Source organism: Lactuca virosa, chromosome 2 (genome assembly GCF_052849685.1).
Source record: "Lactuca virosa cultivar CGN04683 chromosome 2, Lactuca_virosa_CGN04683_v6, whole genome shotgun sequence".
Taxonomy (NCBI): domain Eukaryota; kingdom Viridiplantae; phylum Streptophyta; class Magnoliopsida; order Asterales; family Asteraceae; genus Lactuca; species Lactuca virosa.
The window spans coordinates 271,363,823-271,435,911 of NC_136427.1; the positions used below are offsets into that span (position 1 = coordinate 271,363,823).

At 33.7% G+C, this 72,089-nt stretch overlaps 5 protein-coding genes and 2 pseudogenes across 15 annotated transcripts; 4 read left to right on the top strand and 3 right to left on the bottom strand.

Moving 5' to 3' along the window:
* Positions 1-4,852: 4,852 nt before the first annotated feature.
* Positions 4,853-9,915, bottom strand: LOC145161075 (zinc/iron-chelating domain protein). 10 transcript variants are annotated; one of them, XR_013738349.1, is made up of 8 exons: positions 9,605-9,914; positions 9,291-9,369; positions 9,115-9,202; positions 8,737-8,932; positions 8,558-8,619; positions 7,209-7,512; positions 5,512-5,596; positions 4,862-4,944 (listed from the first exon to the last, which is right to left on the bottom strand). XR_013738349.1 is itself a non-coding variant. In XM_079080512.1 (4 exons), the coding sequence occupies exons 1-4, from the start codon at positions 9,857-9,859 to the stop codon at positions 8,604-8,606; spliced, it is 438 nt and encodes a 145-aa protein (XP_078936638.1). In that variant the 5' UTR covers positions 9,860-9,915; the 3' UTR covers positions 8,367-8,603. The 10 variants fall into 10 exon arrangements, 1 of the variants encoding a protein (XP_078936638.1); XR_013738348.1 differs by having other exon boundaries at positions 4,863-4,944; positions 7,209-7,464; XR_013738346.1 differs by having other exon boundaries at positions 4,866-4,944; positions 8,742-8,932; positions 9,605-9,913.
* A 1,008-nt stretch (positions 9,916-10,923) lies between these two features.
* LOC145156992 (protein CANDIDATE G-PROTEIN COUPLED RECEPTOR 7 pseudogene) lies at positions 10,924-12,421 on the bottom strand (annotated as a pseudogene).
* A 2,780-nt stretch (positions 12,422-15,201) lies between these two features.
* Positions 15,202-16,831, top strand: LOC145158512 (aspartate aminotransferase, cytoplasmic-like; annotated as a pseudogene).
* Positions 16,832-24,374: 7,543 nt separating this feature from the next.
* Positions 24,375-26,701, top strand: LOC145156994 (uncharacterized). 2 transcript variants are annotated; one of them, XM_079076176.1, is made up of 6 exons: positions 24,375-24,684; positions 25,180-25,401; positions 25,628-25,723; positions 25,913-25,988; positions 26,159-26,260; positions 26,342-26,701. In XM_079076176.1, the coding sequence occupies exons 1-4, from the start codon at positions 24,553-24,555 to the stop codon at positions 25,928-25,930; spliced, it is 468 nt and encodes a 155-aa protein (XP_078932302.1). In that variant the 5' UTR covers positions 24,375-24,552; the 3' UTR covers positions 25,931-25,988; positions 26,159-26,260; positions 26,342-26,701. The 2 variants fall into 2 exon arrangements, with proteins under 2 accessions (XP_078932302.1, XP_078932301.1); XM_079076175.1 differs by having other exon boundaries at positions 26,159-26,255.
* A 597-nt stretch (positions 26,702-27,298) lies between these two features.
* On the top strand, positions 27,299-30,591 carry LOC145156995 (uncharacterized). The gene is made up of 12 exons (XM_079076177.1): positions 27,299-27,417; positions 27,508-27,618; positions 27,950-28,026; positions 28,333-28,399; positions 28,476-28,541; positions 28,617-28,724; positions 28,840-28,970; positions 29,058-29,124; positions 29,223-29,278; positions 29,396-29,489; positions 29,582-29,652; positions 29,729-30,591. The coding sequence occupies exons 7-12, from the start codon at positions 28,945-28,947 to the stop codon at positions 30,297-30,299; spliced, it is 885 nt and encodes a 294-aa protein (XP_078932303.1). The 5' UTR covers positions 27,299-27,417; positions 27,508-27,618; positions 27,950-28,026; positions 28,333-28,399; positions 28,476-28,541; positions 28,617-28,724; positions 28,840-28,944; the 3' UTR covers positions 30,300-30,591.
* Positions 30,592-31,912: 1,321 nt separating this feature from the next.
* On the top strand, positions 31,913-33,004 carry LOC145156996 (putative membrane-associated kinase regulator 3). Its single transcript, XM_079076178.1, has one exon. The coding sequence runs from the start codon at positions 32,016-32,018 to the stop codon at positions 32,967-32,969; it is 954 nt and encodes a 317-aa protein (XP_078932304.1). The 5' UTR covers positions 31,913-32,015; the 3' UTR covers positions 32,970-33,004.
* A 3,435-nt stretch (positions 33,005-36,439) lies between these two features.
* LOC145161076 (ankyrin repeat-containing protein At5g02620-like) lies at positions 36,440-40,178 on the bottom strand. Its single transcript, XM_079080513.1, has 4 exons — positions 39,916-40,178; positions 38,967-39,345; positions 37,650-38,059; positions 36,440-37,480 (listed from the first exon to the last, which is right to left on the bottom strand). The coding sequence occupies exons 2-4, from the start codon at positions 39,298-39,300 to the stop codon at positions 36,605-36,607; spliced, it is 1,620 nt and encodes a 539-aa protein (XP_078936639.1). The 5' UTR covers positions 39,301-39,345; positions 39,916-40,178; the 3' UTR covers positions 36,440-36,604.
* Between the last annotated feature and the right edge of the window lie 31,911 nt (positions 40,179-72,089).

Below are 72,089 nucleotides of genomic sequence, written 5' to 3' on the forward strand. Positions count from 1 at the left end.
ATTTCTATGAATCCATGGATTAAGTTTGAATCACTTGTAAAAACATAGTATTTATTTTCAAGTTTGATTTTTTTTTATTGAAAAAATCAACTAGTGATTAATCTATATATTCTTGTAATAGTTCGTTCAGATTTCATTCAGATTCCAAAATCGAATACATCTTCGATTGGAGTTCTTTCGCTAATCTCTTGATAAAACCATAAAAACATATTCTGATCCTTATTTTCAATATCTCTATCCTAATTCATTGATTTCATGTGTTTTCTGATTCAAACTTATTTCACTTTGATTCTGATTAAAATTTCATTCTAAAATCTCTCGAGGAAAAACATAAAAAATTGATTCTTAAACTAACTTATTTGTTTTGGAGTTTGATCGATACTCCATTGTAATTATCATAAAAAAACCCATATAACTGTTTTGGATTTTGATGTTGGAGCTAATGATTCCAGTTATCATTAAAAATGGACAGTTCATCAAAATTTGGTAAGATCGAACCAATATCTCATTTAGTTTGTTTTTTATTTCATTATGTATATGCTAGGTTGATTTAATTTATAGATGATGATTATGTGTTTATTTTATTACATGATATAGTTTAATTCTAGGTATTCTGATTTGTTGGTTGAAATTATACTTGTCAAATATTTTGGTTTTATGTTTGTAGTTGCTAGGTTTTAGAGTTTACTGATTTATTACATGATAATTTGTTGATTTTAACAGCATGATACTTATTAAATATCTTGATGTCTATATGTATATTGTTTTAGATTCTGATTTTGCAGCTAATGATTCAGATTGTGACCATCAAAAAAATGGATCGTTCATCAAAATCTGGTAATTTCGAACTGATATAGTTATTTTTTTTATAAATCTGCACTAATCTAAGAAATTTTGTACTAAATGCTCTTGAATATTCTTGATTTTGATTCTAATTATTCTATGATTATTATTTATGAAACATTTTTGTGAATTTGTGTATTGTTGCAATTTACATGTTTGCTATAGCCATAGTTTGGAATGAACTTGTTTTACTGTAGCTATGTTTTTTATTATAAAACTTGTTAACAACAACTATGTTTATATTCATTGTTGGGTTGCAATTCTAAATGATTGATGTTTGTTGTTAATTTAAGGTATTTTCTAAGTGAATATATTACTTGTTAATGCTTTATAATGTTAAAATTGTTTGAACTTTACTATTAACAATATATTGATACACTACAATGGAACACATTTGTTTGAAAATATAATGTTCTTAATAACTTATGTTTGTTGTTCAGAACTTGTTTAAGATAGTCTCTAATAGAATCCACTGGTAATATGCAACATAATATATCACTTGATAATATTCTAGTTTTTATGTTTGTAATTATACATAGAATGTTATAAAAAGATGCTAATTTGTTTATTAATGACATAATCTAGTAGTAAATTAGTAAAATAGGGTCTAATGAACTGTAACTTTAATTTCAAATTCTAACATGTGGTTTTGATGACATGATCAAGCAATAATTTTGTAAAAACTAGTTTTTGATAACCTATTATTCTAGGTATTATGTTTTAATAAATTACAGTTTATGCTTTATTTAAGTATTTAGTTATAATTCATGTTTAATTTTATCACATGTTTCATTAATGTTAATTATCCTTAGAATCTTACAAACCTCTCCAGATGAAGAAAATACTTTTGTTATAGGTTTTCTAGGTTTTATATTTTGATAAATTCGATTTTATCTTCTCTAAATATCTTAATAATTTGTTTAAATTTTGATGTTAATTTGTTGGTTAATAACATAATCTAACACTTCATTAGCAAAATACGGTTTGATAGACTAATATTCTGTTTTGATTAAATTATGGTATTTTTTAAGATAATGTGTGATGGAATCTACTAGTTTTACAGTATAATACAATACCGGATGATATTCTGTTTTTATGCTTCTCACTATGCATAGAATATTGGAATTGTTTGAGATTTTTACATTATATTCAGTTAGAAATATAATGAATTTGTTTGATAATATAATATAATGTAAGATTTTGTTTTTAATAAGTAATATTTTGGTTTTAAGTTTGTAATAAAAGAGAGCTTATATTTGACTTGTATAAACTATTTATATTTTAGGATCAAGTGAAGAATGCATAGGGGTAAGAGGATCTTTTTTCTTTCAGGTCAAAAGAACCATACTCTCAAATAATGCTTTGTTTATATCTATTCTTACCCTTAAATATTTAGTCCTCTAAGATCTTGTAATCCTAGTCCTGTTTTAAATAACTATAATATATTTTGAGAATTTTTTATTCTATTTTAAGATAATCGAATTCATCTCTTTATATTTGTAGTTCGTCAATATCATATTTTGATTCAGATTCTAGATAATATAGATTCTAAATCGTCTCTTGTAATAGGGTTTTGGAAGTTATTATTCTATTTATTCTAATTTATGAATTTTTTTTGTTGTAGTTATGGTTAGTGTTTGATCCAAAATCATTATAGCTTGGGATAGCAATGAACTTTTTTAATGTAGTTTGACTTAAATGTTTTTTAAAATTGTTTACGGTAGCTAGGATTAATGTCTAATACACGTTGAAAACTAATGAAATTGTTTGTTTTTGTTGGTGGTTGTTGTTAACCTAAAGGTCAGATTAGGTTATCTGATATTTGGTATTTTATATAATATTAAATTTCTTGTCTGAAATATACTAGATGTTACTAATTGAAAGTAAATGAATATAAACTTCATTTGGATTATGTACCATGTTGACGGTTATGTTCTTTTGTTATTTTATCTTAAAGTTACTATTCTGTGTAATGTAAATAATTTCTTGTACATATTAGATTTGTGTAAAATTAATTGTGAAAAAAATGCAATTCTTTAATTATAAATTATTTATTAAATAATTTTAATGTTATTAATTATTCTCAGAATGTTAGAAATATTCTATTATTTTGTTCTATATTAAGTTCGGAACATAATATTTTTTAGTAATTTTCTTTTTACATAACTGCTTGTCTATATCCTAATTTAATTGTTTTAATAAAAGCATGGTTTATGTTTTGATGCAGATGAAATGAAGAAATTACTAAATCAAGGGAAAAACGAGTTTTTGATTCTAAAACAAAGAATGTTCAACAACTTCTATCATAAAAAATAGATAAAGCGCAAAAAAAAAATCATAGTTCATGATACCTTGTTTGATAGCTCGTCATTTGATCGAGAGGCGCCAACAGAACATAAACAGATACATATGACATTATTGTTGTTATTTTAGAATATATATGATGTATAATGTTGATATTTAATTATGTATATGTAGGATATTCTAATAGAATAATAATGTATATATTCTATTTTCAAAAGTTACATGTAGAATATTCTGACAGAACAATGTTCTAGGATATTATAAGCTTCATGTAGAATATTCGAATAAAATAATTCTTAATTAAACTTAGGCTTTTTCTATACTTTGATAGCATAATGTTCTAGGTTATTCTAAGTTATATGTAGAATATTCTAATAGAATAATTATGAATTAAATTTAGGCTTTTCTTTTATACTCATGATATGTTATTATTCTAGTTATTCTAAATGTTCAATATTTAATAGTATGTCATTAATATGTAATTGTTATGAAATTGTGTGGAATATTTTGACATTAAAGTGTAATATTCTAAAATTATGTTATAACATATAATATCAACTTATATTATGTAAGATTCTAATATTATATGTAATATTATGGATTATCACCTTATAATTTTATAAGAATGTCAAGAATAATTTATATAAAACCAAAATATTTTATAGAAAACAAAATTGTCTATTATTAATGTGTAATATTCTGAATTTATGTATAATATTATGATATTAATGTGTAATCTTCTGAATTGATGTAACTATATCGTACATACTTATTATCATAATTAATGTAACTGTATGTATGTTGAATATTCTATAAGAATAATACACAATGTTTGATGAAACCAGAATATATAGTATATTTAATATAGCGAACTTTTTTATAATAATAAAATAATTTAATACATATTGATATAATAATATTACACATTGACGGTTGTTATTCAATAGCATAATATTAACCCTTAAAACATAATTTCAATATATTACACAGTCATATCAGAATATTACACATTAAAATGTATATTAGACATGGTATATCACAATATTAGACATGTACCACCTAATATATAACATATATGGAATCACACTACTTGATTCTTTCAACAAAAAAACCAAACTAGAATATAACACTATATATCTTTGCATGTTGAATATCTAGAATCTTCAAAATGAATAACCATTAGCTAAAATGAATTCAATGCTTGAATGATATTCTTATTCAACATCATTAATTTGAGCTACGAAAAGAAATATCCAATTAATATTTATCATTGTATATTGATTTACAAATTATATTCCAAACACAATATTAAAATATGAAACAATAAGAATAATACACAATGGTTGATAAAACCAGAATATATAGAATACTTAACATAAGACAATAAGCATTCGTTTTCTTTTAAACTTTTCGATCTTTTTATAATAATAAAATAATTTAATACATATTGATATAAGTATATTACACACCGACGATTGTTATCCAATAACAATAGTAGAATATTAACCCTTAATGCATAATTTCAATATATTACGTAATTATATTGGAATATTATATCTGATTTCAGAATATTAAACATTAACAAGAATATGAGGACATGTAATATCATAATATTAGACATGTAATAACATAACATATAAAATATATGAAATTAAACTACTTGATTATTTCAACAAAAAAAGAATATAACACTATATATCTCTACATGTAGTATATCTAGAATCCAAACTAAAAAACCAATAGTTGAAATAAATTCAATGCTTGAATGAGATTCTTCTTCAGCATCATTAAGTTCACCTAAAAAAGAATATCCAATTAATATTTATCATTATATAATGATTTACAAATTATATTATAAATATGAGAAATATGGAATTACGTACAAGTAATGTTTTTAATTATTTTGATAAAAATAATGCATTGTGTAAAGTAATAACAAAAGGATAAAGATCACAATAATTTGCATTTTTTGGAATGTATCAGTAAAAACACAATGTTAAGAGCTTATATGCTCATAAATTATAATTATTATGAACTAAAAATACATTATGGTCTGATTAATATTCTAGAGTCGGTGTTATTTAGACCATTGGATTCAACTGATGAACAACTATGATCAAGATCAGTATTTCAAAAAGTCATCATTGGTTAGCCACACAAAATAACTTTTTATAGTGACCTTAGTTTTTGCAGTAACTTGACACTTAAAAAATAACATCTAAAAGTAATAAGCATATCGAACAAATAAAATTTACAAAAATGAATGTCAAACCCAACAATGAATGGTTTCAAGATGCCATTAAAATTGCCGTAGTTTAACCATGTGAAAGATGAAAAATCTAGATATAAACATTAGAGACTTACCAAAGAAAAGACATTCATATTTTGATATTGGGATTTGTTGTTTCCATCCGGTTTTCGTATTCCACTTTGAATGATTATCAAAAACCTACAAAAAATAAAATTGTAGATTTGAGAAGAATCATGGTTTCAGAAAGTGAAATTTAGTTATTGTAGGATAATACACATAAAAATCCTTATATAACATTCTCACATTAACATTCATTTTCGGATGGAATAAATTTTTCAAAACATAATAACTAGAATACTTAACATACTAACATTCAGAAAAACATACTTCACTCCAACATAATATTTTATTACTATTATAAAAAAATGTAATCAACTAAGTAACTAAAATCATTAACCACACATAACATTTTAATATTAATTAAAGGTTACATCTAATACTAGATTATGTAAAAACCAGAGATAATAGAATATCAAACATCAGTCAAATGCAATATGCTATTACTAACAACACTATTTAGAATAATTGACTGAGTACATTGAAGCAAGGCCTAATTTAGAACATCATAATCATATTATATGAACATAAACTCTAACTTAGGTACCTGAAAGAACTCTTATTTCATACTCTTATTTTATCCTTAACATGAACCCTGACTTAAATACTTGAAAAACTCTTATATCATCAGACTATTTATTCATTTAGGACTTTCACCAAACAGGTAGAATGCATGTATAGTTTAAGAGAATTTGCTCAAAAACAATGACTTTTTGTACATACCTCATTAATTTAATAGAAAGAGCACATAAAGACTCTAATATTTGTTGTTGTTGTTGTTTCATTTTCTTTACGGATTATGTGCTTGAATGTGTAGAAAAAATATCTAACCTTGAAACTGATGATCGATTACTAAAATCAAATCTTCCAACTGATAATAGATATGAGGTAATGATGATTTGCAAAATCGATAATATGATAGAAAAAATCGAAGCTTCAAACAGTTGAAAATTGATCTCAGTTGATGAATGATTGTTGATCATGAGGAATTGCTGAAAATCGTTGATATGATAGTAAAACCTAATGTTTGAAATTGTTGAATATCCTACGTTTAGTTGCGATTTCTTCAAATGAAGAGGAGAAATTTTTATGTATGATTTGAAGTTTACGATTCAAAATATCATCAGATCAAGGGGACAACTTCTGGTGATTGATTTAAGAGCATCTAATCTTTTCTTTAGTATAACCCCTTTTCTACAAGATAATAGGAGCATATTAAAACAAAATTGTGCTAAAAGACATATCCGACAATATGTATTTGAAGAAAAAGTCAGATTTTTAACAAAACTAAGGTAAATTTAATAAGAGTAATCAACATTGAATTATGTTACACTAATTCCAACTCGTATTGAAGTATATTTATATTCTTAAAGAGGACTTTATTCGTGGGAATGAGGGGGTGATATATCAAACTCTTTATTCATTCAGGACTTTTATCAAACAGGTGGAATGCATGTATAGTTAAAGAAAAATTGTTCAAGAACAATAATCAATTTGTACATACCTAGTTAATTTGACAGAAAGAGCGCAAAATGACTCAAAGATTCGTTATTTCCACTTGATTCTATTCAAGTATTATGTGTTCAATTGTGGAGAATAATGTATTCAAATTCTGTTGAATGAACATTGCAACAAAAAGATGATGAAATAAATCAAAGCTTGTAATCGATGTCCAGAGAAAAAAAATTCAAACCTGATGCTACTGAAAACGATCTCAAATGACAATCAATTGTTGATCATGATTAAAATTGTTGAACATAATTTGAAGTAACGATGAATTGCTCAAATCTTCCTCAAATACTAACTAAAGGAACGTGACGTTATTGAACTGAATCTCAGGTGATCATTGATTCTGAATTCTTGATGCGCCATTGCAAAAATCTTCATTTAAAACATCAAAAATTTTGATCGATTTGTTGAATTCTTCACGCATCTTGATTGCTTCCCAACTCATCGCCAGATGAAACCAAAATTCCATTAAATCGAATTGCACAAATCTTAAACAAATTGTTACGAATTAGTGATTGATTGTTGAAATCGATATATGTTTTATAACATTGAAACATAATAGATCTCAATCTTGGGATAATATGAAAAAGTAATTCACAATCTAGGGCTTCCATGAAACAAGACGTCAGATTGTCATCAAAACTAAGGGATAAAAAGTAGAACACTGACTAAACTACCCCTCATAGTTTAGTTAAGCGCCTTAATCAACATTAACCAGCACTAATCACGTTTTATTGTTGAACCATTAGATCAATTATGATCAAAGGCTGAAAATTGGTCCCCTTGTCTCACAAAATATAGGTGGTCTCAAATGAACCTATATATATATATATACACACAAAATAAACACAAAAGTTTAAAAAATGAAAGAGTGAAAGTAATATTTTACAAAGTTGAAAGTGGAAACGATAAAGGTGATATTTTAAAAAAGTAAAATGATGGAAAATATCATTTACAAAATAAAGGGATTGTAAGTAACGGATTATACAAAGTTTGAATGATTAAACTTGAAATTCATGCATTAATAAACTTGTACATTATGCATATCAATACATACATTTAGCTACGGTGAATGTCACTCACAAAGCATAGAGTTGCATTTTGTTTATATTTATAATGTGTTATCTTATTACTAAATTATCAACTATCAAGTATGTTTTTGATGTGATTTTAAATGGTGGATTCCATCTGGAAATAAAATTTGATGTTAAAAATCACAACTTTGATGGTTTTGTTGTAATTGAAATTAACCTGGCAAATCACCAGATCATTTAATTTATTGATTCAAGTACAGATCCCCATTTGTATACCAAAATCAAAATCATAAACTATTAAATCCCAGTTTATAAGTTATTGTCAGGACTTTTAGTCGATCATGATTCATGAGCACATAAAACTGCTAATACAAAAAGAGATTTTTTCATCAAAGATGAAGAAGTTTGCAATTAATAATAAAACTAAAACTAACTTTTAAGATTCAAATAATTAAGTTGATTAGCAGCGCTACTATTTGCAACTTGAAACTATAAATACCATTTGACTACGTCCCCCCATTTGCTCTATGTTGTCTGCAACCATTTTAGTAGAAAGTGAATCTGAAAGCCAAGAACAAATTATCACATGAGATTTATCAACACTATAATGAAGGGCCAAAAACCAAATCCTACAAAATCACACATTTCATCATTTATAAAAATAGTAATACTACTTACTATACCATTCTTAAAGGCTCTCCTTGTCTCCCTCTACATGCAAAACCACACATTTGACCACAAAAGTCAATGAGTGATTTCAAAGAGTAACAAGATAAATTATCATGTTGTAAGTTAGCTCCTAATTGCATTTTTGAATTTGTCCAATTCCTCTGATTGAGAGCCATAAACAGCTTTAATTGTATCTATGCAGCTACTGCAGGGAAAAGCGAACAAGATCATAAGCATTCTGCGTTTCATACAAATCATAATATGGATTTTGGTTCACAAGATTTTCCTACATGTCATCTTTGAAGGTATTCAAGAATTTTGGTTGAGAGAAAAACACTTGACTTGAACACAAACACACATCAACCATAATATAATCTATAATCTAACCTGCAAGCTTCTTTGTTGAATTTTTTCTTGTCAATTCCGTACAAAGTTTCAAAAACATCTGGCTCAACTCGACAAAAGTATGGTCGATCTGAAATTATCAAACGTATATCATAACATGTATGAATGTTGAGTGGAACCTAATAGGCATAATATAAGATCTTACAGAAAATGCATACCAGCATATATGGAGCATGTTCTTGTGCTTTTCTCAAAATGGATGCACCACCCATCCATGCCCACTAAGCTTTTATATAGCTGAACATAAAAACAGTAATTCTCAAAATAGAAAATCAGAGTATGATTTGAAGATTGAATTCAACCTCATTAACTTCTTGAGTTCAATTTTCCCTAAAAAACTTTCATCGAAATTGAAATAACATAAACCATTACGTTTGAGAAAAGAAACAGAGCATGATTAGGGCACCATTTTTTTCCCACACAAATAGCTGTTGAAGTTAAGAAATTGATGCGAAAACGGAAATGAAAGTACTTGAATATCAGAAGGATCGTCGAAGATTTCTTCAGGGGAGGGGAAAGCGGGACCCTTGTCCAACTTACAGCAGGCACCGCAATTCTTTACGCACTGCCAAAGAGGTTCCCTTTTCTTGGCCCCGAAACCGGCGGTGCTGCTACCGGAAGCCTTTTTCTGGGTTTTTATTGAGTCTTGACTCCGGTGTGGTTGTTCCGGTGCCGTTTTGACGGCGGCGAAAGAGTAGGGAACAACCGCCAACATCGCCCTCGACATTGCAAAAAGCCAAAAATTGTATCTTCTTATCTTGGGACTTCATCCATTCCACATTTCAATGTACACGGCCGCGAAATTTTTTGCAACTAATCCAAAATTTGCCATTTAATTTTTGATTTTTAATTTTTTATCATAACATTTTATTTTTTATTACGGTATTAATTATGTAAAAACTTTAATATTTTGATTTTTTAGTTAAAATTAAAACTAAACTTTTTTTTTAAAACAATGATCAAAATTTTTATTTTGATTCATCTATCCGTTTGTCAATAAGTTTTTTTTTCCAAAAAAAAAAAAACTTTCACATTTAATTTAATATTGAATTGTCTTCATCCAACCACCAGTATAGTGTGGATTAGACCTGGAAATTCCAGACACGAATCTGTGAAAGACACGACACGACACGAATACATCTTGAAAATTGAGATAAAGCTTATTTCTGATTGTGTAATCATATCGTGTCAAATTCGTGGCTGACACGTTTTCACGACACGAATACACGAATTGTCAGGTCTAGTGTGGATGGGGGTGGGAGCGACACAATACTAGTTTTATTAGAACATCATGCATAGAATCTCATGTTAACATCGAGTGTACTCACGTAACAAGATTAGGCAATGGTTAACATGAGAAATTGAGAATTTGAATTTTGATGATATAATAAAAATCAACATATTTTATTTTACTCAATGTCGACATAAAATAGACACATGTAATATATAAGGAATGTTGCAAAAAAAAAAATACCAAGTTTTTTTTTAACTATAGCATCAAACTCTTATTTTGTTAGAACGTACATACGTAATGCATATAATCAAATATATATCTTTATAAAAAAACATAATTTCATGAATTGAACATGATTACAAAAGATCACCGTTTCATGTTTGTACAACAGTGCAAGTTAAACATGTTTTTCACCACCATGAGAACGATTTTTTTATCAAGTGAGTTGCATGGGAGATGTTAATGTTATACATGTGTTAGCACAAACCATTTTAATATAATTTGGAATAAATTAACTCTAAGTTAAAAAATATATATATAAATAAAAGTAAGGTTGAACAAGTAAGCTTTCTTCTATGATTTACAAATTATGTGAGAGATAAATTTACACAAAAAACAAATGAAGGTAAATATTTACAAATTATCTACAGCAAGCTGGAAGTCCCCATCCTCCCGCAGAGTCCTCTCGGCATCCTTCTCTTCTTCACCATCAATAAGAAAGTATTTGTTCTTGTCGATCGGCCTGAACATGAAGAACATGATTATATAAAACGCAACACTAGCAACTTCCTCAGCCCCATTAGCCACCCACTCGAACTTATAAGAAGAGATTGTTTTCAGTGAATAAACAACCAGTCTTGTGAAATACAAGTATCCAATCACCAACACATAAAACTGCTTAAAAAGAGTCAGCTTCGCCAAATTCGTAGCAGCTTTTGCATCTGTCTTCGAGGTCTCCCTCAATAAACTAATCGACCAGAAGATAGGAAGAAGAATGGCGCAACAACAGATGAGATCTACCAACAAGAACAATTGGTTCCATGTTACCCAATTCTGAATGAATGGCCCAGTTTCCCCAATTACTGTGGAAGCTATGTTTGCTAAAACCTGAAGTGGGATCACAATCATTAGCACGTTCTTCTCCTTTTCTTGCGAGAATGGTTTCAGAAACGACCATCCAGTACCGATCAACACGATCACGGTGAACAAAAGCACCGCCTTCAAGAACTGAAACGTGTAGAACAGCACATCCCATCCATGGGCTGTTCCTGTAACTTTTACCTTATGTTTCTCCTCCGCCGCACATAGTAAGTTGAGTGATTTCACGATCAGCAACACGGCCATCAGGAAATGGATCCGGTGAACGGATCCTTTGTTGTTAAAGCATTCGAGTATCCAGAGAACTAAGAAACAGAGGTAAATGATGGAGAAAAGGAAGTAAAAGGATGGGAGCTGTGTTTGGCCGGCGGATAAGTAATCCCTGTGGTTGCCATCGTCGGTATTGTAAAGCTCTGTCCGGATGTCCATTGAAACAAGGGATTCACGGTTGCAATTAGCGAAGAAGAGAGAGTACTCGTCGGGGTAGTTAATTGGGTAGGATTTATTGAGCGAGGAATGAGGCGGAGGAGATAGATCCTGGAAGGTGAAAAGAAGGGAGATATATTTGGAATCGACTACACAGAAATTAGGTTTTCGCTTAAATTCGGTAAGAACTTGGTTTAACGAACCTTCGGAGAGAAGGAAGAAACCAAGGCGGGAGGGATCAGCTTGTGACAGGTCAGAGGTGACGGAGACGGAGGAGATGGCGACGGAGGCGAATCCTCTGTGCGTGAATCCGAACTTCTCAAAAAGGATCATGGGGCGATTGTCTGATTCGACTTTTAAGGATTTGATCTCCGCCGTGACCGGTGGTGCGAGGAGGGAGAAGGCGGAGATGAGGAGGCAAAGAACAATCGACTTCGTCATTTTGAGATTCACCGGCGGTGGGAGTTCGGAGACGCGGGAATTTCTTAAGAACAGCCTTTGAAACTCCTTCCCCAAACAGCCCTTCGTTTATTCGACTATTTTCCTTTTGTTCCATTTTCATTTTTGAGGCCAATTACATTTCGACCGTAAAATAAAAAATAAAAAAAATTGATTAGTTTTTTTTATATTAATGGACTCTATTTGTTTGATCGTCTGCAAAATCAAAATCTATTGGCAAACTTAGAACATATATAAAACGATATCCGGAACCATAAGCCATTAGGTAAAATTATAACAATCCAAACCAACCTATATTCAATTATTGACGATATTTTAAAAGATGATGACATAGTGTTGAGATGATAATATAAAACAACAGTAACAGACCCCATAATCTTATTAAGATGAGATGGAAGGTAGATGTCTGCAGTCATGTCTTTCATGACTGCTTTCAAATGATAGAACGACCGCATCACAAAGATTACAAACATGAGAGAAAATCTTTCTGAATATCTCTTTTCCCGCGTATGTTGTAGTTCGAGATCAAAACTGGATCTGAGAGAGACTAGACTTCTAATAACAGTAGGTACGTCTTCAGTTGAGGAGAGTTGTTCATAAGTAATGGTTATGAGCTCGTTCTTATTCCGGTTCAAAAGATGTAATTCATTATGTTGCACTAGTGGATTGAATAACCTTTTTTAGTGACAACAAAATGCATGATCCAAAGTACGAGAACAAGACAAGACAAGGAAAACGTAAGTGAAAGAAAATAGAGAAACAAAACGAAGAGAATCAAAATATTAGTGAATGATTCCGAGACCCTGCAAATGACAATATAGCGTTGAGTAATTAATTTTATTTTTCATAATATTCCTTTTATATTTGTTACAAACCATAAATTATAACTATTAGATACTAGCTATTTTTTATTTAGAAATAAAATATATCTAACCTAATAAAAGAATCGTTTTGTTTTGTCATGTGTCACTATAATGCACTTCCTAATTAATATTATGTCACATTCCAATTTAAATTGCAGGGCTTTAGTTTCGGTAACAATCAATCCTTTTATTTGCCTTTCAAACGTCAAATCCCTTAATATTCTTTATACTATCGTTGACGGTGAGTCTGTAACCGCCCAACACATCTCAGCCGTTCAAACTCTCCTAACTTTCAATCTCAGCCACTTAAACTCCATAATTTACAGTTACTATAGGGCGGTTCTTCTCGCGTTGGAATCGGCAGCCTCCCCTCCCTAGTACGTCTTCAACCTCCACAACCGGTGATTAATTGCATACGTCACGACTCAATTGTGTGTCAAGGTTTATTTGATAAGGAATATAAGAGTGACCATCTGGATCCCAAACATACATTTTTTTCTTTCCCATCGAGTTCTCCTACTCCTAATTTGATTTCATTTATCGCTGCAAGTTTCTATTGACATTGTCTTCTTCCTCAAATTCTTATTGTGGGTTTTGCTTGGTGGTGTTAGGTTAGTACTCTATAAGAGTTCGATTTCATTGTATTACATTCTCTCGCACGCACAACTTATACTCAGGCAACCACTACCAGACGACAAGAGGATCAAATTGAAGATTAAAGAATATGTTTTCTGACCAACATCAGCCTTTACTCGCTTCTGATGAACAAGAAACTGCCTATGATCCCACCGAAAAAGTACATGCCAGGTTAGTCTTCAACTCTCTCCACTTTTTCTTTCTCCCGACATTGCTTTTCTTCTTTAAAATTGTTCATACATTTTCCTAGAGTGAAATCACTTTTGATTTTGTGATTGGCATTTTTTGTGCCAAAAGCATTAATGAAGCAGGTCTTAAATGGTGAAGAAGAGCCTGAATCGTGGGCTAAGGTTAACTAAATCATGAACAACTTCCTCCTACCATCTAGCACAATTCTCGTGTGCCCTAAGTACAACTCTTTGAATGTATGCTTACACAACCCTATAACAAGTACTATTTATTTCATTTTTTTAATTTTTTAGGTGTAGGGAGAGCTTGATACAAGAGATGGGCTGCAAATATAATAAAGGAAATGATTATATCATAACCTGTCTTTAGAGTCACAAGAAATGAAGCTTTTTTTTACACTTTTTTCATGAGTTATGACAATGTTAGATCCTCAACACTTTCTTTATTTGATGAAGATTTTGATTGATTTTACTAAAACACATAACTATTTCTTGCTTTTGTTTTTCTAGCTGTAAAAATAACAGGTGTGTGTGTGTGTTAATTTTAATGGACCAATGCCATCAAATTTTGTGCCTTCATAATCATTCTGAAGCATAGTGTCTTTATATGATAGGTATGTATTTTGTTATGTGTATTTCTACTTATTTGTGCTAATTGTACTCAAGGGAGCCAGAAATTATATAGGGGTACACATATAGTTGAAGTTCAAAAAATTATTTTCATAAAGTTACTTGAGCATCAATATCCCCTTATGAAGTACCAAGTGCCTCCAAAGCTACCCGTGGGTCCTATACTACTATATACAATAGGGTCCATCTCATGTCAGGTATATTCACTTAGATGTTATGTGTTTTTGTGAATCAATGTTTCAAAGTTTTTGAATTTTAGTATAATGTGGTTACTGTTTTTATGTGTTTATGATGTCAATTATATAATTTGTGTTAATTGAAATAAATCTTCAGCACTTGTTTGGTAAAATGACCCACTTACATATTTTTCTTCTCATCCTCCGGTAAGTAGCTTATGAATGGTACAAAAGTCAGTTTCTAACTTACAAATCTATTTGATATATATATATATATATATATATATATATATATATATATATATATATATATATATATATTGCTTTGTTTTTACAGAATTTCATTCAATGGTGTAGGAATGGAGCTGAAAGAAGATGCCAAGTCTGCACCGGTAACTTTACTTTCTTTGATTTTACTTGAACTATCTTCATTTATTGTTCATAACAAATTTGTTTTAAACATATTTGTCCATTTTCTTCAATTATGCAGCCTAAATAGATATTCTTTGATGTTAAGAATTAGGTTAACAATACCCTGGGTTTTGGGCTTTTACAGAGGTCTGATGTCTCCTTTGTTTGGAAAGATTTCTCAATTACATGCTTGTGTTTATAATCCCACAGGTGTTGATCTAACACTTGAATACTGGGAGCAAATAAGACAACTGATTAGATCCAAAAGTCTCTTACCATTTTTTGATACTTTATATCATGCGAGTTTTAAACTTTTATGTTTAACAAAGACTATTTATATTTAGTGCTAAAGATTTGGCTCTTGAATTTTTTAGAGTTTTGCAAGTGGAAGTCTGGATAAAGATGCTCAATCTGTTCGCATGTTTGTTGGTGATGGTGGCGAATGTTTTATAGCTCAAAGTTATGCTAAAAATAAGGGCCTTTATGGGGAAATAGTTGGTTCTTTGAGCATTGTAAGTCATCACCTTTTCACACATATCTTTTTTGTTTGCTATGATGAGGATAATGAGGGCATTAACGTCTTTTGCACATACCTAGAGATTAAGAGCGAGTCATGTCCCACCTTCTTATATATATATATATATATATATATATATATATATATATATATATATATATATATATATATATATATATATATATATATATATATATATATTTGTATGGTGATTTGATGGATTTTCCTTTTGTTAATTCGATATGTTATTCCTAACAAGTATGTAGGAGTGCTGACGTGGCAAGTAGGGTGGAGAGCCAATTAAAACTTGTGATAAGGCCCATGTACTCAAGTCCACCTATCCATGGTGCTTCAATTGTGGCTACCATTCTCAAAGACAAGTAAAAGGGCTTTTACGTCTTTTGCACACATTGTTCTCTACCTATTTTTGGGTGTAAATAAGTTAGGATGATATTGCATTTCCATAAAGTTGCATGATGAATGAAGCCTTGAATTGAAGACAATGGTTGATCGTATTGTTGCCATGCGTAAACAACTTTTTGATGCTTTATCTGCTAGAGGTATTTATTATGTTTGTGTTTTGGAGCTTTCTTTATTTTGTTTTTTCATTTTCTTCTGTTTTAATTTTTGTGTGTTGTGTGTTGGCAGGGACACCTGGCGACTTGAGCCACATTATAAAGCAAAGTGGGATGTTTACATTCACAGGTCTTAACACAAAGCATTAAGCAAGTCACCTTCATGGCAAAAGAATTCCACATCTACATGATATATGATGGGTAACAACTAACAAATTTCTTTTTTCTTACTAATACATTCTACTTTGATAATTCTATTCTACACAATTATAGCATTACACTTTCATGTTTTTTACTATAAATATGAAGAACTGAAAGTAGGATGTTATAACTTACAATAATAATCAATAAACAAATGAATGAAAGTAGATTGTTATTTCTTACAAATGGAAAACATGCAGACGTATTAGCATGGCGGGTTGAAGCTCAAGGACTGTTCCTCACCTTGTAGATGCGATACATGCTCCTGTAACCACTATTGGTTAAATTAAGTAAGTTGGTTGCTAAATTTTAATTATATTTTTTTAATTTTCCTCCAGTTTAATTACTGTTGTTTTAATAATGGACTGATGATTGATAATCTCAATTGTGTGTTATTTTAGAGAAAATAAAGGTTTATATTTTGTTAACCAATATCACATTTGGTTCAATTGATACATTTAAACATTTTGTCGGGTAAAACTTAATTTCAAAATTGTGATTCTTGATATTTGTTTTTATGTGATTAAGAAAAATTGTTTTACATAATTGTCATCACATGTTAAGTAGGTTCTTAATTTGATAGTTATTTCAAGCTGCATAATTTTCATTATTTTCCAATTTCTTCATATATATATATATATATATATATATATATATATATATATATATATATAGGACTAGGTTCATGTGTTCATAGCATCTATTGTGTGCTCGTAAGCACAAATCTGGACCAACGGATGGAATATACTCAATGATAATGATCTGACAGAATACATAAAATACATTCTAGCAGAATACATAAAATACATTCTAACAGAATATATAGAATACATTTTTGCTAGTTATAGCTTTAATTGCAATCGTATTTATAGATGATGAAACTTAACAAACCAACAATTTGTAATTTAACAATTTTGAAATTTTTGTACAATAGAAAAAATAGTAAAATTTAGCAAACCATTCTTACAACAATGATATTCTATGAGGATGCTCTTTAAAAAATGCTCATAGAATGTATTCCTTGCCTCATGATGCTTTGCCGAAAGGTTTTCAATCAATTCTTACACTATCATTGACCATGTTTTCTTTCTTTTCCATATCAAAATGCAAAAACTTGTTCATTCTATGAGAATATAAATACATAAAACATGTGTTGCTAGTAATTCTGACAGAATACATACCACATGGTTAGATTCTTTAGATTCTCTTTCAGGCATTTCAACAAACACTTGTTACGCGTTATCATCAAACAAGCCAAAATTCATGTAAGAAACAAATGTAAGAATTGATTGAAACCTCAGTTGAAACACATGTAAAAAACAATTAGATTTACATAAAGAAAACTAGAAATAAAACATGTGTTGCTATTAATTCTGACAGAATGCATACCATATGGTTAGATTCTTTAGATTCTCTTTCAAGCATTTTAACAAACACTTGTTAGGCATTATCATCAAAAAAGCCAAAACTCATGTAAAAAACAAGTGTAAGAATTGATTGAAAACCTCAGTTGAAACACATATAAAAAAAATTAGATTTACGTAAACAAAACTAGAAATAAAACATACATTGCTATGAATTCTGACAGAATGCATACCACATGGTTAGATTCTCTTTCAGGCATTTCAACAAACACTTGTTAGGCATTATCATCAAACAAGCCAAAATTCATGTTAAAAACAAGTGTAAGAATTGATTGAAAACCTCGGTTGAAACACATGTAAAAAACAATTAGATTTACAGAAAAAAACTAGAAATTATAATAATGAGAGAACAAGGCTCACCTTTTCCATAAATCCCGATAATACCTCCCCAACTTCTGAAATGGCAGCCAAAGAATCGATTTAGGCATTTCATTGGATAAGCTAATGCTTCTTCACAGTCGTACCATAACAGGAACAAGAGTGAATGAGGGATGGATGTAAACTTCTCACGTTGATTTCAGGTTGAAGCGAATCATCCGAATCAGAGACGATAATGAACATCATATGGTGTAGTTTGGGTTTCAAAAGCGCCAAACTTTGACCACGAATCTTTGTAATTTCAAACCTTTGATGTAGGGGCATAGGGTTTTGAGAAAGTGATACGTGGTGATATTTTAGTCAACAATTGATAAAGGGATGCAGGTTTTATAGTGTTTAACGTATTCCCTTATTTTAGGATATATTAATTGAATTAGTCTTTCACCATATTTAGATATACTAAGATTACCATTATACCCTTATTTATTTATTTATATATTTTATTATTTCCTGAATTCTCATTGGTGCATACAAACACACAATAGTTGCCAGGAACATTTGAACCTCTCTCTCTCTCTCTCTCTCTATATATATATATATATATATATATATATATATATATATATTCTCATTTCTAACTATAATACTTGTAGACTTCATCAACTACTCCTTGAAGAGCGATGAGACAACAGAAAAGGGTTGAGTCTCTGATTTTAATTGGTTAATTAAGCTACCAGTTTTCCTATGATTCCCTTGCGGTTCACATTTCCCCCTTTTCAGGTTCATTGTACAATTTCCTTGATATTAAGCTATAATATTTCCTCTTTACAATATCTAATTTAAATTAATGGTTTTAGCATTCCAGTATTCCTAACTGTGATGCTATTGAAATGCTTTGTCAATACAATTTGAACTTTCACCATTATGTCCAAAATTTTAATAAATTTGGCACATTTTCCATTTCTTCAAGTGACATCAGGTTCTAAAATACCCATGAAACACCATTTATCATTAAATTGATAAGGTTCATCGTTATACCAACATACTTCCTTTGATTTGTTTATTACAACATTTTTCCTTTTTTAAAGTTCTTAACATTGTGTCTGATTATGTTAAAAGGGGAATACAAATAGTTGAGATGGAAGCCCATTTGTAGTAAAGATTGATCTGTTATTGAACACAATGCATCTGTTGGTTTATGTAATTCAATAGTATAAGGGGAAAAATGGACAGTTTTATATAATCCGCAGAGGTATAATTTGGTAGGGTAAAACTGTAATTTTTATATAATTAGCTTACAAAACTGTCTTTGTTGTTTTAATGATTTGTTGCAATTCCACTTTTAAGGGATATTTTGGTCCATTTATGCATTTATTAAAGAAAATCCTTATTTTTTAATATTGCTTTTGTATCAATTTTAGTTGATTGGTTGCACACAACAAAATCAATTTTATCTAATACTAAAAATGTAAAATAAACAAAGTAATAAGATCTGCGTGTATGGTTTTGGTTGGTGCCACGCGTCAGGTCTCCGTTCGTCCGTGTTGCCTTGTCTATCGTCACTCCAGCCATGCCACGTGTTAGCTATTGGATGGGCCACGTGTCGCAAAGTCCTTATATGAAGTTAGATTTGGACGTTCTTTATATGCATGCTTTCTTTTTTACGATTACTATGAATTTTGTTTAGATTATTTAGGCTAATAATCAAAATATCTCCAATTCACTTTTTATGACACACTTTGCCGTATAGGGTTGAATGCGAAACTTCGAAGAATCGTAACTTCTTCATACGAAGTCAGATTTAAGCGTTCTTTATATCTACGAAAATTGTATTAACGTCTACTACATGTTTATGATAATTATTTTAGCTAAAAGTTAATATATTTCTACTTCGAATTTTATAAACAAACAATTATATTAAATTTTAGGGTTATTGACATAACAACACATGAAAGTTTTACGTTTGGTTTTAAATGACCATTTAACTTTCTTTTGTACCTCTTAAACCATTAAACTCGAAAATTACATGTCTAAAATACCATTTTGCTTAAAACTATCTGGTTTCCAGGTTACATTTGTTGATGTGTACATTGACTTCTTATAGTCAAAGGTTTCCATAGCCACGTGGATGTCCACATGGACTTTAACATTGAAGAACCATCGTCTATCTCACCACCACCTTCCGCTTCCTCTCACTACCACCGCCACCATCCATCCAGTGCAAAATCAAGATGAAAGGGCATGTACTTTTCAAGGTTTGCCCATGGATGCCATCGATCATGTAGTGGGTAACCCCACCCTTCCCTAACACATCATACTTGTCAATTTAATCCGATTAAATTGATTTTCTACACGGAAGCATAATCAATTTACAACAATTTAGTAGTAAAGACGTGATTTATAACCAAATTGATTTGGCGAGAACAATCACTATGCCGATATCGTTCAACCAATTCAGATACTTCTTCCTCCGATAATGGACTCCCAAGAACAACATTTCTCTTTTCTTCTACCTTGGCGATGTCGATAGCCTGCTGTAACGGAGCCACCGTGCCAGTCCATGCCCGTTCAAGTCGACCCCGTCCAAAATGAGAGAATTTTGGGGTTTCTCGATACCCAATGGGTTCGACGGAAGGGTTGGTCTCGGAATACGGGTACCGTAAATCAAAGGGTAAATTTGATTTTATAGAAAATTCGTTTCGGGGTTTCTTGTTCTATGCATTTCCTTTCAGCTTCTTGTTGTTCTGATTTTGGGGGTTTATAGTTTTGAGGATTGGGGGAAAATATGGGTCGTCTTCAAAATGAGATTTTGTTAGATGACGGAATATAAAGAGGATTGGTGGTCGGTTTTGGCTGTGGAGGTTGTGTCGCCGCCGGGGAAAAAGCTTTAGCGGTTGCAGGTGAGAGGAAGAAGAGTTTTTTTCGGCTATCAGGGTTTAAGGTTTAGTGGTGAATTTATCGGCATCGTGTTACCATTTTACCTTTTTTTCTCAAATGTATTTAAGTAACTAATATATTGAATTTAGAAACTTAATGATTATTTATATAATGATTTTGCACTGAATGGAAGGTGGCAGTGGTAGTGGGAGGAAACAAACGGTGGTGGTGGTAGTGAGATTGATGATGGTTCTTCAATGTCAAACTCCATGTGGGCATCCACATGGCTATGGAACCTTTCACTATAAGAAGTCAATGTACACATAAGCTAATGTAACCTGAAAACCTGATAATTTTAAGCAAAATGGTGTTTTAGACGGGTAATTTTCGATTTTAATGGTTTGACAGGTACAAAAGAAAGTTAAATGGTCATTTAAAACCAAACGTAAAACTTTCATGTGTTGTTATGTCAATAAACCTAAATTTTACTATACAGTGAAAACGGGGTGTTACATCACCTGAGCATTTATTCGTTTAACTACAGTAGGTTATTGAGAGGTGCTACTCAAGGTACACCCACTTGGTGTTGTTATTTGATAGTGGAGTTTGTATGGACATTGTCAATAATGGGAATGTACTTTGTTAAAAGTTATATTTTGCCCCAAATTGAATATTGATGTTTCATTGTTTTGAGAATGTATGGGTTTGTAAATGGTGCATGAGTTGAGTGTTCACCATACATTATTCGATAACGTAAAACCCTAGGATTGTACTCATTAGGCTTCTCATAGCCTAACCCACTTGTTGATAAATTTTTGCAGGTTAACAAATTTTGTCTGAAGCTTAGAAGAATCATAAGCTTTAGATTTTTTAGAAGACCTTTGGAGAGAGAGAGAGAGAGAGAGAGAGAGAGAGAGAGAGAGAGAGAGAAAAGGACGAAGAAGTCACTAACTTCATTTATCTTATTTTCTAATATAAAAAAAAAAGTAGTTAAAAATATAAAATAAATTAGTAAGAGTAAAAAAGTTATTTTATTTTCCAATTAAAAAAAGATTAAAAAATATTAAATATAAAACAAATTACATCATTCAACAATACCAACTTGCAATAAATTAAAACCACAAAAACCATCTATATAAAATATATAAAAAGAGTAGTTAAAAATTAAACATATGAAATTAAGTAGTCTAACAATTATAAATTAGTTTTTTAAAAAAAAAACAATTTATTTCTAGTGTTTGAAAAGTAATCATTATCTCACAAATACCTCATTCTAGACTGTTTATATTTCGGAGTTCTTTTTTTTCCTCAAATAAAGAAATATCTTTACTTATATACGAAATGTCTATTTTGATGTATCTAAATGAACAATTACTCTCAAATGTTTCATTCCTAATTTAATCTTAAATTTAAGAGTTTTTTTTTGTTTTTTTTTTTCAATTTATTTTTTAAAGAAATATCTCTATTTATGTATGAAATATCTATTCAAAAGCGTTTAATGTCACTGTTTTCAATAACATATATGATTTTATGCATTTATATGGTATATAGTTCATATTTACTGTGTTTGTTTAATTTTTTTGTTAGATTTAAATAAAAAAAGTTTTTTTTTCTCGAATTTCGAAATTGTTTATCGGATTTTAAACTCATTATTGAAATTCTAGACTTTTTGTTTCCCAAAATCCAAAATTTTAGTCAGAAATCCAAAATATTGGTTGGAAATACATTATTTTGTCAGAAAAAAAATATTTTTTTGTTGGTCGAAAATATAACTCCGAACTAGGGATGAGCTTTAGAACCGGACCGGTTCGGAACCGTAATCGGTTTTCCTATATTATAAGAACCGGGAACCGAACCGCCGGTTCTAGTTCCGGTTCCGGTTCCGGTTCCGGTCCCAGTTTTCCTGTTATTTTTCAAACTAGAACCGGTTGAAATGTTGTAGACGATATGCTATCTTCCAGAGCTTGTAAATGATTCAATATTTAACAAAATTATGACTTTTAACCTTCTAAATTGAAGTACAAACACTAAATTACATGATGAAAAAAGAATCAAGTAATTCCGACTTCATATGAGTAAGTTATGCGCATTTTAAAAGCGGGACAGATTCCAAAAAAAATGCTGAAACAAAAAATACGCAGCATTGATATGTTGTCTTACGGGGTCTATAGTTGATTCAATATCTAACCAAAATATGTGTTTGTACAGTTTAAAATGAAGTACAAACATCAAATTACATGATAGAAAAAAATGAAGTAATTTCGACGTCATATGAATGAGTTATGCACATTTAAAAAAACGGAACAAATTCAAAAAAAACAAAAAAAAGTAAAAATGCTGAAACAAAAAATACGCAGCATTGATATGTTGTCTTCCGGGGTCTATAGTTGATTCAATATCTAACCAAAATATGTGTTTATACAGTTTAAAATGAAGTACAAACATCAAATTACATGATAGAAAAAAATGAAGTAATTCCGACGTCAGATGAATGAGTTATGCACATTTAAAAAAACGGAACAAATTCAAAAAAAAACAAAAAAAATAAAAATGCTGAAACAAAAAATACGCAACATTGATATGTTGTCTTCCGGGGTCTATAGTTGATTCAATATCTAACCAAAATATGTGTTTGTACAGTCTAAAATGAAGTACAAACATCAAATTACATGATAGAAAAAATGAAGTAATTCCGACGTCATATGAATGAGTTATGCACATTTAAAAAAACGGAACAAATTAAAAAAAAAAACAAAAAAAGTGTTGAAATAGAAAAAACACAGCATCGATATTCTTTCTTTCGGGACATGTGTCTGATTCAATATCTAACCAAAATACATGTTTGTACAGTTAGAAAAATGAATTACAAACTCCAAATTACATGTTGGAAAAAATTCAACTAATTCCAACTTCATATGAGTGAGTTATGCACATTTTAAAAAAACGAGAAAAATGTCAAACCGGTTCCGATTTTTAGAACCGGGACCGGTTTTCATAAAAATGAAGAACCGGTAACCGGATCTTATTACCAATTCCGGTTCCGGTCCGGTTCCTATTCCGGCGGTAGTAATGCTCATCCATACTCCGAGCTAACAAACAAACTTCCATAATCCGTAGACAAGCGAGTTAGAAAGCGGTTTCGAGTGGCAAATCAGTAAATTTAGTAAAATGAAAGCGAAACGAAAGGCATACGGCACGTACGAAACAGAGCGTTCAACCAAATTCACAAACCTATTTACCGATACCAATTCAGCTACCCGCGCCAATCTCCTCCTCCTCCCGTTTCTCGATCGCCGGAGAAACAAATAAAAGAAATTCAGCTCTTGTTGCTCTTCGCAATTGCTTTTCTCTTTCACATTTTGAATAAGGTCGTACAATTTGGTATCGATGGCATGGCTAAGATCGGCGATGAACAGGGCTGCGGAAGTACGCGGGTCCGCTTTCAGAGATGTGGTTCGCTCTCACACCGGTTACATCAGCCTCCCTGGCAATGCAGACTCCAAGGACGACAAGAAGTTGGTAGACCGCGTTAACCTATCTGATCTTTTTCTTCCTTCTCACATATACACGTGCATGTTATGGATAGATATTGCCTCTCTTTTTCTTAAATATACCCCCTTCAATCCAAAAGTTTAGGTGCAAGTCACTCCTCATGGCTATTCATATACTTTCTGTAATCATCAGATATCTCAAATTTAGGAGCACGCATCTTGAATATTGTAATTGAAAAAAATCGTAGAAAATTTTACGAAAATTCTTATGAACATGCCCTTTTAAATTAGTAAAAACTGATGATAATGAGAGAAAAGTGTAACGTAGTGCAGAATTTTGTTAAGATCCTGTGAAACTAATGGTAGATGCCAAACTTAATAATGTTTTTAGAAACGTTAAACGGTTATTCATACCGATTATTTTGGGAAGGAAGGATTATCTTAGGTACATATAAGCATTATTGAATCCATGTTCTCATATATGCTATAGCTTTTGAAGTCCTATTGTCCTACAAAATTGCAGAAAGCTCGGAACATGAATAGCTACAAGGAGGCAATTAGAAGGCTTGAAGAGGTTTCTGTTTCTTCTAAAGGGGAAGAAAGAGTTCAACTGCTAAGAAGATGGTTAGTTTCTCTAAGAGAAATTGAAAGACAAAATGCAGGTTCAACTGAGAATGATGAGAAAAATTCCAAGGAAATTTGTAGACCAAATGATAAGAATCATTCTCCTGGAAATCCAGATGTTGTAAGTGAGAAAATATTGCCCTATTTTTGTTGTTCTGCCATTTTCATGTTGCTCCAATTGCTAAGTGTGCACCAGTTAAATATTTGCAATTTATATATAGGCTTTAGATTCTTACTGGGACATAGAAGACTGCATTTAGTTGGATTTTCTCAGTTGCTTTATATGAGTTTTTTACCAGTGCATCATGTAATCTGATTGCTTATTTATCCATCACTTATATTGACAGGAGCTATACTATGACCCAAATCTTGGTGTATCACCAGTGAATTTTCGTGATGTTTTGCTGCACAGTCAGGCTCTTGAAGGCATAACAATGTCTATGGTAAGTGTTCATCAGAAAAGTCTTCTCTATTATTAGTACTTGATATTCGTTTATGAATAGTAAGGCACCTAAAGTCATCTCATCATTTCGTGTGAATTTTAATCTTTTTGTATGTCTGTAGTTGATGATGCATTCTTTGAGTACTATATCAGTTCATTATTTTTGCTGATTCATGGAGTTTAACCGCAGGTTCACTCTTTTGTCTGACTCAGATTGTTGGAGCACCAAACAAGGAAGAAATCTTGCTACTACATGAGCTATTTGGGTGATATTTCTTACATCTATGATTCATTTGTTTTGACCCTTTATGTGTGCTAAACGTTTTATAATTCCTTGTTCAGAAGGATTTTCTAATATACAAGTTCTTCTGAAACATGATGTGGTCTGTATATGAATCAAATTTAGCTGTTATCTTTACCCCTCTTCTGGATGTAGGCTGTGTCTTACAGGAGGGGAGGAAGTCCATGATGTAATTGTGAACAGGATCCTAGATTTGTCAAAAGCTTTCTCAGTTTATGATGATGAAGTGCTGGTAAGGTTGTTATTTAGTCACTTCAAATTTTGCTGTGTACAAGATATGAGCAACAATGTTTATACCCCAAGACTTTCTTTTCTCAGGCAAAGAGGAAAGAATTGCTTCAATTTGCTCAAGATGCAATTGCTGGGCTGAAATTAAATGTTGACATATTGAGGTTGGTAAGGAATTAGTTTCATGTTTCTCGCATGTATTTGGTTTCAAACTCCATCACATACCTTTAGGAACAAGCTTTAGTGCATACATTATACTATGGGAATCATAGAGAGTGGAATTTTGTGTTTGATTATAAGAGACATGTCCAAACAGAGTGAATAAATATATATAGGTACATAATCATACGCTCCCTTGTGAAGATGTCTTGTCACCTTCTTGAGCGTTTAAACTGGTAAATTTTCTGACATGGCATCTATATGGCATGTTTTTAATTTTTAACACATAATTAAAGGGATAAAGTCATAGAATAGCAACATGCCTTTTCATTTGTCCTACCTAGGTAACTGCATTTTTTTCGTACTAGTCATTGTACTTACAAAAAGTCTCACTTAGGTCATCGGGTAAACTGTTGACCAAGTCAAATGTGTTGACGTAGCAATGACATGTTGATTTTTATGCTTATGTGTATTTTTTAATTAAGTTTAGTTATAAAGTTTAATTATTATTATTATTCTTTTCAATATATTTTTGCTTACATTACAAACTATAATATACAATCATCTTACTTCTTAAGTGGCATGAGTTATTTAAAAAAGGGGAAGATAACATTAGGTTGTGATAAGCAATTTCCTTGGATTTCGAGTGGATCGGGTTTGTTCACTTTCCTTATATAATAATCGGACCCTTTACATGCTTCCAGTTTTAGGCACAATGAAGTGTTTGTGCTGCAGTTTTGGCTTTGAAAAGCTACACTTTTGCATCAGAAGTCTAAATGTATCGCTAGATGAGTTTTATCTATTTTAAATGAAGTATTTTTGTGCAAATCCCTATGATGCTTTTTATTATAACTACATAATTTGATTTTCCTGTTTCATGATGCACCCCCAGAATAGATTCTGAAGTATCAGAAATACATCGAAACTTGAAAAAGTTTGAACATCACCAACTTTCAATTGAGAGCGATCCAACTTCTTTGGATGCAACAAACGATGTAACATTGGAGGTCAATTCAATAGAACTTTTAAGAATATGAAGGTGGTCTTAGTAGATAGTGGTTTCAGTTTTGTTGAAATCATGACATTTCTTGTTGCAGGTTATAAAAGAATCTGTTTCCCCCATTCGACTTTGCTGTAGGCTGGAGTCACTTCTACTTAAAAAGAAATTGTTGAACAGTGGGGATACACCAAACGATCATGCTTGTAAAGTAAGGTTTTCCCTAATTTCCATTTTGTAGTTTGCACCATATATATATATATATATATATATATATATATATATATATATATATATATATATATATATATATATATATATATATATATATAAATTGAGGTAATGGTTTCACAAGAAGTACATAGAATTTGTTTCTCACAACTGATCACATGGTATTAGAGCCTTGATACAACCATCAAGACATACAATGAGCTTTTGTTATCAGTTACTGTAGGGATGGTATTTAGTGTAACCTGGATATTTATACTACTCTCTACAACATTAAATAATCAAGTTATTTTTTTTGTTTAATGATTATGCAGATTGATAAACTAAAAGTTCTTTCCGAATCTCTTCTAAGCTCTGCATCTAATTCTGAAAAGCGCGTATCGGATCATCGGTAATTAGTTATCTCACTTCTTTTCTCTTTGTATTTATTTATTTGTACAGTCAACACACTACTGATGTTAACTTGTGAAATTTCATCAACTTATAATTTTTTTTGTTTTTGTGTTTTTCTCACATATAAATACCCTGGATTCGGTTATATTGTGCAGCAAACTCAAGTTACTTACAGTAGTTTTTTGACCTCTCTCTTATTGTTGTCTGAAAATGATACAGAAAAACTTTTCTTTTATTTCTATCAATGTTAAATTCCTTTAAACCTTATAATATATCTACTAATCTACCTCTATTTTGTTATCAGGCAACAAAAAGAAGAAGCCCTTTATTTTCGTGTAGCCAAAACTAGTGAAGTCACCCAAATTGAGAAGGTATGACTTTTCAAATCCTCCTATTTTGATTTATGAACCACTTCAAGAAGACTGAAAATGTCATTGCAATTTCCAGGAGTTGGGAGCTGAAATTAATGAACTTGAAAAGCAAAGAGACAAACTTGAAACTGAATTAAAGAAGGTGCCTTCAGCCTTCTTATTAATGACCATCATATATATGTCAGTGTGATTGTCTTAAAGTAACTCCCTGTTTTAGGTCAAAAACTTGTTGGCTGTTGCAAATGGTCGTCTTCAAAATGCCACAGAAGAAAGGGAACAGTTTGATGATGCTAATAATCAGCTTCTTGTACACTTCAAGTCAAAGGTTGGAATGTCTTGGTCCCAATACAATTTAAGGTTTAAAAAACTTAGGATAATTTCATGACATTTTACAATTCCATGTTATAAACCCTAATCTGAATTTTACGATCATGGCATAGGAGGATGAACTCTCGAAAGCAATTATTTCGTATAGAGTAGAAGCAGATACTTGTAATGCCTTTGTTGAGTTTCTAGAAGCTGCTTGGGATTTCCAGTATTCTTTTATGGAGGAAAAGGAAAAGAAGGTCAAGTATGTAATTTCTAATTATGTCCATATTCAAGTGTATATATAAATTCTCTTACTGAAAAATACTCTGTTTTATTCGACATACTCAAGTGATGAATTGGAGACTCATGAAGAATACTTTATAAATGTGGCTAGGAGTCTTTTATCTGCTTACAAGGTAATTGACCATAAACTTGTTAAAATCCATTTTTACTTGCCATTTAATCTATAATCTCATTGCATCTTTACTTGTTTTGTATATTTTGATCTTATAAGGATGCACTGGGACCCGCTATCGCCATTTTGAGGGAACATGCGAAGAACTTGAAAAGGTAAGAATTTCTTTTTGTTTGTAAATTAGTTTATGTGGATAGAAAAGAAAAGTGCTTTTTTTTTTTTTTTTTATCAAAAATATTAAATTTGGGCTTACAGTTTTGGTAATGTGGTAGGTATGAGAAAGCAATTGACCCAGATGAAGAATTTTTACAAGATATCGAACAAAGAAAAAGCCTTGAACATGCATATCTAGCTGCAGAAACCAAGGTATATTTATTAAATTTACACATTCTGATTATTTTTTGGCCTAAAAAGTAAAAACACTGAAGCACTTTTTTTACTGTTTTCATTTGGTGCAGGTTATTACTATCTTTGGTGCAGCAGATAGTGTTAAAGAGCAGTTTTACCAAGCAATTGATAATGTTTTTAGGTAAGATGAATTCATTCAAGTTTTTTTTTCAATAATATAACGATTTTGTTTCAATGTTTTGGTTGATGTTGAGCAGGAAAGTTATTGAACCGGTTCATGATTTATGTGAAGCTATTGAAAACATCAAAATCGAGTTTGAATCTTTAGCAAGACCATATGTGAGTAAAGATAAGTCAAGTCATGTAGAACAAACAGTGTCAAAGGAAAGCCCACAAAAAGGCGTATCACCATCTTCCAAACGTGTGCTTACAGTAGATATAAAATCAATCCTTACACAAAAACTGGTTATACGATCTCCAAAAAAGAAAGCATATATACCCTTAGGTGGCAGTTCAGAAAACTCCCCATCAAATCCAAATGATGACCAAGAGGAGGATGACAAGTCATCAACCCCAAATAAAGAAGCATCAAAATCGTCCTTGGAAATTGATAAAGAAAATAGGGAAGAAACCAATATGTCACAACATCCTTGTACTAGTGAAAATGAGAAGCTTCTAGAAGAATCAGGGAACTTGGCCTCGGAACTTTCTACAAGTAATGATGAAAAGTCAGTAGACCCTAATAAAGAGAAATCAAAAACCAAAGAACCTAAGAAGAAGAAGAAGTCTCAAAGTTCCTCAAGTGAGAGCGACAAGTCATCATCATAATAGGCCAAGTTGAAAATCTTATGATATACAACATTCCACATCTTTGTTTCATTTAGATTCCACACAGGAGTAACCTGAATGTGAATTTTATGCAAACAGGTAAGTAAAGGGAGGATGATTTTGACACTAAATACAGAAGCCAAAGCTTGTAAGTTGTAAATCAATCACATAGAAATGGTACATTTCATATATTCATAGATGATTAGATTTATAGTTAGAATTTATCTTTACATTGTTTTCTGAAACATAGTCAGCCAGTAATAAGTTGGATCTCAGTCTCTGAATTAGATTATGCAGATTTGGTAAATGGCTAGTTGATTTAGTTACTACCTTTTTTAGCAACAAAGATAAAATTAAAAAATTGTGATTCAGTTAAGTTATTAAAGGTTTGTCAGATGAGTCGAGTGGGGCATCTGTGAAAGTGGGCAGTGTTTGCAGCAAAAGGTAGACATGAGGGTATGGACTCAAGGTCAGACCCAATTGCCCCTATTAAGTCTAGTCGCATTTCCTAATATTTCTTTAGATTACATTTGAATCAATAAACGTCAACCATTAATTATTATTTATATATATATTTTTTTTTCAAAGAGATGGTGTATCTTACTGAGTGAGTGAATCGGGTAACTCGGTTACAAACATTAGGGAAAATGGGGAGAGAGATTACATATGCATATGAACAAAACAAAAAAATGCAGAAATCATGGACCATTATTTTGAAAAAGACAATGGTAGCTAGGCATTATGCATCGTTTTATGTTTTATTACATATACTATATTATGGCCTATTGACTCTTGCGCTCAACCTTATAATAATAACAATAATTAATACGATAGATTCACAATGTAGAGTGGGGGCCAAATTAAAAGTATTATTAATTAAATATTTAAAACATCATTTAATAGCGACGTAGGGGTCTTATAAACCAAAATTTAATAGATGAACAACTGTTTTTTTAAATGATTTTAGAATCTTGTGAGAACAAGTGAAAGTAAAAAAGATAATAAGCCCATGTGTTGACCAAGTGCGGAGACCCATGAAGTGTTTTATCCATCTCTCCATTGTTTATAAAAATATGACAATGCTAAAAACCAAGGTGTATGGGAAAATGGGGCTTTGCCTTTTAAAAATCAACTTCTTATTAAATGCTACGTACAAATTCCCAACACATTACCACACACCTCTCTCTCAATTCAAATTTAATAATTAACAAGAACGGTTGTACATATGCATAAGAAACTTGTACGCTGGGTCTAAACAAGAAGAGATGATATTATTTTGATATATTGATATATGATTTCAAGCCTTTACAAGTGTCCCTCTCTTTGGTGACTAAATTATGTGTTTTCATTCTTGGTTATGAAGGTAACGAATCATCATAACATTAACACCACACCAATAACCATTCTCATAATGATTTTATATATTTTGTCCACCTTTTGTGTAGTTAGTGTACAACAAGATTACCACGTCGTACAACCTTTTCAATGCGTGGTCAATGCAGGAAGAGGGACCATCCTTGTTTCTTACCATACTTTCTTGTTTGGAAGCATTCAAGAAAAACTTTACTTGAAAATAACAAAAAATCTGACATTTCACCATTTTATTATATCTTACTTATATAAGTTACTAACTTGTCACCTTCTCTACTTTAAATGATGCTCTTTTGAGTTTTGAGCCTCAAGTCTCAACCCTTGTAACACATTCTTTCAAAAAACATGTCTTCAAATCTGTTACTATCAAGCAATTATGAAGATGAAGAGTTCATAGACATGGAGGTAAGTTCATCGTCTTCACCATCAAAAACCAGAGAGTTTGAATTCCAAAAAGATGGAAGATCAATGAACAATGCCTCACCAGCAGATGAACTTTTTTACAAAGGCAAACTCCTTCCGCTTCACCTCCCGCCACGTGTACAAATGGTGAAATCACTTCTTCTTCAAAATGCTAAAGCTAAAGATCAAGAACAAGAAGATCAGTTCATTACATTTTCAACTCCTCCATTAATGGTGCAATCATGCAATATATCGCCTTCTGAATCTAGTAGGGTAAGCACTGAATTAACCCCAGATGAATACTTCTTTGACTGGTCAACGGAATTAACAGGATTCATCGGTGATCATCACATTCACCCCACAAACAGAAACTACTACGCACCCCCATGGTCAAAGAAGCTAAGGTTGACTCAAAAGCTTAAAGCTTCCAGAAACTATCTCAAATCTTTGTTTAACAAATCTGCTTGTGGTTCAGATGCTAAACAACCAGTAATCCAACAGGATTCTGATAAAGATAAACATTTCTTGACCAAATATCTAAAAGTCAACAACAAGAAAACCGGGTTTGGCAAATACCCGACATTGGGAAATGTTTTAAAGGGTATTGAAGATGAAGGGAATGAAGATGGTTTTGACAGTAGTTGCAGCAATAGAAAGTCTTTTTCAGGGGCAATTAAGAGAAAATGCTCGCCGTCTTCCACGTCATCTTCTGGTTCCTCTTCTTCTTCATCATCATCGTCTTCTTTCAATTATTCTAATGGGATTTATGAGTTGTGTAAGAGGAATAGTACTGCTGATTCAGAGCTTGAAGGTTCCATTGAAGCAGCCATTGATCACTGTAAGAAATCCCAACAGGTTTTGAATCAATCTGTGTTTTTTCCAAGTTCTGTTTTATAAAATGTACTTTGTAATAATCAATGTTGTTTTCCTTATTTTTTTTTTTAATTATTTTATGAAGATAATGTCATGGTGTCCCATTATTTGCTTTTGAGATATATCGAAATTTTGTCCGTACAAAATCCAAATAAACCATTATTTAGTCGAATTCCACGGATATTTTATTTTCAAATCTTCCATGAGCACTATTTTGTTTACATGTAAAACAAATCAAAGCTTTTATTATCTTACATTATGATATAAATGTTTAATGTGATTTAATTTTGTACTTGTTGAATATAATTCATTACTAATAGCATTATGAAAATGTACACTACCTTACTCGAAATTAAAAAACAAAAGAAACTCAAATATCTGGCTATGACGTTTCCATTATAAAATTAAAATGTCCAAGAAACATAAGTTTTCAAGTTACAATTACGAATTTACCCTTCAAAATCTCAAATGCAAACACTTTCCCACAAAAGAAAAAAGAAAAAAGAAAAACTCGTAAAACAAAGTGAGCAGCATCAAATTGACATTATTAGATCTGTGCCTTTTTTCTGAATAGGTAACTACAGGTGCAGGAGGAAAGTATAAAAAGGCATCTTTTACACAAAGCAGATAATGAATCCAATTTAAGATCACATGTATGAAATTTAAATCTGCTATAGTAAGAAAGAAATAAAGGGACCCACTATTTTCTGGATTTTTAAAGTTTTCAGCTTTTTAGCTTTATGTGTTAGAATAGCACCGGTCCACCTCACTTTCTATGTGGTGCTAATCATCAAAACCTACTTCCCTTCGTCACCATCACATATATATTACAGTTGCAGAATATTATTTTTTAAAGAAAAAAAAAGATAAAAATATACCAAACTGTTAAAAAGTTTTTTCTAAAATAATAAAAAAAATCGGAATGGAAATACAAAAACCGTATTGCGAAATACTGTTCACCATGAAAAAGAAATTAATACTGTGAAATTGTTCATATTTTTACAAAAAAATCATGATTTTTGTCTTGAAAAACATTGTTTTGAAGTTTTTTTTTTTTTTTGGTATAGATTTTTAAAGACCAATACCACAACAAAAAAAAAAAGATATGCAAAACGAATTGTTAGGTTGAGGGAGATTTTGGAAGAAAAAAAAAACTAATGTAAAACATTTTAAAAAATAATAACATTATATATGTATGGAGGACCCATGTCTCGGTGCCAAAGCCTATTCCAAAGGTGATTATTCAGGGTTTTTTTCTTAAATTTTAACTAATATTTAGACAAAAAAAACTTTTACCACCATGTGCTTCTTTTACATGAAGAAAAGTACTTGGTCACTTTTACCATTATGTACATCTTTTACATTAAGTACACTTATAATCAACCCTTTTTCGTTCTTTTGACCTCAACAGTGCATGAAAGTGAGGAATCTGTTATAACTTTTCACTTTTCTTTTACTTAAAATAAGCCTACCCTTTTTAAATGGGTCTCCATTCCATAGCAATGTACAACGTTCATTTCAAGATTTACAAGAAGAAGATCATAAAGTGTTGGTTTAGGTAGGTTAAGAAAAAAGAAGATTATAAAAGATTTTGTATGTCAAGTTAATGATTCAGGGTATTCTTCATGATTAAAAAAGGTCAAAGTTATCTACTTGACAGATTTGAAGAATTCTTTAGGCAGAGTCAGTCAGTCAACATCATTACATCAACTAACTATCCTTTACTTGTAAGTTAAAATTTAACTAAAGATTATGAGTGTAGATTTAAGCATAAAAGGACCCATGAATGTGATTTCAATCTTTAAAGTGGCTATTCTTGCTTTAAGCAATGACAGCTTTTGTTAAAGCACAAAATGTTGCTTTAAGCATTTATATTTGCTTACATCACGTCTATGCATTCACACCATCCATTCAACCATGTTTGTTGGGTAAGAGATGACACCTAGGAGAGGTGCTTTGAGCACAAATGCAAAACTTAAATTGTTTTCCCACAAAGTGCACTTACGAATACTATTATACAAGTATATGAAATGCTAGGAGTACTCATGAACACATTTGAAGAACTAAATGAGTATTTCAAATGTAATATACTAGGCAACACACTTGACAAAACTTTAAGAAGGAAGTACACCAAAGTGTATATTTTCATACAACAAACTAAATACTATGCTTGGAACGGGAATTACAAACATGGAAATACAATTACAATACAATAAGTAATTAAACAACCACAAGTAATAAACAATCAACCATAAAGAACACAAGGATATAAAGTGGTTATTAACTCCACTTCGATGGAATCACTCTGTCTAAATTGATAATCATTTCCAAATCCGATCCACTGATAAACAAAGAATCCTTTAAATGTATGAATAAAACCGTGTGTACATATTCATACTCGCACCAAAACTGTTTATAAATGGGGAATGTGGATCTAAATCTTATTATATTAAAACACTTGCTTAGGTACAAGATTATTTGGTGTGCAACCAACATTGTATAACTCAAGATCAAGTAAGTAGAGATGATATTTTCAAATATCTTCTTTATTAAGTTTTCTATCTCAAAAGAGTGAGTATTCTTTTAGAAAAATATTGGAGAGGTGATGGGAGAGTGTGCAAAACCTAAACACCAAATTAAATCAACTTCTTACAAACTCGGATGTCTGAGGATTTGAAAAATACATATTGCACCCATTTTGGAAAATGAATGGAGAAAATAAGCTCATTATATATCGCTCTTGTAACAAAAGCCTAAATGACAGTTTTGATCTCTCTAGGTTTAATTTGTATGATTTGCAATTTTTGTCCATGTAGTATTTTTATAGAAACGGTCATTGTTTAAAAACAAATTATATAACTGTCCTTAAATATGCCACAATTATAAAAATGGTCATTATCTAATTATATAATGGTCCATAAGTTTTAAAAATTTACAGAAATGGTCCTATGAAAAAAATATGTAATGGTCCTTAAGTATGACAATTATAGAAATGGTTCCCTGTAAGATAAAATTACAAAATAGTTCCTATCTAATAATAAAATTACATAAATTGGCCATGCATGAAATAAAATTACATAATGGTCCATGTGTAAGACAAAGTTATAGAAACGGTCCGATGTAATAGCAAAATTACAGAATTGGTCCATGTGTAATAAATAACTTACGGTCTTACATAATGTCAAAAATATATGATTTAAACTAGTTGTCGATTATTGAGGTGTTGAAAACCTTTTTTTCAATGGTCGTTTACTTTAAATAAGATATATCACTCTATATTTTATAAAGAACATCATTCATATATATGTATGTTTTGTGGATGTTAGGGTTCTAGTAGAAAACATGATTTCACAACAATGACAACATCATCTACTGATGCAATCTAGGTTATGCCTCAACTGAAACCCTTCAATATATACGTAAATGGGATTCAAAAGTGCAAGTAAAAAAGGGAAGAATTTAAAGGTCGTTTGGGAGATTCAAACATATGCATGTAGAGCAATTTTCTCATTTTCAGCTACTTTTATATTAGATCTTGGATATATGTACATATGAAGTGGTATCTATCGTGCCATAATTAATACCAAGGGAAATTGGAAAAAAAAGACGAAAAGAAGCAAAACATATAACAATACCATGAATTCATCCATGAATCATGATCAGATAGCATATAGTTTCTTGAATTCATCGGTTTCAGAATCCGATGCAGACACCGACCCCGATAGCGACTTCATACTCCTCTCAAGCCTACGACTTTTTATACTATTCTCTTCAATTCGATGCATAATAACCCAATAACACATCGTCCCTAACGTCGACGCCAATGTCACCGATCCAATAATCGTAACCCCAATCGCCAACCATTTCTCATTCCCCACAACGATAAACGAAAGTGCAAGAAACGCGACTGCAACAAACACAGACGCCAACCACATCAGCTTATTAATCACCGCCATCACCTGCTTCTTCGCCCGTTTCTCCACCACCACAATCGACGTCTGAACCACCACCACCGCCAGTGAAATAAAAAGGGCAAGAGAGTCAAAGATCAAGAACACAATGAACTCCGGATTCGAAGCTATGTGCGCTTCCCCCAAAGAAAAGTCAACCGGAATGTTTTTGTTGGTATCGACGTATTGCCCTGGTAATTGAAATATGGCAGCGAAAGTAACAGTGGCGATTAGAACAGCAACGACGGTGGTGGAATTGATTGCGTTGTTGAGACCTTCAAGATGCATTTTGTTGATACGTTTTCCGATTCCTTTTACTCTTTTTTGAGTTTTGATTGCGTGTTCCAGTTGATCGTGAACTCCATGTTTGATGTCGCTTACTGTTTGTTTTAATTCGCGGGATTTTGGTGTTAATGGTGATTGTGTGTTTTTGATGAACTTGGCTTTTGGGACTCCATGTTCTCGTAAGATGATCGCTATTTCTGATCGCCCAAATTTCTCAGCAGTGTCAATGGCTGTTTCTCCATATTTGTTAATGGCTTGTTTGTTGATTGCTTCCTTGTGTCTCAACAATGCCCAAACTATCTGCAAATTCAGTACCCATCAATAAACCATAAACTAGGTATACATGCAATAAAACATAAACATTTATCAAAGATAACTTTTTAGATGTGTAACAAAATTCCATTTGAATTAGGAAAGTTATCCTTTTGAGCTTGAAAGTCAACATAAAGTAATGAACATGTTTAAATACCTGTGTGCGACCTTTTCGTGAAGTTATATGCAATGCAGTGTTGTCCTTTTTGTCAACCATATTTATGAGGCCATTATCTGCTTCAATAAGTGCATCAACAACTTCAACATTTTGTCCCTTAACAGCCATATGAAGGGCAGTTTGTCCCTTTTTGTCAGCTCTACCAACAATTCCAGGTACTTTTTGAGTAAGTGCCTTTACTACCTCTAAATGCCCTTTTCTTGCACATGAATGTAAGGCGGTTTTGAGGTTGCTTCTTGCAATATTAGCCATGCTGCTATTTTTCTCCAACAGATAATTCACCACATCAAGATGCCCTTGTTCTGAAGCTGTGTGTAATGCTGTGGTGTTTTGTTGATCGAATGTCATACAAAGCTCTGAATTCATTTCCATTAGAATCTTTAACACCTCTGAAATGAAAGTTGAATCATATCTTGAGAACCCTTTTGTATTATACAATATCATGACAATTTTCTGAATAAAAATCGCCCTCAAACTTCAAATGTTACAACTTAAAAGAGAGAGTGTTGTAACTCATAAGTTTAATAGTTTATACTCTTGTTTTATGGGTCCCGTGCATTTGATTGTATGAACAAGGTTACAACTTAACATTTGTGGGAGATTTATGGGTAGGGATCTAGAATTTTTGTCAACAAACTTTGCAAGAAAAATGTCTTCATAAAAATTCATGATTATTGGAAAGCTTTGACTCTAACTAATGAAGGAAATCACATGCTAATCATAGGTCTTTATTATTGTGATTAAAGAAAGGCCTATTAAATGACCAAAAGGGAAAGTCATATCACAAAATGAAAGACTTTTAAACTTTTATCAAAATAACATTTTGTTACCAAATTGCTTTATCAATGGGCTCTACTAGAAAAATCATTAAGAAATCACGATTTTTTTTATAGTTTAACATAAATAACACAATTTTTTCACGAATAAATGATGTTTTAGCGTATAAAAAGAATTAAAAACTCATGGAAAAGGATGTCATTTGTAGTGAGACCACTGATAAAGCATGTTTGCATCAAAAACAGGTATTTCGTTAAATAGATGGTTATTTTGTGATAAATTTTCAAAAGTTTTTTGGTCATTTTTGTGATTAGCCATTAGAGACAATGTTGAAATACAAAGTTATGCAATTCATCCCTCTTTTCTGTTGATACTTTCCATATATGATGCAAAATCTTATCTCTTTCTCTTTCTATTTGTATGATGCAAAATCTACTCTCTTTCTATTTATACATTGGCTAAAAGGTTTTATGTCATCAAATTATTCCCAAAAACAAGAAGAAATAATCAAATCCTTACCAAGATTTCCTTGTTTTGTAGCGATATGGAAGGCATCAAAACCATTTTTAGCCTTAATACTTGCAGATTCAGAGTCATAAAACTTTATCATCTCTTTCACCAAATCGACACAACCATATTCAGCAGCAACATAAAGAGGGATTTCACCCGATTGATTCTTCTTTTTTAGCAATTCCATCAACTTTTCGTCCTCGTAACTACCTAAAATCTCAAAAGCCACATCTAAATCTCCTGTTCTTGCAGCAATATGCAAAGATGTATCATCTTTTTTCTCCATAGTCCTGTTTCTGATTAAACTTTGATTCGTTTTTCCTGTAGCGACTGGAGAATCCATGGGATTGAGGTTTTAATAAAAACCCTCTTTTTCTATGATGGTTTACTATAAGAACGAAAAACACCCAGATTAGATATTGTCTATATAAACTAAAAGATCTAACCTTTATTTCTAGAAGCTTAGCAAGATTACAAGATATAATTTAGGTGGATGTAGGAATAACACATAAGCAAAATTAGAGGCTTTAGATATTTTATTTTACTTAAATACAATTAATTTTTGACCATTGACAGTTGGACACCCAAATTCTTTTCTTTCCACACTATGACTAGATGTCTAGATGACTGTTATGTATGATGGGTGTTTGGGAGAGAGAGAGGGGGGGGGGGGGGGGGGAGGGGGGGGGTAAGGTTGATCCATTTTTAGGTCAACGAGCAGCTTTAGAGCTTATTGCTTCCATTTCATTTTCACTTTTCAGCAAGAAGTGTTTGCAAATTGGTAAAAAGGGAAAGAAAAAGTCAAAGCTAACAAATATCAAAGACCCTAAACATGATTACCTCATAAAAGAAGCAGAATCTTGAGTAATTTGATTGTGTTTTTAAAATTTCAATTCACAATACACACCAAACATAAGAAATTGATTGATAAAGTAATCGAAACTTTTTTTGTTTTTACCTGGGTAATGAAGAACACAGAGATTCTTGATGTCCGGATGACTCAATCCATTTTGGAAATTGCAAAGAAAAATGCTTTGAAGAACTTTTAGGGAGAGGAGATAACTATAAGCTTGGTGACATTGATTGAAGAGTAAAAAACAGGGCTCAGAAATGAGTGGGGATTGAAGAGGGGTAGTAGGGTCTGTTAATTTCAAAGAGTGGAAGAAAAAATGGTTTGCTTGAAAAAGCACATGAAGCAAATGCAAATCATATGCTTCTTGAGTGGTGGTGGATCACGTATGTGTTTTTGTTTGGTCAAGCCTCCAATTATTATTTTTTAGACATTTAATTAATATTTACTCTAATTGAGTATTTGTTGTTATACGGGGCAAAGTATTTTAATTCACATTATTGTTTATATCATGATTTGAGTAATGATTTGCAAATTAATACACGTTCAGAGCTTATTATTTTACATTACTTAATACTTTTTATCCTTATTAATTTTTGGGGATATTCACAAATACTTTTTGTGTGGTGAACAATCAATCAAATCACTATTGAATTTGAAATTTAATGCGTTTCGCAATATCTACCGACTATGTATTTTAAACTAGATATTTTCGTGTACTAAGCGACGAATACGAATGATTTCTTTTAAAAATTAGTTTCTATAGACAATTTTTTTTTTTGACAAATTCATTTTCTAATGAGTTTGAAATAAGATATTTAACGGATAAGAGTAAGACTATGGATTATATCTTCTTTAAATTTAAAATTCAATCGTATCTCTTAATCTTATCTTTTCCTTAATATACGAAATAATGTCCAAAATTAATCCGATTTATGCATTGAATAATTGTACCTAAAATATCATGATTTGTACTACTTAAAATTAAGTATGGCTTGTCCTAAAAGTGGTAAATGCTTTATAAGGTATATTGATAAGGGATAATGACTTAGACTGGTAATATACTTTTCGATTTGTATATATTTGGTCATTGTGTTTTTTGTCCATATTTGCCCATTAAACTTGTTTTTTTGTCCATATCTTATCATTATGATCGGTTGGTGTGAGTTTAGCCGGTTCCCAACGTTCTTTGCATCCCTGACAAGACTTCGGTCATCTTCTCTGACGAGTCTCCGACGAAGATATAAGTATGGATCAAAGTTAAAGGAAACCAATCCATAGTGCTTTGAGAAATCAATCCTCCATTTTTAGATTAATAGAATGACAAGAAGAAAAGAAGAAACATTTGACATCAAGAGATTTATAAGCTTACTTATGAAATCAAGAACAACTTGCTCAAAAATCATATATCATTCATCATATAAGGCTTGCTTATATATCTTAATGAAGGCTTAATCATGTCAAATGTAAGAGATGAAGACAATTTTCAGCAAAAAATATAAAAAAAATCGAGACATCAAATAGGTGTTCATCCTAAAAGATGAAACTTTATGCAGTGAAGGTCATCATCATCGTCTTCTTCTTCTTCATCGACCACCACTACATGTTGGCCTCCGAGGAATGATAATTTGGAGCTCTGGAAATTCAAAGAAGGGATGAAGATCGTTAGGGTTTGTTGATGTTGAGTCGTTAACGCAGTCGTTAAGGGATTTTGCGACGCCGTAAGAACGAGTAGCATCCTCTGCTAAATTGAAGGTACCAAGCCAAACCCTAGGTTTCTTAAATGGATCGCTAACTTCTGCAACGAATCAACCCCTATCGTTCTTATTTATTTCTTGCGTGTGTCTGTGAAAGGCGAATCAAATGAGAAACGAGATATGAACCCTAATTTGGAGGTTCTGCCCCCATTCCCTATTCTTGATTTTCTATGGAGAAAAAAATAAGGAACGATGGATCTGGATCTTTATGATGGTTGGTTGCTTTCTTTCAACAACTTACAAAAAAAAGAATGATATTTGAAGACTCACCGGTGCAGTCAAATACGCTGGAAACCGGCTAAACCTACGATAGTAGGTCATAATGATGTTTTTTAAACACTTCAAACAAGTTCAATGAAAAAATATAGACAAAAAAAATCAGTGATTAAATGTGTACAAATCAAAAAATATCTTATCATTTTAAGTAATTTTACCTTTAAAAACTATGTGTCTTAATGTTTAGTGTAATTTGGAAATAACTTTATTGTCACACCCCCGGCCGGTAGCGGAAACGTCAGGCAGTGTGAATTGGATCGAGGCATATATATATATATATATATATATATATATATATATATATATATATATAGAACATAACACAAAAGTATATCACAAACAATACTTTTATTTATTATAATTTTATTTGTGATTGCATTGTTTAAAAGGGTTAAGCACACATCCTAAACATAATTAGAAATGACAAACAAATGGAACTAAACTCCAACAAGCTTCCTTGAAAACCTCCTCCTCAGCACGACTATCCTCCACACTCATCTCTCTGAGAATACATGTATTTTTAAAAATATCAACACAATGTTGGTGACTGCACAAGTTTTTATAGTTTATTTGGTTGTATTAATTAAGAATCATTTTTCTTTTAGTAAACTTTTCTTGAAATATTTTATCAACCCTAGTTTACAATCTTTTTAGGAGCTCTAACGATCATATCTTATTATCTTTTAGGATATTTTATTAATCCTAATTTACTATCTTTGTAGGATATTTAACTAATCATAATGTATTTTATCTACCACTCTAAGGCGTCCCTATTGGTAGTCGGGTCTCTAAGGTGGTTGTAATGTATTACCATGAGCCCCCATAATCGACGTTGTTTGACTAGTGAACGATTACAATAAAGTTCCTATTGGTAGTCGGATCTCTAAGGTGGTTGTAATGTATTACCACTCTAAGGCGTCCCAACATGAACGATTACGATAAAGTTCCAAAAAACCACAATATATCCAAATCTATCATCTGATTAAAGTTCCAAAAAAGCACAATAAATCCAAAGTTACAAACAAAAAATAATGTATGATTACGATAAGTTCAAAGAAACATCAACAATTACTATAACACAAAATCATTATACTTTCCATCTTTCTCTTCATCTTCATCAACATTTAAGTCATTACTCTTCTGTAACAAATGGATAAGTACATGAGCTTCATAATTGAGAAGTGAACCAAATAAAGTATAGACGATATGAAGAAAGTAAAGACAATAGTTCCGATAAAAAACTATTACCTCTGAAAAATCATATGGTCACAAGGAGATTTAGTTACATGTTTGCAGACTTTTGGATCGCGTAGGGTGAGAAAATAGACAAATAGTAAACAAGAAGAACGCTTAAAATCAATAATGGAACAGAGCTCATTAGTAGAGTATTTATATCTTAACGCACACATAAGTGGATTGGAAGTGCACATGGTGGTGTCTTGGGTGTTCATTGGTGATTGTTGTCCTACGAGCTTCGCCTCAAACTGAAGACTTAATGGTGTTCTAAAGTTGATAACAGTAATATGTGTGTTGGAATTCAGAGACGTAAGAACGAAATTGGAAGTGGGTGAAGGTGTGATAGTCATGAAGCTGCACCACTAGTGAAGGTGTGGTGCAGGTGGTGGTGGCGGTGAGGGAATGAAGGAAAAGAATATTGTCACAACCATTCAATTGAGTTTGATTTATGAGAAGAGACACTGACTAGAGAAGGCTATCAGTGTTAGAGACACCAATTTTGTATCCGGATGAGTAAGGCTTTCTTGAAGATGATGGGGAGTGGCGAACGGTATGTTAGGGTGTTTATTTATTTTCTTTTTCTTAACAAAAAGATTAAAAATATGTATAAAATAAAATAAAAAGGGAAAACTAGTCTTTTTCATGACAAAAAGACCATGCGGGCAAGAAAAACAAATCACATGGACCAAGCGCGTAGGAATTTCAAAACTTGTCCTTACTATGCCTGTTTTGGGAAACCATATAGACCAAACGCATAATTATGTCTATATAATAATATGCACCCATTTTAAACAAAAAGTTAGTCGCAAAATAGTAGGACATTAAGTGTTAGAAGAAAAGATGGCAATGTTTTTATTAAAATTATGGGAAATAATAAACATTTTCGAACGGTTAAATAAAGATTTCAACACTCCACGTAGACAGTTCATAGATGTTTTAATGAGGTAAGAATTGCAATGATGAATTTAATAAGAGAAGTTGTAGTGTCGACATCTTGTGATGCAACCTCAAATAACTTTGAGTGACATAAAAAGCTAAATGAAATATCCCCAAAGCAATATGTACGTTTCCATGGTACTTTTGTATATGCATTTGCGTCCATTGATCAACTTATAGGTGAAGAGGATATCAAAATGTAGGAATTTGTGATTTTTATACGATATTCACGTTGTATTATCCCCTATGATGGGAACGTAACGGTTGATATGTGGAACTCCATATTGGAGATCCAAGGTTCAAATATTAGCATGCCTAAAATATCGTTAGTGTTCCATGATTGACCTCCTACATGAATCTTAGAGCAGATTGACGTGAGTTACTCAGATGGTGTGATTTACCATTTATGTAACACCCTGTTTCGAGAAGTTTCTTATTTCGGGATTATGGACAATAAATCGATCAAGTAAAGGCATTGGGCTTCAATGTAATAGGGTTTAGACCCTATTGGATGTTGATAATATTGTTTATGTGATCTAATCGCTTGGCTTGTGTTTTGGAGTCAAAGGGTAAAATAGGCAAAGTGATTTTTTGGATTTCTTTCATGAATTAAGGATTTTAGTTCGGTATGTTTTAATTCAAAATTAACTAGATAGTAGTGTGGGGCTTGTCGGTAACTTTATATGGATATAAAGAACGTTGAAAACGGACTTGAAACGAAGAAGTTATGGTTGTTTGAAGCTGGAATGGATTTGGGTGAAAAATTATCGCCAAGGCGTGGAAGCCCACGGCGCGGCAATCTGTCAGGCCTAAGTCCATGATTTTAGGGTTTTCAACATATTTAATCATAAGGCTCCGCATTTTTGGGCATTTTAGCAGCCTCTACCACCTCTAGGACCCCTTGAGAGAAACCCTAGCCTCCACCTTCAAGATTTGAGTTTCTCCTCTCTTCTCTCTCCTCTTTTGTATGTTTTTATGATATTTTGACGAAGTTTGATGATCAAGAAGGGTCTTTTGGTTGCAAGGAAAGTTGTTTCAAGTTTGGATTCATCAAAGACACTACATTTCTAGACTATTGTAAGTATAAAAATCCAATCTTGATATTTAGTTCTTTAGATCTTGTCATTAGGGGACTTTTTGTCCATTTTATGGGTGATCTTAGAGTTGAGTGGACTCCAACATCTTTTGATCAGTTTAGAATGCTTCATGGACAAGGAAAGTTATGATCTTTTTCCTTTCCTTTTAGCCATACAAGTTATCTTGGTCCTTTAGGCTATTTTGGTGTATTAAAGCTTAGATTTTGAAAGATTGTGACATTATTATGGATAAAGTTGGAAACTTTATCCATTTAAACATCTTGTTGATCCAGAACTGAAAGTGGGAGACTTGGACTTAATAGATTAAGTTGAGAAAGATGTATTTTTGGGTCCCTTTGAGACTTAAAGTCTAGATCTTGGTGGTTTGGACCTTCCTAATGGTTAAAGTTAGAAACTTTATCCATTAAGACCTTGGAAAGGATCAGATCTGAGCTTTGGAGCTCTTAAAATCGGAAGAAAATGGATTAAGCTCGTTTGAGCTGTTCAGACCAGTCCCCACGGCGTGGCGACTGGGTAATCAACAACTGTTTTGGCATTTTGTGCCCATGACGTGGCCAAGGAAGGCCACGACGTGCAGGGCTGTTGTTGGCATTTTTGATCTTAGCTTTGACCATTGACTTTTTGACCAGCTTGACTTTTGGTCAAACTTGGGTAGAATTGAGTATTTGAATAATGGTTGGTTTCGGTTTGGCTATAGGAAGCTTGGGATGGTTGTTCCGTAACTGAGGTAGCTATTGAACTTCTGTCGAGTGGTTCAGGTGAGTCTCTTCACTATACTCGTGCTTCGAAGGCATGAGTGTCGACCTAATAGATTATGTTGTAGTATGATAATTGTCTTTGTGACACTTGATGATATGATTGTATGTGCTTGTTGTCTTTCTGACTCTTGCTATTATGTCGGTATGCTTTATATATGTGGGGTAATATAGACCCGGGGTGAAATAGACCCGTTCGATTGAAAAATAACGATTGAGTTGAAATAGAATCAGGGGTGAAATAGACCCATTCGGTTGAAAAATATTGATTGAGTTGAAATAGACTCGGGGATGAAATAAGTCTGGGGGTGAAATAAACCCATTTAGTTGAAAAATATCGATTGAAGTTTCGTGTTCATGTTCGTTCGTTTAACAGATTACCTTATTCGTATTTGTTCATATATGTATGTCAAGAATATAGAGGAACATAAACAAACTAAATTGGTTACATGTCACCTTTTCATGGGAGTGTGGAATCTTCAAACCATTTGTTTGTGACTTGTCCAATATTTTCCTTGATTTGGAACCAAACTGGTTGTGTGTGGGATATTCATATCCCCCTAAAATTCTTAGGGAAAGGGTGGTAATGTTGAGTGGATATGTTACACCCTCGGCCAGCGGCGGAATCGCCGAGCTGTGCGACGTTTGGTTTTGGAAGGTCAACATAATGTTGGTGAATTCATAGGTTTTATAGTTTGAAAATACTTTTTACTAAATTTAGTTATGAAAGTATCTTTGGCCTCTACGGTTTTAGGGTAAGGTTTTACTGTTTGTTTGGGGTAGGTTAACAGGGCTTCGTCCTATTCAACCTATATAAGTATCTACTGCAGGTGGGTTAACAGGATACCGTATTATCCAATAACTGTTTGCCTAAGACGTTCCTCTTTTTCCAATGTTCGTAGTATTATTACGTATAAATGTATGTACTACCTATCAATTTAAGGTTGATGGACAATGTTACAATAAGTTCCTTATAATCGATTTTCGGATTCTAACTAATGTCATGCACGATACTTTACCGTAAAGATCACGATTATAGGTCGGGGTATAGCTAAAAACTAATTAGTTTTTTTAAGAAGAGTGAAGTGTCTCATTTAACCGTTGTTTAGTTTAGCCTTAATGTGTTGTCGTCATATCATGTATCTTACTTTCCGTTGTTATCTTTAGTTATTTTAATATATATGATCATATATATGTATTTGATTTAGTTTAGCTTATTCGGTTTTCGTATATCCGTATCGTGGCTATTTCTGTGTAGCCCTATCGTGGCTTTGATTTTATTGTTTCGTTTGTGTTGTACGTAATCTCTCTCTCTCTCTCTCTCTCTCTATTTATATATATATATATATATATATATATATATATATATATATATAATTAAGTTATATAGAAGTTGGTATAGTTTATGTTAATCTTAATCTCTCTCTCTCTCTCTCTCTCTATATATATATATATATATATATATATATATATATATATATATATATATCATCTTATATATAATTAAGTTGGTATAGTTTATGTTATGCTTAATCTATATATATATATATATATATATATATATATATATATATATCATCCTATATATAATTAACTTGGTATAGTTTGTATTGGTAGGATATTCGAGAATAGTAACAACTATGTACAATGTTATCCAAAAGTTTGGCTAGGGTAACGATTAGGTATACTATTTTCCTTGCGATTTGGTCAGCATAACGACTAGATATGTAGGGATGTCAAAAAGTCCAGTGGGACCCCGATCTCATATGAGGGGTAGTTGTTTAAAAAAAAATTAGGGACGGGGGTGGGGAGGTGGCAAAGTTAACCCCGTTTTGATTTCGGGGGAGGGGGGTGGGTAGTCCTGTCTCGAAAACCCCATGGGGTCACCATTAGTATGTTATATATATATATATATATATATATATATATAATTCTATATGTATTAATTATATATTTACATAGATATTGACTTACTGTATTGTAGCTGTTAATCCATTTAGGTGTGTAGGGTAAATCACAAAATCAAGTAAATCAAGTAATGAGTAATTAGATGACATTTCAATTTATTTTCTTTGTTGATCGATCATTTCAAGTGGCCAGTTCCCGCTTCTGAGTTCTGAGTCTGCCACTCCGCCTCCCGTTCTCTCAAGACTCCAAATGATTGTCCACCTTCAATCCTTCATCATCGCTTCAGTGCTTCACTTACATGTCATCGCCGATCTCCGTAAGCCCATCCTACGTCGTCGACTCTTTAGTCGTTGACTCCTTAGCCATCGATCCCTTCATCAGTGATTCCTTAGGGTGCAATCCCTTTCTCATCTCACTCAAGTCAGGTTCATATAACATCTTCTGATCTTAGTTCATCTCGTCTAATCCTTTTTTATTTACTTCAGTAGACAGTATAACATCGATTATCTATGATTGAATATAACATTGGTTTTTAATCGTAGGCATTTTGCCAGGAAGTTGGTGGGCTCATCATGAATTAGGTCGGGGTGGCTGGTGGTTTCGGGATCCCGAGGAAAATGCTTCTTTTATGCCTCGGGTATTAGATACAGCTCGTATTCATTCATTAATTTTACCTCTTATTCATTATTGGACCTCGTTTCTGAATATTGTGGCTCTTCCATGCTCTGTCTCAAGAACCTCTTCAGTACGGTCCGGATTGCTAGCTCCCGTTCATAATTTTGCTTCAGATGATACACGAGGAATCTTTTTATGGTGGTTCTTCCTTCTAAAGACCGACATATCTATGATTATTTTCTCCCAGATGAAGCAGCGGGATTCGGTCCGTAGAACCTATAAAAAAGAGATGGTTGTGGCACGAAGTACTCTTGTGCACCTACGTCACTCGGCTCACGCGCAACCCAGCCCCGTTATGTTATAGAAGAATTGAGCTTCTTGTTGGGTTGGTTATTCAGAGCCAGCAATTGGTTGTCTTCTGAAAATTTATTATCTTCAAATTAGTTGCTCGATGTTTGATTCATCTGTTCACCGGTTCATCTATTTCATTGAATATAAACATTAGTTTCTTTTAAATTATTGAAATTTTTTGGTGTTATTATGTTCCTGATCATCTTTTTGATTCAAATATAGTTAATTTGTTAGTGTTAGTGTGTTCCTGTAATCTGTTCTTGAACTTTGTTAGTGTTAGTGTTAGTAGTGGTTAATTTGTTAATGTTTAATTATGTGTTAGTATGTTCCAATAATTTGTTCATCTTTTTTATTCAAATACAATTAATTTATTAGTGTTAGTGTGTTCCTATAATATGTTCTTGAAGTTTGTTAGTCTTAATGTTAGTTGTGTTTAATTTGTTGAATGTTTTCTAATGTTCTGAAAAAATCAATTTGAGGCTTCAAATATCATGTCTTTGGCTAATCAAACTCAGCCACATGATTCAAATACGGTTCATGGTATCGCTAATGCTACTGATCAGGTTGCAGAAAATGATAAAAAAAGAAAACTAAGATCCCCGACATGGGCTCATTACGAATTGAAAAAAAATTAAAGGAATCGAAAAGGTGGTTTGCATTTATTGCAAAAAGGCATTAACTTACAATAGCAACACTGGAACAAAAGATTTTTTGGGTCACCAAAATACATGTAAAGCAAGGAAATCTCAAAAAAGAATTGATGATTTTCAAAGTCGTTTAGTTGGAAAAAAGTCTAAGACGGATGAAAGTGGGGGATCAGTTTTAGCAACCCATTGTTTTAATTATGAGGATTCATGAATGGATCTTTCTAGGATGATAGCGCATCATGACTACCCAGTTCATATTGTTGAACATGAAGGCTTTGGAGTTTTTTGTCAAGGGATTCAACCATTATTTATGTCTATTACTAGAAACACTGCTAGGAGTGACGTCTTGAAATTTTACGACGAGGAAAAGGAAAAGATAATGTAATTCTTGGGGGTATTCAAGGTCGTATTGCAATAACTACCGATATGTGGACTTGCAACAACCAAAGAAAATGATACATGACCGTCACATCCCATTTCATTAATGATTCATGGAAATTGCAAAGCCGACTTTTAAGGTAATTACTAATTTATAGCTATATACGCTTAATATAATATGTTTTCATTACTAAGTTCAATTTAATTTGTTGATTGGTAGGTTTATATATGTGCCTTGTCCCTACATTACAGAGAAGCTATCAGAGGTGTTGTTAGATTGTTTGATGGACTGGAACTTAGATAAAATTATCAACTTTAATTGTTGATAATTGTTCAACAAACGATTGCATGATTGAACTGATGCGTAGCACCCGATTTCTGGTATGTATTTAATTTCTTGAAATGTTGCAATTTACTCTGGGACTCGGCGAGTTGAAGGCCCAACTCGTCGAGTAGACTCGACTGTCGATCGGGCGATTAAGTGACCTACTCGACGAGTCGGAAGACCGACTCGACGAGTAGGAGCTGTCTGGACAAAACCCTAATATTTAGGGTTTGCACCCTATTTAAACAGCTTATCTCGTTCCAACCCAACCTCCGTCACCCTCCCAACTCATAGAAACCCTAGATTGAAACCCTAAACCATTTTTGAGTAATTTTGAGCTCTTTTGTGCCTTTTGTGTGTGTTTGAAGTTGAAGGAGAAGAAGAGAGCTTAGGAGATCAAGAGGAAGCTAGTAGATCCCGAGGTTTTGCTTCATTCTCAGTCCATTCAAGGTAAAAATCTTGAACCTTGACCATCTATTTCCTAGATCTTGTTTTGGGGCTATTTCTCTACCTTTTCTAAGCTTTTGTGAAGCTATGTTCAGTTTTGCTGGTATATGTGGGTTGGTGCTTTAGATCTGGAACCATTGAGGGTTCCCATGGCATAAAGGTGCCAACTTTATGGCCATGGGAAGCCCATGCATCATATAAACCCCATTTTATAGCCTTTTGAGCCAAAAACCCCATGCATGGACATCAAGTTCGTAACTTTACGTATAAAAGGGACCCTAGGAGGTCAGATCTATGATTGGGATGCATTAAGACCCACTGAAATCGATGGTATAGTTTTGGACAAAGAGGGACTCGGCGAGTCGGGACGCTTTTTTCCCCAAAACGTCTTCTGGAAATGGTTTTGGTTGAGTGGAAGGAACACTCAGCCTGCTAGGGGTTTGTTTTGGACCTGGAAATCATGGGACTCGACGAGTGTATGAACAGACTCGAAGAGTCCAAGGCAATCTCCCAACTCATGAAGACGGACTCGACGAGTTGTTCATAGAACTCGGTGAGTCATAGACTGGACACATTCATATGATGAAGATGAACTCGACGAGTTCAAGGACGAACTCGGCGAGTCGGATGAAGATGGTCCCGATGTTATGGTTGAAGGTGAACTCGTCGAGTTTTTTCTAGACTCGACGAGTAGGGTTGGGGGTTGCATCATTTTGTAAGAATAGGGACTCGACGAGTTGGTGGACCAACTCGGCGAGTCAAGTCAACTGGATGTTGACTTTGACCAGGATTTGACCTTGACCTTGACTTGGATTTGGGTTGACCCTTGTAAGGGTTATGAGTATGCATTAGTAATCGTAAAAGGTTGTTGTGTAGGGATTAAGAAGTAGAGACGAGTCGATTCCCGTACCGAGGACTGTGCAGATACTACACGGCATCGAGGTGAGTTACCTTCCAGTAGCGGTGGGTCTACGGCCACAATGCCGGCCCACTAGTAGGAGTTGTATGTTAGATGATTGTCTTAGTGATATTCATCTAGGTTTGCTGCTACATGTTATGTTTTATGTGCTAGGATGATATGATGTTATGTGATAATGGTAGTAGTAGGGGGAGATAGTCCCCAAGTTACCGGCCGATAGGGCCGGAGGGGTAGATTAGTACCCAGTTATACTAGTCACTTCTCGGACGAATATAGTTGATCAGGCTATATTCCTCCCAGACTTGATTGCATATCCCAAGGCATATTCACATTGCACAACTCCTCTATTTTTAACTTTCACGTTTTCCTTAGACGTGACACTATACCGGTATGCATGTATTTACTTATACTTTTTCATAAAAATAACGCTTTTATTATTTTTAAAAGTATATTTGTAGGGAAAAACCTTTAAATCAGAGAATCTTAGTCCCTTTGTGTTTATAGTTTGTATATCTTATGTGGTTTGATATACTATGTTCACTATAAACAATGCTCTGATACCAATCTGTCACACCCCCAAACCAAGGATGGCGGAAACGTCCGGGGGTGGGAATGACTTCATGTATAGTATCACAACAACGAGTATAATAGTGCTCATAGTAAAAACAACCATCATTAATGTAATTGAAAAAGTTACACCATAGTATGAGTTTACATGTTTCAAAATCAATTACATTGTAATGACAAAAATGTATAAATTGTCGTCTTGCGTCCCATCCTCAAAAGCAGTCGGTTACCTGTTTCACTGGTTTCCTGAGAATACAAGTAGTTTTGAAAGAGTGTCAACAATTAAGTTGGTGAGTTCATAAGCTTTTGATTTTAGTGTTGGAAAAACCCTCATTTGTAAATGTATTGTATACACAAGAAAAATCCAATATTTTCCTTATAAAAAAAGCCGTGTAGTATTAAATCCCAAGACCGAGTGTATGTGCGTATTTCGTACTTAAAACGGTGTATGCAGTTTTAAATAGATAAAACCCCTTTCTAAGGTAAAATTTTCCCGTAAACTTGAAATGTTGTTAACTCCCTATGTGAGTCGTTATAACCATACTATAACTAGAATGAACCTGCTACGACGTTTTTCAAACGTCAAGATCCTATGACTTTTGTCACCCGTAGACCTGCAGGTCCCGCTGTAGCTAGCAGCAAGGTGTGGGGTGACAATCCCAATATAGATCTATACACAATTATCACGCTCTCCCTACAAGAGACTATGGTTATAACTTGCAAGAATTTTAACTCGTACTCTAAGAGTACAATTGAAGAATTGTCTCACAACTTACGTTAACGAGTTTACATGTAGTATGTTTAGTAATGCATAACTATGCTTCTTATGTTTCATCTTGTATGTTTGTAATGTGAAAGGACTCTTACAATTCAGGAAGTAAATTTCTGTTATTTAAATGTAACTTAACAGAAAACACATGTAAAATATGAAGTCATCAAATACAAACACTTTGCTCAACATGTTACAAAGTGTTATGAAAGTTGTAAGCTGTGAACTAGTTTTTAACCTTTCTGCACTGTTTTAGAAAAATCATAGAAAAATAATACAAAGTCGAAAACTGAATCCGTAAACTTTGAGAGTTTAGAAAATGTGTATAGTTTATCTATAATTTTTATTATGATTTTTAGGAGTGTCTAACTTATGTGAAAATGTTCATATTCACAGACTGTTCCGAATTCGTTTCAGAAATGATAGGCAGTTTTATAAAAATCACCATAAATTGTAGGAAAATCGTATGGAGATTTGCAAGTAGTCATTAGAAAGGTATAAACCTAAAATACTTGCATATGAAACAGTTTTTGAAAGATATTGAAGTATGAGTTTGTGTTATATTAAGGTGTGTTAACTTGTATTCCCCCCACCCTAAAACTTGAAGAAAATATGAAAATGTATGGGTATGAACTCACCTTGAGTGATTTCCTTAGATGTACGCTGAAGAGAAAGGGTTTCCAAGTCAAGAACACTTGATAGGAGCTTGGAGAGTTGAAGATCTAAGAACAATTATGGTGACATTTGTTATGAGAGATTCATAATCTGAGTGAAGGAGTGAAGAATGTTCAATGTAGGTAGGATGAGAATACTTACTGAATGAGGGTGAGAAGCTCAAACACAGCCTTGGAGTCTCGAGTTCTTCGAGAGGGAAATGAGAGAGAAGTGTTTGTTTCTTGGTGAGAGAGTGAGTAAAGTGGAAGGAGAGATGGGGGTTTCCAACTTTTGATCAAGTTACCAGCTGGAGGAGAGGTGTGAGAGGACAAATAGTTGACTAGGTATGGATGAATAGTGACTGAGGGTTGTCCTATGTGGGTATGGGGGTTAGCTTGAGTCACACTTCATGGAAAAATCAACACTCTAACTCAATATCTCACCCACTAGATATTGTTCTTAAGTTGAGATTTCCCCCAAAATGTGATTAAAATATATATATATATATATATATATATATATATATATATATATATATATATATATATATATATATATATGGTCTTATATGTCAAAATATAAGTTTGGATGAAAATCCTACGCGAAAATCATGAAAAACAAGCTTAAAATGCAAAAGTGGTCGAAAACCGGGAGAATGATGCGAACCTGCGAGGGTTCCGAAGTCAAAATCACAATTCCGGATCCAAAGGTGGATATTCCGAAGCTCTTTCATGGTTCCGGAGTGGGGAGTGCGGAGTCAACAGCTTCCGGAGCGGATCAGAGGCTTCCGAAGTGCGAGGCTGTCCGGGGAGGGGTCTTCCGAGACGTGCGAGGTAACAGAATTTCGGAGTGAAGGAGTCCGAAGCTGAGGGAGGTCCGAAGAAGCGAATATGTCCGGCTACCAAGAGGGTTCCGGACCAAGAGGGTTCCGGACGAAGAGGGTTCCGGGCCAAGAGGGTTCCGTTGGGTTTTCTCCTTCGGTTTTGGGCTGTTTTCGACTGAGGAAGGTACATAGAGAGATTTGGGAGAGATTTCACATACTTGGAGAGATTTGGGAGAGATTTCACATACTTGGAGATATTTGGGAGAGATTTCACATACTTGGAGAGATTTGGGAGGGATTTCACATACTTGGAGAGATTTGGGAGAGATTTCACATACTTGGAGAGATTTGGGAGAGATTTCACATACTTGGAGAGATTTCATATTCTTGGAGAGATTTGGGAGAGAGAGATAGAGTGGGAGAGATTTAGAGAGATTTTGTTGGGGGCCTTTATTAGTGTTTTTCTTCGTAGTGCAAGGACCGTAGGCTTCGTTAAGACTTGTTATGAGTGTTATATGCCCCCGAAGGGTACTTAAAGGGGTCTTATCGAGTTGTCGCATCACTTACTCCTTTTAGAATTTTAGATTTTCTGAACATTGAAAAACTCTAAGCGATACTTTATATTAAGATAGTGAGTTGTACAAAGTAAGCATAATGTAAACCCTAACATACGAAAGGTTAGTTGAGTTGACCGGTTTGACTTGTCAACTTTATTTGACTTTGACTTTACCAGAAATTTACGGTTGTCACACCTCTAGAGGTCGAGATTACAGATGACCGATCAGTACGAGCGTCGGCGGTTTTCAGGGATTGTGTTCTGAGGATATTCGAGGAGCGCTACCTGGTAAACTTGGTTCCCATTCCGTTGCGTGGGAACAAGGTGATTATAGGCATGGATTGGTTGAGCCCCAACGGGGCGGTGATTGACTGCGCGCAGCAGTTGGTTCGGATCAGGACCCCGAATGGGGGAGAGCTGGTGATTCAGGGCGAGAGGCCACAACGCGGACCAACACTATGTTCAGCAGCGAGGGCTAGGCGGTATCTTCAGCAGGGATACGCTGGGTACGTCGCCTATGTTATGGATACCGAGAGGCGGGCAAGGCGTCGGTGAGTGATGTACCCGTGGTGCGAGATTACGCGGATGTATTCCCAGAGGAGCTGCCTGGGATACCTCCGGAGCGACAGGTGGAGTTCAGGATCGACCTAGTCCCTGGTGCGGCACCGATAGCCAAGGCACCATATCGGTTGGCTCCTCCCGAGATGCAGGAATTGTCTACTCAGCTGCAGGAGCTGTTAGACAAAGGATTTATCAGGCCAAGTAGTTCGCCTTGGGGAGCCCCGATCATGTTTGTCAAGAAGAAGGACGGGTCGCATCGCATGTGCATAGATTACCGGGAGCTGAACTAGGTAACGGTGAAGAACGTTACCCACTCCCGACGATAGATGACTTGTTCGACCAGCTTCAGGGAGCATCTTGGTTTTCCAATATAGACTTGCGGTCAGGCTACCATCGGATGAGGGTCAGGGGTGAGGATATACAGAAGACTGCTTTCCGGACTCGCTATGGTCACTACGAGTTCGTGGTGATGCCCTTCGGGCTCACCAATGCTCCTGCCGCGTTCATGGACCTCATGAACCGCGTGTGCAGACCGATGCTGGATCGGTCTGTGATAGTTTTCATTGATGACATGTTGGTGTACTCCAAGACGTAGGAGCAGCATGAGGAGCATCTGCGAGAGGTTTTGGATACCTTGAGGAGGGAGAGCTTGTATGCCAAGTTCTCCAAGTGCGAGTTCTGGTTGCGCGAAGTGCAGTTTCTTGGGCACCTTGTTAACCAGAGCGGGATATTGGTTGACCCGGCCAAGGTGGAGGCCGTGATGAGATGGGAGGTTCCGAAGTCTCCATCTGAGATTCGGAGTTTCCTTGGATTGGCGGGCTATTACCGGAGATTCATTCAGGACTTCTCCAAGATAGTTGTACCTTTGACCCGGCTGACGAAGAAAGCCGTTGTTTTTGTTGGATAAGGTGTCTAAGTCCATAACAATATTTGAGATGTACTTGACCCGACCCGGCATGGTCCATTTGGGTTGCACTTCACCCGAATAATTTGTTTGGATAATCTTTTGAGAATAGTATGTTCATGCTTTATTAATATATTATAAGTTATAATATATTAATATTAAATCATATTATTTAATTAGTATTGGTCATAAATTAATTTAGAATTAATTTGGTGATCAAAAAGGTGACTAATTAAATATGGGCTCTTGTATTTTATGTAGTGTGGGCTAATACTCATTTGGAATGGGCTTGGCATGCATGGGAATCCATGGATAGTCCATGGAGCTTTTAACCCATGGATCCTTGGAAAGGAAGAGTCATGGGTATTAGGGTTTACATGGATGTAACCCTAATCCTCCACACTATATAAAGGAGCTTATGATGCTTGAAATGACACTAGTTGTGTGTGAACAAGAGTGGTGGCCTAATTTCTAGAGTACATATATTATTCTCTCAAGGTTCCAAGGTTTGTGGTGATTTGTGATTCCACTTGAGGCATTCACATTATTGGTGCTAGGCTCTCAAACTCCAAGCAATCAATCACTATCAAAAGGTATGTCATTCTTCTAGTGTTTTATGATTCTAGTTCTTCATGCCATGCTAGTTAAACTATAAACCTTGGAAATTATTATTTGCATGTATTTTAGAGAAAACATAGATCCAAGGTTTATTAGGGTTGCATGTACACTAAGGAGTGTTAGAATGCTCAAAACCCAACAGTGGTATCAGAGCCTAGGCTTGTTTTCTTGAATAGTTGATGCAAATAGCTGAAAAATGTCGAAAAAATGCATTCTGCACAGCTGACTCACCGAGTCCCTCTTGGAACTCGCCGAGTTCATGCATATATTCAACCAACTCGCCGAGTCAGTTCATGCACTCGACGAGTTGGCAGGCCTGAGTGCAGATTTTTGAGATTTTGTGTTGGAATTGGTCTAGAATCATTACCTTAAACTGTTTTGGACTTATAAAACCTGTTTTTGATGTGGTAATGATTGTGGTAAACCAATTTCAAGGCTAATATCAAAATTCCAAGTTTTATATGTGTTCATATGATTCTTGAAATTGTTGATGTGGATGTTCATGTTCATGTGAGTTTTGTTAGATCATAGGAATTATTTGCAAATTGTTTGTTAGTTAATTCTTGATCTTAATGTGTTTTAATGGAATTCATAATTTGTCCTCAAGTTATGGAATTCCAAAAGTTTTTCTTTTAAATGTTTTTTAAGAAGTCATGAGTTACATTTTCTTGAAGAGTTTTCTAATAAATGCTTTTATGGACTCCATAACTTGTCCTCAAGTTATGGATATCCAAGAGTCTCTTCATTAAAAATTTTAAAACACTTAATTAAAACTCATAAGTTATGAATATCCAAGAGTTTTTGAATTGTTCAAAACTTGCCCTCAAGTTTTGGAATTTGTAAAGTCGCACACAAACTTTAATTCCATACCCTAGAGTTTTAAAAGTTAAAATTCAACACTTATACTATTTATAACATTAATGGTTAATTATTATATATATGTATAAGATCAAGCCGTTTTACCGTTAGTAGGCCTCATTCACGAAGTCGGTCTATAAGGGGGATATAAGGTTGTTGCCTATAAAATGGCAACTTAATGGGTGTCCACTCTCACCCACCGCTTCCTTGATCGGTGGAGGGTCGTTAGCCGAACGGGTAAGACAATGACTTTAATTCTCATTAAAAGTATAATGATTATAAAGTAACTAAATATTTTTATAAATTCCCAATCTTAGTTACTTTAGGAAAATGTGAATTTGGTGCTAACCCATGAAATTCACACTTTGTACCTTACCAAGTCGTTGGTGGAGCGTGTGTGGTTAACCAGCACACTAACTTGGACTAGTAAGGATCACGAAGGGTGACTTAATGTTTATCATAGATCGGTGGAGCGTGTGTGGTTAACCGGCACATCAATTAGGTGATAATATTAAGGGTACCAAGTGAGTTTGCATGGTTATTCACACCTTGTTTTGTGATCCTCGGCATCCCAGTCACAAAACTTGAGAGGGCACAATTGAGATTGAAACATGCCATTGAAAGTTCAATGAATCTCAAAAGATCTAGGAGTTTCAAATCCAATTAAAACTTAATAATTTATTTCGTTTTTCATGGTGGAAATTGGTGAATCGTCATTCACATACCTTCAAATATTTTATAGCTTGGATTACGGCATCCCTCTTCCAAGTTATAAAATATTGTGTTGGGTCCTAGCATTAATATTTCATATTGGGTGTTATATTAAGGACTTAAAATCAACTAACTTGAATATCTCCCATTGTAGATGTCTGGTTCAGACAACTATGATCTTCCCAAATCTCTTGGAACAAACTTTCTTCTTGAAGATGATGTCCCTCAACATCATGCTTCACTTCCTCCACCTCCTCCATTTATTCTCCCTGACCCACAAGCCCGAAGACGTGAAAGGTTCAAGATCACTCAAGCTCTACTAGAAATGAAACATAAAGATGGAAGACCTGTGTGCACTCATGTCTTAGGAATGAATTCACACATTGACAGGCTGAGAATGTTGGGTGCTGTTATTTCAAGGAAGTTCGCTGTTGACTGGGTTCTTCAGTCACTTCCTGAGTCGTATAGTGAGTTTATTAAAGACTACCATATGACAGATCCTGACATAACCCTAATAGATCTTTCTTATTTGCTTGTTGCTGCTGAGTCGGCAATGATTTGGCGCAATGGTCAAGCAAATATTGATGGAAGGTCTAATTCTCAAACTTCCATGGACATGGACAATGGTAACATTGGAAGTCCAGAAAAGCTTTCTCTTCCCAATGGAAAGGGATCGGCCTTGGTCAACCCGGTTGACCAAAAGGTAAATGGAAAGGCTAAGTCTGTGATTGTCTCGTGTACCATTCCCAAAGAGTCTATATGTTTTTATTGTCATGAGAAGGGACATTGGAAGCGAAGCTGCCCTGAATACCTGAAATATTTGAAAGCAAGTAGAGACAAAATGTTTGACTCGGCTTCAGGTAAGTCCACTATCTAACTTTGTTAAAGTTCCTAATTGTTGATTCTTATTACATGATGTGACTAGGTTGCATCTTGATGTTTAGCAGGATCGAGCAAAAGGAAGGTTAAAAGAAGAGTGTGCTGAATCTGATCACGAAGATGGATTTCTATCGCATGGTTCGAGGATCGGATTCTTGAGCTACTACTTAGAAGTTATGATAGATTGCTAGGAAATATGTAATAGCATAGTTTCCATTTAAAGTTGCATTGTAAGGAAAAGTTTTTCCGCATTTTATGAATAAATAAAATTTTGTTTTACTTTATTTTATATCTCCTTGCAATGGCATTTATGGAAAATTGATGTTTGTATGTTTCTAGCAATAATGGAAATATGAGTTTGATTCTCTCATTTGTGGTTGTGTCTGAATTTACCAAATGAGGAAAGGTTCTCATCACCCAAGGTTTCAATTGGACAGAAACTTGGAATCATACAAGCTGTATTGTATGATGAATGAGAATTTTCATCTTTGTAAAATTAAGACTAATTCATTGATCACATGCATATGTGAGTCAATTGAAGGACTAAGGAATTAGGTACACTGGGTGTGTGCTGGTCAAGGTCCACCACAAAGATCGATAAGACTATTCGTCATGATTTACTAAAGTTTAGTAAATGTGGTTGTACCTACAAGTTGTAGTATAATTCTGAAACATTGGAAAAGTTTCAATGTATAGGAGGACGAATGGGAAGAATCAAATTGGGCAGAAAGATAAAAGTTTCTCAAATCTGAAAAGATGGGAGAGTACTTTAGTATCTTGTTTTATGATCATCTTAATGATTAAGAAACCATGTCACAATTCATCCTCTAAGGACATCTTAGTGAATTTTATGGCTAAGAAGAGGATTCATTAATTGTTGGAATGGTTAAAATCAAAAGGATGAATCATACTTTGTTCCAAAACAACTCTTAGAGTCATACTCCAAGATTGTAACATTGAGTGACATAAAGTAAGGTTTAAAACACTTATCAAATGTAGTGTAAAATGTTTTCTACTCCTGTACATTTGAAATTGGTAAGTTGTGATGTCGTGGATAAGACAAAGACCAACTAAGACCAATTGTGTGAAGTGTTTATCTTGATAAGAATCCGCACTATCCCTTGAACATTTGTTTTGTAAAGGAATGGTCCTTGACTAGGGAAACTTATATGTCAAGAGGACAGTGGGAGTCTTAAAGATCCTGAAAGGATTTCAAGATTTAATCAAGAGTAAAACCTGAGTTTTATCACTAGCACACGACTTAAGGTTTGCAACCTATTAAGTTGACATGATTCTTGTTTCTGTGTCTATTCCTATTAAGTTGACTATGCATATGAGTTCTGTTAGTTCTAAACTGTGTGCATAACAGCTTGGAAGCATTGGTGGGCCTTGTGCTACCAGGTGACAAGAAATTAAGATTGAACAAGTTCAATCCATGTAAGGATGAATTTGTCACTAACCTTGTCTTGTGATTATGGTTTTGACAAATTCACATGGATAGAAACTCATACACTATAAAATCTAAGTGTCATAAGGTTTCTCTCCGATTCAAGAAAATGATGGTGAGGAAACGCTTTCACTAAGTAGATTTTAAGTAGATAGCAATTGTGTTGTTTGCATTCTCAAAGTCGTTAGTGGAGCGTATGTGGTTAACCGGCACATTAACATGGACTTGTGAGAAATGGCAAACAGGTCTAAACATTATGATTACGACATCCCTCTTCATAATTGTTTAGACACACATGTGAGCTATCTAAGGAAAGATGTATGAGTCTGAGAAGCTTAGATAAAGTTTTGTCGAAGCATCTCGTGTCAGAAGTCTGAACTTTGGTGATGAAAGTCAATAAAGTATTGATTTCTAGAAGTCGATTTCAGAGTACATGTCAAAGCTAGTGGGAGCATAATTGTTGTGCTAAATAATTATTATGCTAGTGGGAGCATAATCAATTATGATGAGTATTGTTAATTATAGAAAACAAGAGTTTCACTTGGAAAAGGTTGTTTTGCTATAATTAAGGGAGAGGAGATTATACTTCATTTCAATCTTAAAAAGTTTAGATTGAGATTTCAATCATCTTTAGTCAAGGATATATATATATATATATATATATATATATATATATATATATATATATATATATATATATATATATGGATTTTATGTTGGAATGGTTCAACATAAGGAGATTATATATATATTGCGTTCTCAAATTCGATTATGATTACGGCATCCCTCTTCATAGTCGATTTTTGAAAACATGGCAAATAAAAAATATTGTAGCAAAAGACTGATCTAGTATCAGGTCTTTATGTAAGACATCATGAATCGTGTCCCATATGCTTCGGGTGTAGGATCGGTCACATGTGCTATAATATTTATCCGTTCTAAATTTTTCAAAAATGCTTAGAGCATTAAGAGGGAAAAAGGAATAGAACCGGATATGACTAAAATGATTAAGAAATTGTCGAGGACAATCTAAGGTTCACCAAAGATTGGTTGCTAAGGGACAGTTAGAAGTACAATGTTAAAATTTGGAAGGACCATATAGATATATTCTGAAAAGAGGTAGCTCTTGTTCAGATATGATAATCAAAATGGGAATATGGAAATTTTCCTTACTGGGAGTTGGATATTAAGAATCTATGAGAAAGTTAGAAACTTTTATTCAAGAAGGATGTTCAAAGCAATGTACTTTGAATATGAGACTTCGTTTCCATAGAAGTGATCTCCTTTGGAATACTCTGTAATGACTGTTGACAAGTTTTGTGACTTTTGTGCATAGTCATTGCAAGAGGATCAATGCATAAAAGTTTAAAATCTAACAGATTTTTGGTAAATGGCAGGAATTAGGAATTCTCACATTTACAATAAGGATTTGGGATTGTGAAATGAGCATCATTGGAATCATGTTCAATTGATCTATTTCACAAAGTAAAGATCATAGACAAACATATTGTGCATACCTGGAGTTTGGCATAACTATTGTTTAGAAAAACAAAGTGTACATGCTAGGAGCATGGGACAATTGTTGTTTTTATTCAAGTATTAAGTTGATTATTTGAAACATTATACAATGAATAATGTGTAATCAATATGGTGATAAATAAAAGGTGGTTTTATTTATATTCAAAAGGGTTCTGAGACCATATTGGATTCGATTATTATTGTGTTTCACTTTGCATGTTTTGACTTCCATAATAACTAGGTTATTCTTTCCGAATGATTAAGTTATTCAAACCATCCACAGTCGGTCATATGTTGGAAGTAGATATGAATCAAGACTGTCATGAGTTGGTTGTAGAGGTCTAAGATGTTGGACATGGCTACAACATTCATGAGTGCTCATAAGTTATGAGTATTGGATTCAACCCACGCTCACTTGCATCACTTCATGGAATTTATCTCGAGTGATCGTGAGACGGTAATATCATATAAGTCTTCAAACCTACAGATATGAGTTGTTGCCTATGAGTTGGTTGTGCATTGATTGCATGTAAACGCATCAGTAACTTGATGTTATAAAACGTGCCTTTGTGTGCAATTCAATAAGTAGTAGAACAAGCATATGAGTCGAAGTTTATCTGTTCCTTCTAGAAATAGAAGCGATATCTGGGCCCCTCGATGATTCTGTTTTGACCTATGTACCGGGCCCGGTCAGAACTAAATTGATGTGTTCGATTAAGTTCTTTGTCAAACAAATCGGAAATCGGGAAACAAACTGCTGGACAATAAGTAAGACATTGTTCCATGTATTTGTCCGGCTGATATCATGAGAGCAGAGGATTATATGATCACTTATCTAAAATGGCGCTTCATAGTTCAACAGGGTTTGAGAGCTACGATTGCCGGTTGGTTCCTGAAGTCATATCTGCAAATATGTTATTAGACTCATCCAAGTGGGAGACTGTTGGATAAGGTGTCTAAGTCCATAACAATATTTGAGATGTACTTGACCCGACCCGGCATGGTCCATTTGGGTTGCACTTCACCCGAACAATTTGTTTGGATAATCTTTTGAGAATAGTATGTTCATGCTTTATTAATATATTAATATTAAATCATATTATTTAATTAGTATTGGTCATAAATTAATTTAGAATTAATTTGGTGATCAAAAAGGTGACTAATTAAATATGGGCTCTTGTATTTTATGTAGTGTGAGCTAATACTCATTTGGAATGGGCTTGGCATGCATGGGAATCCATGGATAGTCCATGGAGCTTTTAACCTATGGATCCTTGGAAAGCAAGAGTCATGGGTATTAGGGTTTACATGGATGTAACCATAATCCTCCACACTATATAAAGGAGCTTATGATGCATGAAATGACACTAGTTGTGTGTGAACAAGAGTGGTGGCCTAATTTCTAGAGCACATATATTATTCTCTCAAGGTTCCAAGGTTTGTGGTGATTTGTGATTCCACTTGAGGCATTCACATTATTGGTGCTAGGCTCTCAAACTCCAAGCAATCAATCACTATCAAAAGGTATGTCATTCTTCTAGTGTTTTATGATTCTAGTTCTTCATGCCATGCTAGTTAAGTTATAAACCTTGGAAATTATTATTTGCATGTATTTTAGAGAAAACATAGATCCAAGGTTTATTAGGGTTGCATGTACACTTAGGAGTGTTAGAATGCTCAAAACCCAACAGTTTTTCGCTGGGGGCCTGAGCAGCAGGCAGCGTTTGAGACGTTGAGACAAAGACTGTGCGAGGCGCCGATCCTCGCCCTGCCCGAGGGCGTGGAGGATTTCGTGGTGTATTGTGATGCGTCTATTTCAGGGTTGGGCGCAGTTTTGATGCAGAGAGTGCATGTCATCGCCTACGCCTCGAGGCAGCTGAAGCCTCACGAGGCAAACTACCCGACGCATGATTTGGAGTTGGGGGCGGTCGTCTCCGCCCTCAAGATTTGGTGACACTACCTCTATGGGGTCCGTTGTACCATCTACACGGACCACAAGGGTTTGAGGTACCTCATGGATCAGTCGAATCTGAACATGAGGCAGCATCGGTGGTTAGACGTGGTGAAGGATTACGATTGTGAGATCCTTTACTACCCGGGGAAGGCCAATGTTATGGCCGATGCGCTTAGCCGTAAGGCAGCGCCGATCAGGGACATCTGCATGAGGATGACTGTGGTGACACCGCTTTTGGAGCAGATCTGAGAGGCCCAGCTGGAGGCCATGAAGGGGGAACATCGGAAGAGCGAGCGTATTGTGGGTCAGGTTTCCTCCTTCGATTACGACAGCCGAGGTTTATTGACACTACATCGTACGGTATGGGTGTTGGATTAATGTCTAAGTCCATAACTATAATTGGTAAGACTTGACCCGACCCGGCATGGTCCATTTGGGTTGCATGGCATCATGCATTTGGATAGACTATAATGAGAGAAATAACACTTAAGGTTGGTTAATATATTATAAGTTCTAATATATTAATAAGGTTATTTAATTAGTATTGATCAAGAATTAATTTGGAATTAATTAAGTGATCAAAAGGAGACTAATTAAATATATGGGTTGATTGTGTAAATCATTCATTCTTATATATGTGGGCTTGTGATCCAAGATTCCTTATGTTGGACTAAGTCCATGGGGTGACCCATGGATACTCCATGGAGGTTAAAATCCATGGAGCATAAGGAATGGGTAAAGTTATGAGTTACATGGTGTAACCCTAATAGCCACCATATAAAAGAATCCCATGGCTCAAGAAATCGTACACTAATGTGTGAATATGAGGGCTAGACGATTTCAAGGAGTGTTCCATTTCTCTCAAGTCATTCCATGTGCATTTGGTGTTGTGTGAACCATTTGAGGTGTCACACTTGGGGCACTAGGCACTAAAGCTTCATGGAGACAAGCTACATCAAACAAAGGTATGTATTCTATCCATTTGATTACCCAAGTATCAAGTATTGTATGCTAGATAGGGTAATACCTTGGAAAGTTCATAATTGCATGTATAATAGAGAAAACATAGATCCAAGGTATTTAGGGTTGCATGTACACTTAGTGATGGGTTTTAGGTAAAACAAATAAACTAGAAACAATTCCTAAGTTCACATGCAACCTACTTTGGATCTATGTTTTAACTATTGAACATACAACTTTGAATTGCAAAACAAGAACCCTAGAGGAGAGAGGCTAATTTCGAAATTAACAAACTAGGATTTAGGGTTTACATACCTTTCAATTGTTACAGCAAACAATTGATATTCCCTTGATCTTGATCTTGATCTTCTTGGAAGCTTTAGCACCACAAGTGTAATGCCTCTAATGGAATCACACCCAAACTAGCAAGAAGGAAAGTAGAAGAGAGAGGGGAGAGGGAGTATGCAAAATCTCGGCCTTAGGGTTTCTTCAAAAGAAAGAGTGACCAAAAACATGAACCAGGAGGCTCCTTATATAGCTGAGGGATCTAGGGTTTAAGGGAAACCCTAGTTATCCTTTGCTTAGGGCCTAAGCAAACCCAAGGGCCTTATCCAAGCCCCTATGGACGAAATTATTAGGGTTTCCCCTAAAGATTTCGTCCACCCTCTTCCAAGGGGGTTCTAGAGCCTTCCACTCAACTATTAGATAATTGCAAACTAGTCCCTGTACCTTATAATTAATTCTTTTAACCCCAAAATCAATTCTGATTAATTTCTGGCTAACAATTAATTAAACATAATGATTTCTAATTAATATATTAATCCATTAACATATTAATAAATCATTTATATATATATTAATTTATTAATCTTATAAATTAATATCTCTCCTTTCATAATTTCCTTGTCCAGTTGCTAGGTTGAGGGCAACCCAAAAGGACTGTGCTGCTATCAATTCAAGTACATACCAATTATAGTTATGGGCTTAGACACCTAATCCAACACTTAGGAGTGTTAGAATGCGCAAAACCCATCAGTGGTATCAGAGCCAAGGCTTGTTTTCTTGTTATACTTGCAAAATTAGCTGAAAAAACGAATTGTATTAGTTTAAAAGTTATGCTAATTACTTGAAAAAATTTGATGTGAATTATCTTTGTTCATATGAGTTTATTAGATTAATAGAAAAGTTAATTGATTATGTGTTTTCAATCCATTTTAATCTAAGAGTTGATTCTAAAATGTGTTTTTGTAACTTGTCCTCAAGTTATATGAAAAGTCACATTTAAGTTTCATAAAACTCATAAAAAGTTGGCAATGGTTACAAAAATGAAGAGTCTTATCCTCATTAAATGGTTTTATGACTCCATAACTTGTCCTCAAGTTATGGAGGTTCAAGAGTCACTTCATTAAATGATAAAATGTGTAACCTTAATTAGTTCCATAAGTTACAAAAATAAAGAAAAGTTACATTCTTTTATTAGTTTAAAGTCTTCCATAACTTGTCCTCAAGTTATGGAACTTGAAGAGTTTTTTTTTTAATTAAAACTACTTTAAACACATAAGTTATGGAATTAATTAGTTTTGAATATTTTCAAAACTTGCCCTCAAGTTTTGGAATTTGTAAAGTTTTCCCCATGAATACTTTAATTCCAAGTTAGCCCTTAGAATTTTAAAAGTTAAAATTCAACCCTTATACTTTATAGTATTATAAGTTAATAATAAATATATGTATAAGAGCAAGTCAGTCTTACCGTTAGTAGGCCTCATTCACGAAGCCGGTCTATAAGGGGGGTATAAGGTTACTGCCTATAAAATGGCAGTTTAATGGGTGTCCACTCTCACCCACCGCTTCCTTGACTGGTGGAGGGTCGTTAGCCGAACGGGTAGGACAAGGACTATAATTCTCCCTTCATTAAAAGTATTAATGATAAATACTAAGTAACTAAACACTTATAAATTCCCAATCTTAGTTACTTAGGAAAATGTGAATAAGGTGCTAATCCATGAAATTACACTTTGCACTTTGTTTAAACCGTTAGTGGAGCGTGTGTGGTTAACCGGCACACTAACCTGGATTTAACAAAGTAGGCAAAGGGTAACTTAATATTTATCATAGTATCGGTGGAGCTCGTGTGGTTAACCGGCACATCGATTGAGGGGTAAATATTAAGGGTACCAAGTATATTTGCATGGTTACTTCACACCTTGTTTTGTGATCATCGACATCCCAGTCACAAAACCTGAAGGGCACACTTGAGATTGAAACATGCCATTGAAAAGTTCAATGAATCTCAAAAGATCTAGGAGTTTCAAATCCAATTAAAAACCTAATTACATTATTTCGTTTTTCATGGTGGAAATTGGTAAATCGTCATTTACCTACCTTCAACTATTTTATAAATCGGATTACGGCATCCCTCTTCCAGTTATAAATAGGTTGTTGGATCCTAGCCTTAATATTTCATATTGGGTGTTATATTAAGGACTTTAGATCAACTATCTTGAATATCTCCCAAAAGATGTCTAGTTCAGACATCTATGATCTTCCCAAATCTCTTGGAACTTTACTTCCTCCACCTCCTCCAATTATTCTCCCTAACCCACAAGTTCAAGGTCACTCAAGCCCTATTGGCAAGCAAGGTCTATGTGTGATCACATCTTAGAGATGAAGTCACATATTGACAAGCTGGGAGAGTTGGGTGTCAAAGTCTTGAGAAAGTTGGATGTTCAATTACTTTCTAAGTCACATAGTGAGTTTCTTTGGGACTACTATGAAACAGACTATGACATGAACCTTAATGATCATATCTATTTGCTTGGTGCTGCTGAATCAGCAATGATTTGGAACGATAGTAAAGCAAATTTGATTAGAAGATCAACTTCCCAAAAACTTTATGGACAGTGACAATGGTGACACTGGAAATCCAGAAATAGCATTCTCTTCCCAATGGAAAGGGATTGGCCATAGTCAACTCGGTTGACCAAATGGTAAGGAGAAAGGCTAAGTCTGAGATAGTCCCATTACCAAAGGGTCCATATGTTTATTTTGCCAAAGGAAGGGGCGTTGATTGCAAAGCTGCCAAGTTTACCTAAGGATGTTAAAGTCAATAAGTCTGACTCTACTTCAGGTAGAGCCCATTATCTAACTCTGTTAAGTTTCTATTCTAAGATCCTCATTACATGATGTGACTGGGTCACATGTTGATGTTTTAAGAATCAAAGAATAGAGAGAAAGCTTAAAGGAAGTATATGTTGATTCTGATCGCGTAGGTGGATTTCGATCGCATCAGAATTTTGAAGCTGTTACTTAGGAGTTATGATATATTGCTTAGGAATAGATAACAACAAGTTTTTCCGTATGCATTTGCACTATAAGGATAAGTTTTTTCCGCAAAGTTTTGAAATAAAATAAAAGTTTTTAATTTTATATTTATTTTAAATATTCTTACAAGTGGCATTTGTGAAAAAATGGTTGTTTATATGATTCCATTGATAGCAATATTTGAAAAAAAATGGACTTGATTCTTTCGTTTGTGGTAGTGTCATAATTTACCAAATAAGGAAAGATTCTCATTCCCAAGGCTTCAGTTGGATAGAAACTTGGAATCATGCAAGTTGAATAGTATGATGAATGAGAACTTTCAAGCATTGGAAAATTAAGGCTTGTTCACATGGATGTGTGAGTCAAGTTAAGGACTAAAGGGATCGAGTACACATTCTTGTGCACTGGTCAAGTCCACCACAAAGCTCGTTAAGACTATTCGTCATGATTTACTAAATTTTAGTAAATATGGTTATACTTACAAGTTTAAGTATAATTTTGAAACATTGGAAAAGTCTCAATGTATGGCAGAACGAATGGGAAGAATCAAATTAGGCAGACAGATAAAAGTTTCTCAAATCTGAAAAGATGGGAGAGTACTTTAGTATCATGTTTTGTGATCATCTTAATGATTAAAGAACCACATCACAATTGGTCTTCTAAGGACATCTTAGTGCATTCTTATAACTAAGAAGAGGAGTCATGAATTGTTGAAATGGTTAAATCAAGAAGATGAGTCATACTTCATTTCAAAACAAGTCTTAGAGTCATACTCCAAGACTATAAGTTGAGTGACATATCTTAAAGAAAGGTTTAAAACACTTGTCAAATGTAAGAGTAAAAGTGTCCTACTCTTGTACATTTGAAGTTGGTAAGTTGTGATGTTTTGGATTAAACAAAGACCAACTAAGGCCAATTGTGTGAAGTGTTTGTCTTGATAAAGAATCCGCACTATCTCTTGAATATTTGGCAAGATAGTCTTATATGTCAAGAGGACAGTGGGAGTCTTAAAGATCCTAAAAAGAATTTCAAGAACTAATCAAGAATAAAACCTGAGGTTCTTCACTAGCACACGACTTGAGGTTTATAACCTATCATGTTGACATATTCTGTGCCCATTCCAGTTAAAGTTGGCTTTGCATAGGAGTTCTGAAAGTTCTCAATTGGTTGCATAACAACTTGGAAGCAATGGCAGGCCCTGTACTGCCAGGTGGCAAGAAGTTAAGATTGCATAACTTCAGTCCATATGAGTTTGGATTTGTCATTATTCTTGTCTTGTGACTTTGGTTTTGACGATTCACATGGATAAGAACACATACACCATAAAATCTAAGGGTCATAAGGTTTCTCTCCGATTCATGAAAATGATGGTGAGGAAACACTTCCACCAAGTAGATTTGAAGCAGATGGCAAAAGGTCTAAACAATTGAGACTATGATTACGACATCCTTTTTCATAGTTCTGAAATTGTTTAGACACACATGCATGCTATCTAAGGAAAGGTGTATGATTTTGATAAAGTTTTATTAAAGCATCTCATATCAGAAATCTGAACTTTGGTAAGGAAGTCAATAAAGTATTGATTTCTAGAAGTCCAGCTGATTTCTGAGTACATGTCAAAGCTAGTGGGAGCATAAGTGTTATGCTAATAATCATCATGTTAGTGGGAGCATGATAATTATTGTTAGTGTTGCAAGTTAGCAATGTTAATTATAGAAAACAAAAGTTTCAATTCGTGAGGCTGCAGGGATTGAAAAAGTTGTTTTGCTATAATTAAGGGAGAGGATATACTTCATTTCAGTTCTAAAGGCTTAGATTGAGACCTTAATCATCTTTAGTCAAGAATATATATATGAATTTCATGTTGGATTGGTTCAACTTAAGGAAATTCTATATATTGCATTCTCAAAATTCGATTATGATTACGACATCCCTCTTCATAGTTAAATTTTGAAAACATGGCAAATAAAAATATTGTAGCAAAAGACTGGTCTAGAATCATGTCTTTATGTGAGACATCATGAATCGTGTACCATTTGCTTTGGGTACAGGATCGATTGCATGTGCTATAATATTTGTCATTTCTAAATTTTTCCGAATGCCCAGAGGCATTAAGAAGGGAAAAGGTCTAGAATTGGATATGACTAAAATGATTAAGCAATTGTCGAGGACAATCTGAGGTTTACCAAAGATTGGTTGCTCAGGGACAGTTGGAAGTATAGTGCTAATTTTGGAAGAACCATATTGACATATTCTGAAAAGAGGCATCTCTTATTCAGAAGTGATAGTCAAAATGAGAATATGGAGTTGTCTCCATAGGTGGAAGTTATCTGTGTAAGATTAGAAAACTTAATGCAAGAAGCATGTCCAAAGCAATGTAATTTGAATATGAGACTTAGTTTCCATGGAGTTTATCTCCATTGGAATACCTTATAATGACTGTTGACAAGTCTTTGTGACTTTGTACATATTCATTACAGGAGGGTCAGTGCATATAAGTTTAAAATCTAAACAGATTTCAATAAATGATAGGAATTTGAAATTCTCACATTTTTCGATAAGGATTTGGGAGTGTGAAATTAGAATCATTGAAATTATGTTCAATTGGTTTATTTCACAAAGTAAGGATCATAGACAAACATAGAGTGCATACTTGGTGTATGGTAAAGCTATTATTTAAGAAAAACATAGTGTACATGCTTGGAGCATGGGACAACTAGTGTTTTTAATTCAAGTATAAAGTTGATAAAACCGAAACAATGAATAATGAGTAATCAGTATGGTGATAAATAAAAGTGTTTATTTATATTCATAGGGTTTGATACCATATTTGATTCATTTATTCTTGTGTTTCACTTTGCATGTTTTGACTTCCAGAATAACTAAGTCGCTCTTCCTGAATGATTAAGTTATTCAAACTATCCACAGTCGGTCATATGTTGGAAGTAGATATGAATCAAGACTGTCATGGGTTGGTTTGTAGAGGTCCAAGTTGGTGGACAAAGTGTGCTAGAACACTCATGAGTGCTCATAAGTTCTAAGTATTGGATTCAACCCGCGCTCATTTGAATCACTTCATGGATTTTATCACGAGTGATCATGAGACGATAATAGCTTATATTCTTCAAACCTAGAGATATGAGTTGTTACTATGAGTTGGTTGTACATTGATTGCACGAAAACGCATTCGGTAACTCGATGTTATAAAACGTGCCTTTGTGTATGATTCAACAAGTAGTAGAACAAGCCATATGAGTCGAAGTTTATCCATTCCTTTTGCCTTCGGGATAAAAGCGATATCTGTGGGCCCCTCGATGATTTAAAGATGATACATGTGAGTGCTTGGCCAAGCCAGGACTGATTTGATTTGTTCAATCAGTCAGTCATCATGAATCGGAAATCGGGAAACAACAAATGGACAGAGAGAATGATTGATAATCCATGTCTCAGTCCATATGATATCTAGAATGGAGGAATATATGATCCCTTATCTAATGGACAAGTCATTGACAAAGGTCAGAGTTCATCGACAAGG

Excerpts from the sequence above, each read along its gene's own strand:
- LOC145156994 (XM_079076176.1), top strand. The coding sequence starts at position 24,553 with ATGGCATGGCTAAGATCGGCGATGAACAGGGCTGCGGAAGTACGCGGG. Across the intron at positions 24,685-25,179 it reads CCAAGGACGACAAGAAGTTG|AAAGCTCGGAACATGAATAG; the intron begins GTAGACCGCGTT and ends ACAAAATTGCAG. Across the intron at positions 25,402-25,627 it reads CTCCTGGAAATCCAGATGTT|GAGCTATACTATGACCCAAA; the intron begins GTAAGTGAGAAA and ends TTATATTGACAG.
- LOC145156996 (XM_079076178.1), top strand. The coding sequence starts at position 32,016 with ATGTCTTCAAATCTGTTACTATCAAGCAATTATGAAGATGAAGAGTTC.
- LOC145161076 (XM_079080513.1), bottom strand. The coding sequence starts at position 39,300 with ATGGATTCTCCAGTCGCTACAGGAAAAACGAATCAAAGTTTAATCAGA. Across the intron at positions 38,060-38,966 it reads TACAAAACAAGGAAATCTTG|AGGTGTTAAAGATTCTAATG; the intron begins GTAAGGATTTGA and ends CTTTCATTTCAG. Across the intron at positions 37,481-37,649 it reads CACGAAAAGGTCGCACACAG|ATAGTTTGGGCATTGTTGAG; the intron begins GTATTTAAACAT and ends CTGAATTTGCAG.
- LOC145156995 (XM_079076177.1), top strand. The coding sequence starts at position 28,945 with ATGGAGGAAAAGGAAAAGAAGGTCAA. Across the intron at positions 28,971-29,057 it reads GAAAAGGAAAAGAAGGTCAA|TGATGAATTGGAGACTCATG; the intron begins GTATGTAATTTC and ends GACATACTCAAG. Across the intron at positions 29,279-29,395 it reads CATGCGAAGAACTTGAAAAG|GTATGAGAAAGCAATTGACC; the intron begins GTAAGAATTTCT and ends GTAATGTGGTAG.
- LOC145161075 (XM_079080512.1), bottom strand. The coding sequence starts at position 9,859 with ATGTCGAGGGCGATGTTGGCGGTTGTTCCCTACTCTTTCGCCGCCGTC. Across the intron at positions 9,370-9,604 it reads ACGATCCTTCTGATATTCAA|CTATATAAAAGCTTAGTGGG; the intron begins GTACTTTCATTT and ends TTTTATGTTCAG. Across the intron at positions 9,203-9,290 it reads AACATGCTCCATATATGCTG|ATCGACCATACTTTTGTCGA; the intron begins GTATGCATTTTC and ends TGATAATTTCAG.